Here is a 72,089-nt window from a genome sequence, read left to right as displayed (position 1 = left end):
GACGCGTTTTCTAATGAAAGCACGTAGCCTTGGATTGGATTGCGGAGTGTGGCGCCTCTGTTGGTCAATTTAATTTATTTGAAATTAAGTACAACTTCCCGTACGGTAGTTTCGCGGGGCGTGGAGGAGAGAGAAAAAATATGGAAGGCTTTGCCGTCAATCTACGCGAAGCCTACTAGGAAGGGAATGCTTCGTTACATTACGTCCTAAATGCGCCCTGCTTCGTGCATTGTCTGCCACTCGGGCATCACTGTCATCACCTGTTCGCATAAAAATTCAATTAGACACATCTGAGGTGCGGCTGGCTGCAAGACTCATGGCAAACGATAACCTCATCAGTTGTAGATGTAGTATCGATAGAAAAACCTTAAACACTAATAGTTGCAAGTTTTTTATGGCAAACAAGACATAAGCAGAACGTCCTGAAGCCAGCACGTGTCACTAAGCTAACACGCTAGGGACAGAATAAATGAAATGATGTCATGGCCAAGTAAAACACAAGAAACCCATTTACATCAGACTTGAATGCCAGCATAGCGCGAAGAAGCAGATTGGCGTCTCTCTCGCATGCATGTCGTACCTGTATCTGACCAATCTTTAGACAGGGTGATTCTGGGATGTATATGTTCAGTTCTTTTGTTCTGCAGGCCGGTGCAGTCCCAGAGAAAAATGCGGAACGGTTGGGCTCACCCCAGTAGTTCTCGTACTGCAGACACCGTGGGGCGCCCTTCACGAAGTTTCTTCCTCTTCTGCCGCTTGTGTACTGGATATACGCCGTGATTTCGATCTATGAATGAATGATAACTTTATTTATAATCCGGCGAGTTATTCGGGGATTTGGGCGAATGCCCCTGCCTAGGTGTTCGGCCAGGAGCCCTTGAGCTCTGGCGGCTTCCTCGGCCCGCTGGATGGCCCAGAGTTGGTCTTCGAGGGCGGAGCTGAGCAGCGTAGTCTCCCAGCGCGTTCGGCTCGAGGTTGCGGCCCCGTCTGGAACCCCCCCCCTCCCCCCCCCTTGTTTGCACTCCCATAACATGTGCTCCAGGGTTGCCCTGGCCTCACAAAACTGGCATTGGTTGGACGAATAATGCTCTGGGTAACAGAGATTCAAGATCACCGGGTTTACAATCGTTCTTGTCTGCAGCTGTTGCCATGCGACTGCCTGTCTCTTGTTCAGTTCCTGGTGTGGTGGCGGAAATTTGCACCTTGCCAGTCTGTAGTCTTGCGTTATTTCTCTGTAACTAGTCAGGCGATCCTCCCTCTCCCACCCCTCACCAGACGTCGTGGCCGAGGCGGCGGTAGTGTGGTTGGCGGCCCGGCCCGTAAGCCCTCGAGCCGCCCCGTGCGCCGCCTCTTTGCCGGCGAGTGATGTGGTGTGGCCGGGTACCCATAATATGTAAACTTCTTTACTCCCAGTTTTGCCCGCGAGTAGTATTCGTAGCGCCTCGGGAGAGATGCGGCCGTGGGCGTAGTTGCGAATTGCCGTCTGGGAGTCACTGATGATCACTTCGGCCTCGGTGGTGGCCACCGCTAGCACGATGGCTACCTCCTCCGCTGTTTCCGCGTGCACCGTGCGTATCGTGACACTAGTTTTGCAAGTGTTCTCATGATCTACCACCGCGGCCGTGAAGGCGCGCCTGCGCGCGTACCTGGCCGCGTCCACGAACACCGCGTCTTCACATTTGCCGTACTTCCCTATACGTCCTGCGCTCTCTTTTCTCGTCTACCACTGCGGTATTCCGGGTGCATGCTCTTTGGTAGCGGAGGGACGACCAACTTGTCCCTGAGGCAGCTGGGTACGTCGACTTTGCTGCCGTGTTGAGCGTGATACCCGATGCCTAACTTTTCTAGTATGTGTCTGCCCGTCCTGCTCTTGGAAAGACGTTCGTATTGCGCTATGTTCTGTGCCTCTATCAATTCCCCAGCGTATTATGTAGACCTAGATCCAGTAACCTGTTCGTGCTTGTGTTGATCGGTAGCCCTATTGCCTGTTTGTAAGCCTTTCTGATTAAGCGTTCCATCTTTGTCTTCTCCGCAACGTGCCAATTGAGGTATGGTGCCACGTACGTTATTCGGCTAATTACGAAGGCCTGAACTAGTCTGATCATGCTACCTTCTTTCATCCCGCTGTGTCTGTTGGATATGCGTCTGAGTAACCTGACGGTCTGTGCAACCGCGCCTTCCAGTCTCCTGATGGTCTCGCCATTATGTCCGTTGGCCGCGATGTGTAAGCCCAGAACCCGCATGCTATCTACCCTGGGTACGGGGCGCCCGTCGGACGTCGTTAGTCGTATGTCCCTACCGGGATCCTCGTCGTTCGTCTCGCCGTTCGGCTTGCGGCCTCTTCGCGTAGGTCTGTAAACTAACAGTTCGGACTTTTCTGTGGAGCAGGTCGGTCCGGTGTTCTCCAAGTATTGTTCGACCGTCTCGATAGCACGTTGCAACGTGTGTTCTATCTGGCCGTCGCACCCCTCGGTAACCCACAACGTAATGTCGTCGGCGTAGAGGCTGTGATTGAGCCCTTCGATTTCGTTTAGCTTGGGCGGCAACCCACGAGAGCTAGGTTGAAAAGCATGTGCGATATCACCGATCCCTGCAGGGTGCCGGCGCTACCCAACTCTATTTGTTCGGTATGAAGCTCCCCGAGAGTAAGCTTGGCCTTTCTATTCGTCAGAAAGTCTCGAACGTAATTGTACGTTCATTCGCCAAGGCCGAGTTCCTGCAGTTTGGCCAGTACGGTTGCGTGCGTTACGTTGTCAAAGGCCTTGTTCAGGTCCAGGCCGAGTATGGCCTTAGTGGACCTGGTCGGGCTGTTTATGACCTGGTGTTAGATTTGTAGCATCGCGTTCTGCGTAGAGAGGTTTCTCCTAAACCCGAAAATAGTGGGGGGGGAGCAGGTCGCGGTCCTCGAGGTAGTTGGTCAGCCTTGTGAGGACCGCGTGCTCCATTACCTTCGCCACGCACGAAGTCAGGGAGATTTTTGTGAGGTTCTCTAGCTGCAGTCGCTTGCCCGGCTTCGGTATCAGCACGACGTGCGCTGTCTTCCATTGCTGCGGTACGCGTCCCGTTTCCCAGCACGCGTTGACGTATTCGGTCAGTTTCTTTATGGATTTATCGTCTAAATTCCTGAGCGTTTTGTTTGTGATTCCGTCGGGCCCGGGCGCCGATTTAGTGTTGAGCTTATGTAACACTGCCCTGATCTCGGACTCGCCGATCGGTCTGTCTAGGTCTTCATTGATTGCGCCTTCGTATTCTGGATGTGTTACCGGTGGGACAGAACTAATGTACCGTTCCCTGATCTCCCGTAAGATCTCCTGTTCGGAGCCTTCATACGCATGTATGATTCTGTTGATGTTCTGTCTATACGCGGTTTTCGTCTCTTCTGGGTCAAGCATGTACCTAAGCAAGTTCCACGTCTTCGCGAGCCCTAGCTGATTCTCCATGTTACTGCAGGAGTTTTCCCTCTGTTGCTTGCACAGCTGCTGTGTGTGACTCTCAATGTCCCTGTTTAGTTTCGCTATCTTTTTCCTAAGTGATCTGTTGTGTCTTTGCCTTTTCCATCTTTCCTGCAAACTTTGTTTGGCCTCCCACATGTGTAAAAGTCTGCTGTCTATGAGTTCGAGTTGCGCCTCTGGTGGGACCGTTCGTGTCGCCGCGGCAATGTCCCGCTTCCGCGTCGGTCCAATCCCCGATGTCCTGAATTGCTTGCTGCGAATGCCTAATGTTTCTGAATTTGTCCCACTCGACTAATTTCAGCTGTTTACCTCTGATCTTGCGCGGTCCCGCCGTGACTCTAATCTCTATTATAAAGTGATCACTACCGAGGTCCTGTTGCGTGTTCGTCCACTGCGAATCGCCAATGTTTTTCGTAAAAGTTAGGTCCGGTGTGGTGTCTACGCTAACGCTGTTACCTCTGCGCGTTGGCAAGGAGGGATTCGTAACGAGAGTGAGCCCCTCTTGCTGCGCGTCGAGCCACAGGTTCCTACCCATGACGTTTTAGAATTCGTAACCCCCCGCGGTGTGTTGAGCGTTGAAGTCCCCAGCAATCAGTACCGCCTGCCTGCTCGCGATAGCGATCGTTTTCCGAATGAGCGTGCGGAATCTGTGTTTGCATCGCGGACTGCTGTAGACGTTGAGAACGAAAAGGCTGCTAGGTACTTTCCGAGCCGGTATTATTTCTATTAAAGTGTGTTCAATTCCCTTAATGTCTGTGTCGTGTTGGACGGCCGTGAGATTTCGTCTGACCAGCGTGGTAACGGCCGATTTCTCCCCCGCGGCGCCACTGTAGGACTTGTAGCCCGATAATTTTCCCTTCCCGTTAGTTTCTTGTAATATTATGATGTCTGGATTTTCTTTGTTAATGAGGTATTGCTGTAAATGACATCTTTTCTTAGCGTAACCCCTGCAATTCCACTGCCAGATCGTGTATCTGTTGTGTTTATTCATGGTGTTAAAGTTTTCCGGCGATCTCGCTCGTCTCTGTTACAGCAGGCCGACTGTACGGTTTGCCAGCCGTTTTAATGGGGCCGCAACTGCTTGCTTGCGAGGCTCTCATAGGTAGACTGACTGTCACCGATAATTTCGCTTCTAGCTCTCCCACGCGCGCTTTGCATGGAGCCTAACTGCTCCTGTATCTGCTGCTGAATCGTGGCGAATTGCTGTTGCAATAATTTAGTGATCTGACCGATCATATCGTCCATTTTCTTTTCAAGTCCTTTCTTATCTTCCTCCATTCTAAGTTCTAACTCTTCCTGCAGTCTTTTGTTCTTACTCTCTCGCCTATATGTTATCCTTTCACTGCAGTCTGAATCTACTTCTATAGCCCTTCGTTTTGTGGGTACGGGCACTTCGTCCTCACCCTCGAATATTACTTCCGTATCATTGGTGATCTGTGCTATTTCTTTGCTGTCTTTGACTCCATTTCTCAGTCTATCGTTTTCTTCCTTGAGTACGTTAATGTCCTCCCTCAATTTAGCATTGTCCTTAGTAAGCTGCAGAAGCATTTGCTTAATCTGCGCTAACTCCTTGTTGGCCTCGGTAGTCGCGTTGGGGGGAGCAGCCTCGATCCTCGAGCCCCGCCGGAGACGGCGTCTGCCCAGCTCACCTGTAACGGTCTGGGGTGTCCGCTCCCTGCTTCTGCTTCTTTCGTTTCCAGTGGTCTGTTTCCAGGCCGGGAGGTTGACCTGCGCCGGGTTCTGGGTTCGGAACTGGCCCTTGGCTTGGATCCGTCACATTGCTCGCGGCTCCTCGACCGAGAGTGGGCGCCGGAGCGGGAACGCGAGCGAGACCGATGCTGGCGTCCGTCGTCCAACGCTGGGAAGTCGTCTTTCTTGATACCGGAGCCGTCGGCGTCGCGATTTGCGTTTTCCGAGCGTTGTCGTTCTCTCAAGGTTTCTTCGTCTTAAAGCTTTCTCTGCCATTGGCGTTTCTTTACCAAGTACGGGGTCTTGAACCTGACCTTGCATTTCCTGTCGCCAGTCGGATGGTCCCTGCCGCAGAGGAGACACTTGGGCTCGCACCGATGATCGTCGGTAGGCTCAGCGCTGCCACATCCGCAGCACCTCCTTACTTGCGGTTGTGGGCACACGTACGCTCTGTGCCCTAGTCTTCTGCATGCGTAACATGTTTCGTATTGCTTCTTGTACAGTACGCATTGGTACTCATAACTCCTGTAGTAGACGTAATGCGGCACGTACGTCCCCCGGAACACAATGATCGCGAGGTTAGTGCGACCCATTCTCTTGGCGTGTACTATGCCGGGGTTCGTCTCGTTCACTAAGCTTCTCTCTATGTCTTCGGGAGTATCGTAGTCCGGTATCCCTCAGATGATTCCCTTGGATGTATCTTCCAGCGCCGTCATGTACGCGGTGACTTCGTATGTTTTGTCTCCGATGCGGAGCTCCTTAAACGCACTGTATTTCTCGGCACTTTCGAGGGTGGGCGCGCTCACTACGATAATGTTCTGCCTCTCGTTGATGCGAATGGAGTCCTTGACCACTTCTTCGGGTTTCAGCCCTGTTGCTCTCAGTATGCAGTCGCCAATCTGGGCAACGCTGTATCTTGCTGTGTTAAAGCCGTCCCTGGGTCGGATAATGATCTTGATGTCTTCTTTCGGCAAGTGCGGCTTCTTGGGTGTCGTGTTCATCCTTTTGATGTTCCTCAATGCTCTTCTTTGATACGCCACCTCGTCTGCTGACATAGCGTCCACTTGCCTGTCTGGGTTAATGTCCTCATCGGGCTCCCGATTCTTCTTGTTACGCGCATGGATCGTTTTCCACCCTTGTTCGTCTTGAATTTCCTTTGAAGAGATTTTTTCTCCCTCAACTTGTTCGTCTTCGTCGTCCATTCAGTAAAGCTGCGAGGTGAGTCAGGGGGCCTGGACTCCCCGCGTTACGCTTAACCTCCGGCCGCAGTTGCGGCGGGAGTAACGGCGCCGCCTAGTCGTGCCTTAGGGTTAGCACTGTCGTCGACGTGGCACCAACAAAAAGTAGCTGTAGTGGCCAAAAATTGGCTCACCTGAATGAACTGTTGGTTTCGGTGAGGTTCGTAGAACTTCCCGAATCGTTGGTGATACTATCGCTGTCCAAAAGTGCGTATTTCCGCCACAATCATTGAAAGTTGGCGGAGCCCATGCGAAAGCGTCCACTCTCTCCAGCCCCCGGTCTTCGCTCCGATCCGATCTATAGTTTTGACAAATATCGAGTCTTCGATCTATAGTTTTGACAAATATCGAGCACATCTTCTGTCACTACGGTTGCAGAGCGGGCTCCACGTAATATTATCTGCGACTCCCTAGGTAGACGTTTCGGTACAGGAGCCTGGTTAAGATGTATTTGGTGTAGCATCGGCCTGCTCCTAAAGCAGCAGCCTTTATTTCTACTGTCTCTGGTACCACTATTTCGATAGGAACATATTTTCTCGGATCGGACTGGACATCCTCGTACTCCAAGCCAACGCTTGAGCGTCGGCGTTACTTACGCCACCAGCGTGTCCCGCGTCAATGTCTACATTCACCTTAATGCCCATGGCCAGCACTTCCATACAAAAGCGTTTCATTTGTTGGTAAAACATGCTCTCACGAAGTATCTTCGTTGGCAAAATGACAGCTTCTATGCTGAGTGCGATTGCTCAATGCTTAGCGTGCTCGACTTCCAAATACACGTTGCTTCGCTGTCATGACCTCACATCCCAGTGGAGGGGGTTATGAAGAACGTATAATTTTATTCACGATGTGGCGCAGCTGCGGATGACGAGGTGGTCTGACAACTAAAAGATAAGATCATTGTGTGTTACCACTGACGACGACCGACGTCATCCGCGTAACAGATTGGGTGAAGGGAGAGGACAGAAAAAAAAGCAAACCCAGTTTCAAGCACTTAACTGATGTCGTAGTGGAAATGATTCCAATGCATTTTACAGCGAAGCGGTTAGCCTCTCGGTGGTTGGCATGTTTCCTGTCCACCCGCGAGCAAAAATTGTCATCGTCAGCAATGGCGTCTATCGCCCGCCTAAGCAAGCAAAAAACGCGACGGGTTATACCCCTCGTAATGCGGAAGCTACAAGCAATCAGCAAATTGAAGTGAGCAGTAAATTCATGCATTATAATCCCCCATTCAACACGCAGAACAGCATACATTACCATAAAAAGCAAGCGCAAAGCGAGCATTTTAGCCATAAGTTAACCGTTGCATAACCCCCCCCCCCCCCCCCCCCCCCTCAGCAGTCTAGTGGCGGTTTTGCAACAGCTTCGCTGGACATCCGCTTTCGCAAAGCCATGCTGGCCGTGTCAAGTTTTTATTTCCAACACACGGCTTTCGCGTTCCAACAACTGCATTGTACTAAATTGTCCGTGGTAGTACCTTGGTGCAGTTAACATTAAGGTTCATTCAATACGCAGAGAGTACTAAGATCGTGCTTGACATTGGTGACCAGGAAACGGGGCTGGAGCAGTTGTTAGACTTACGTAAATAAGGTTGCAAAAATGTTTGTTCATAACAATTCTTGTTTGAATCCGAGCGAAACTAAAGAATTGTGTTTAAATAATGTCCCAAAAGTAATAATTGTGAGTATGTCATATTTTTAAAATTTTGTTCTTGTAATTCTTTGAGTTATCGCGCGTGAAATACTTGGGTTTATTATTTTACATAAAGAACTTAAATGGCACAATATTGTGTTCAACACCAGCAAACAATTAAGGCCATAGTGACTCTTGAAGAAACTGAGAGGCAAGGTTCCAATGAATGCGGAACTTTCAATATTAAGGCATTGCAGAATGAATATAAGCATATGCTGTATTACTCTGTAAGCCACTTGTTCTGAAAACAATAACACGACATGAGTCAAATATTTAAACGGATATCAAAACGCATAATTACAATACAACAACAGACGAAGTGACCTATAAATCAGAAATACAAAGCGCTTGTTATATTGTAAATGGATGTGCTTTTCAATCAAAGTGTACTCGTGAAACAATTTGCGCATGACTATATGTTGGGGGTAATAAGAGTTTTATACTGATAAAAGCTGAAAGATATGGTATGTCACGTCTGTTTATCAACACTGGTAAAACTATCCGAGCAGAACTCATCTCTCAGTGACTGTCGACGTTATCGTGCGAATAACTGTGAAGCAAGTTAGCGACACATCCTATTGCTCAATTATTCGCTTCTCTGTAGCGTACTTGCAATATTCTATGACGGACATCTTCAGCTTCTGTAGCTGAACGCTTCTCGCTCAACGCTACTCGCTCAATACATGCTATGGTATCAGTCTGCATACTTCATCCTCCACACACGGCTGTTTCGCGTGCCCAGTTGCACATATCCATTCGTCCAAGTCATTCATTCGGGCTGATAGCCAGTGGCACATGGCCAGTTTCACTTACCCACTAGCCCAAGTTTTCTTTTTTATGCAAATGCAATGGCACTTGATCAGTTGCTTATACGTAGTTGGCATATAACCACTCGCCTATAAAAGTTATTCTGAAACATGTTAGAAACAAATTTTACGTTAATCGTGCGTGGATCCCCAAGTGATGCTAGTTGCAATAAAACTAGCAAATACTAAGCCAAAAATAATATTGGTCTCACAATCAACTTTTAACGCAAGCTCAAACGAAAATTGATGAAAGACACAAGGAAGTGGCACGTAGGTAAGCACAATTATCAATGAACTGTGCTTTCCAATTGTCCACTTGTTTGTTTTTCTGTAAAATGTGAATGTGTTGTCCTAGCGCTATGATACGCTACACGATATCATGCACATTTTCTGGTTTAAAGAAGTGTAACAAGGTAACTGCAATATCCTTTTCATGTATGTAATCTAATTTTCCACCACTGCCTTTCACCTAGCAAGCACTGGGTGCTTAAAATGACCAGAAACTATTATTTTATGAAGAATATAAATAAAGTGTATTGCATCGTGTTACCAATAAACGCTAAAAAATTTGATTACCTAAATGAAGCTGTGCTACTCTAAAAAACAAAAAAAAAGGATTAACAGTATCTGTGCATAAGCGTTATTACAAGTCTGGCATTGATGGGTTTTGGATTCCAAATGGATATTGTAACGGAATATAAGAGACACAGAGACAGCACCCATTCATGGGCCAGCTGTTATATTATCTTCCTCGTCGTCTTCACTATGTTTGCGTCCGCAGTCCGAGCGCGCGAGCCTAGGTGCGTGTTTCTCTTCATTACACTCGGTCAGCGCTGCCGAAGATAGCTCAAGTGGTTGTGAGGGCACGCTGATGATGGAAAACCAGGGAAAGTCGTCCTGTGTGCAACCAGCGTCTCTGGGGGTCGGCACTTAGTGTTGCGATCGGGTCGCATGTCAGGTCGACGATTATCCCGTCGCAATTGGGCGCGTAGGTCGGGAGATCGTGCACAATGAGCAGCCGCTGTGCTCAGCCGTCGCATGCTTCTTCGCAACGTCGCCACAAAATGATCGAGGCTTGTCGTTGCGCTCTAATCAGCCGCGCTTAACGAAAATCCGCGAACATTGCACGACTGGTCCTTTGCTCATCTCTTTCGGTGTCTGGCGCGTGGTGCGCGTCTTTTGCGTGCGGGCAGGTCTCTGCTGATGATGACCTTCAGCGAGGCTTCCCTCTGTGCACTGTGAATGGCAGCGAATTCGCCCAACGACTGCGTGGACATGCAACGATGTAGCTCCGACGAGTCAGGAAGCATCGCCCTGCCACGATCCGTGGATAGGTCGGGTTCCTGGAGTGGTAGCGTCGGCGCCCCCATACGCCCCGGCGTTGATGAGTTCGGGAGTCCGTTTCACTGACGGCTTTGGACCGAAAGTGGTCTCGATCTCTGGAAGTGATGATAAAGTGTCGGAAGTGGTCGACGGAGACTCCCAGACCCGTGGTGGTAAAAATGGGTCGCATTCTGGGTCTACAGCGGGGCCAGTGGCGAGACAATGTGCCAAAACTTGCCCGGGTGCCAAGTCCCGGGTGCCAGTAGAATGCCCCCCGCAGGGGCGTTAGCGTAAGCAGGCGTTTCGTGTGTTGCGTCACCACGTACCCGAGCACACGAGGGTTGGCACCCTCCCGCGTAAGACGTGCGCGGCTTAGCCGTGTCGGGCGAAAAGAGGATCCGGGGGTTGAGCAGATTCCAGGGTGTTCGGACCTTTATGGACCCTCGGCGGAGGTAGCACACCTCTTTGGCCTCAGCTTCACGTAGACGGCACCCCCGGACTAACCCACCACACGGATATTGGTGGCCGCCTTTTCCTGTCCCCCTCCTAAATCTTTTGCTTTCCTCTCAACTTACCTTTCTGTCCTATCATCACCTTTCTTCCCAATTTTTGAGTTTCTCCCATACAGCTTGGATAAACCTGGTGCGCTATATTCAACCTTGAGTATGGCGCATTGGGTTATTGCAGCTATGCACTGCTGACGTGTTAAAGTGATTGCTCGGTCAAACTTGTAGCGTCCCTTTGTTGGGCTCCGTGGTGGGTGGCTGCCAATCCTAGACAATGGCGGCCAGATCCTAGACAATAAAACAAGGTCGTCTGGGGCGATACTAGGATAAACCTCAAAAAAACCTTCGACAAAGCAGCGCATGTAGCTATACAAATCAGGTAAGCGAATTAAGCTCAGGATCAAGAGCATATAATTCTGTCACGGACTTAATAACGGCGAGAACCGCATCCCTCGTAGCGGGAGAACTCAGATCTGAGGAGAGACATATGGGTAGCGGTGGCACCCCGCAGGGTTCTGTCATGTCGCCCATGCTGTTCAATCTAATAATGATAGGACTCCCGGAATGGCTCAACTCTGTACACGGAATACATCACTCCTTATATGCAGATATCACCAGCAGGGTGTCTGAAGGTAGCGACAGAGAGATAGAGCAGAGACTCCAAGAGGCCGTCGACACGATCGAGGAGTATCTCGAAGGCACTGGCCTCGAGTGCTCGCCGGATAAATCCCAACTCCTCCCCTATCGACCCACACCTTAACGGGAGACCACCAAAGGGTTACAACCGGGACCGAGCCTAAGAACAAATCCGAATTCGCACCAAACACGGCAGGACTATGCCTATAGTGGGACATATCAGAATCCTAGGACTCATTATCGAATCCAAGCGCACTAACGGAGAACCGTCAAAACGCTAGTAACTAAAGTCACCAACGCAATAAGGCTAATATAGGGTGTCACAAAAAAACTACAGGGAATAAAGGAAGCTTCTTGGAACAAGAGCGACGAGGAAGGGGACGAAGTTCACTCGTGCTTCGTACCACGCGCAACAGCAGTTACCCACGGAGTCGTTTCACGGCTTATTCTTATTAAACCCCTTTTTCTATGCAACAGGAGGCTTGATTCCTTCAAGTGGTGCCGAAACTCATCGTAACAGTGAAGCACATCGATGGTAACAACGTAATCGCCTTCCTGCCTATTGATTCATCGTACCGACCTTTGGCTGCTCATCGCGGAGTCAAAGCATGGAAGCACCATGGAAACCGACAATTCTCAACCACAACATTCGAGCAAACTCACAGACGCGTTTAAATTAGCTTCTAAAGCTTCGCCGATGCCCTCAGCTTCTGCAAGGATATGATGTTGCCATACGCAAATACGCGAAGACCGTATCACAAGAGTAAGGGTGGGCTTTGATGCATCTTCACATGAAAAAGGAGAGCTCTCGCTCAACGACAGCCTGTACAGCGGACCAAACCCCCATTCTGATCTCATAGGGCTGCTGGTTTGCTTCAGAAAACACCGCATTGCTTTAGTAGCAGACACCGAAAAAGCGTTTCTGCAAATAAGCATCACCGGCACAGACCGAGACGCTTTGCGCTACCTGTAGTTGAGAAAGCACTCAAGCCAGATCAACCATTGTCTAACGTTGGCATCTGGCGTATGTCCATATTACCATTCGGCACGACATGTAGTCCCTTTCTTTTGGCGGCGACCATCCGTCATCATCTTCATCAAGCGTCGGCTGCTTACCCCAGAAACTACAAAAAGACTGTAGGGTTCCATATACGTTGACGATATTTTAACAGCAGCGGACTCCATTGAAGACGCGTCCAAGCTGCAGTCAGAAGCCACCGAGATATTCGCAAGTGCCTCTATGAAGCTACACAAGTGGGGTTCGAAGGACCCATGCGTTCTTGGCACACAATTGAGGCAATCTCCGGAGTTACCTCTCGGACAACTTACAGGAGTACGGAAAGTCCTGGGATTGGTGTGGCATCCGGACACCGACGTACTGTCGTTTAGTCAGGGAAACGCTATGGAGTTTGTTCAACAAAGAACTGATACCATGCTGTTCATGCTACAGAAGACCTCTCGTCTATACGACCCTCTCGGTATGCTGACTCCTTTCACAATAAGGGTGAAGAGATGTTTTCAAAACCTTTGGAGAGATGTGGACTGGGAAGAAAAGTTGTCACTGGACGCTCTACATGAATGGAAGGCACCATTCTTGCAAGTCGCCATGCAAACCGAACGACCTATTTTGGACATTCACAACTACAACTCTCTTGCGTGACTACACCATGTTACTGCTTGGATACTACGATATTCCTCAAAGTTGAAACGGAAAAGTTTCAACTAAATGTAGCCCTAAATGTAGCCCTAAATGTAGTTTTAGGATATATTTATCTATTTCCTAACGCGGCAAAATAATTTTGAATTTTTACTTTTTGCATAATGTGCTTTTGAAAATCGCCAAATATCGCAATCTTCTCTTGCAAAGAGCCCGGCAACTACACGCTCAAGGAAGCTAAATTTAGGCAACCTTAGAGCTCAAGGAATGTCCATCTAGCACAAAAAGTTCATTCATGTACCTTTATCAGTTTTCCTAATATTGCGGCCGAAATTAAGCAGTATTTAGAATTCTGGTTTTACTTTTGCCCATTTTTGCGGGAAGGTACTAAAGCTACGAAGCTGCAGTTTAAAACTAATGAAGATACATGAATGAACGTTTGCGTCCTAAATGGACATTGATCCAAAATTTTGCTTCCTTGAACGTGTAGTTATCGGGATGTTTGCAACAGAAGCTTGCGATATTTGGCAATCTTCAAAAGCAAATTATCCAAAAAGTAAAAATTCAAAATTATTTTGCTGCGTCTCGGAAACAAATAAATGTGTCCTAAAGCTACAGAGCAAGCCGCAATGCAGTAAATGCGGTAGTTCCTTCTAAATAGGGTCACAACTGAGACACAGTTCGCAAAAACCATGTACCACATGCTCGTCCTTGAACACTTATTTCTAAATCAAATTATTCAATTTTTCTATTATATATAGTAGGAATGTACAAGAATTAAGCTTTTTATGATATATACGACAACTTTATATCCTAAGTAGAAGAGCCGCCACGGTTGCTCCAAAAGTACTGAAAACGGGGGGGGGGGGGCTCGTGCCGTCGGAGTGGGACCGCCCCCCGTTAAGCGTCTTGGCAATTTTTTGTGAACTTCTGCATGCGGGCAGTTTGTTGGAGCAAGAGCGACGAAGAAGGGACGAAGCTCGCTCGTGCTTCGGACTACGCGCAACAGCAGCTATCCACGGAGTCGTTTCACGGTTTCTTCTTAATAAACCCTTTTTATGCAATGGGAGGCTTGATTTCTTCAAAGCTAACGTCGTCAGGCCTATCTATTCCTTCGCCACAAGTCACACTATATACGAGGCTGCATACCTCAATTGGTATTCAGCCGAAAAAGCAAACATCAACGCACTCATACGAAAGGCGTAACAGAAATGTCTGCCGGATGCTACGCCTTCTTTTAAATAGGGACGAATTACAACAAATGATTGAGGACCCTAACCGAGAAAGTGTAAGAGTAGGGTTGAAGTTTAATATGCAGAAGATACAAATAATGTGGAATGGCCCGGCAGGGTAACAAGAATTCAGGATTGCCAGTCAGCCTCTAGAGTCTGTAAAGGAGTACATGTATCTAGGTCAATTACTCACAAGGAACACTGATCAAGAGAAATAAATTTACAGAAGGATAAAATTGGGTTAGAGCGCATACGGCAGACATTGCCAAATTCTGACTGGGAGCTTACCACTGTCGTTGAAAAGAAAAGTGTAGAATCATTGAATTCTACCGGTGCTAACATATGGGGTAGAAACTTGGAGGTTATCAAAGAAGCTGGAGAACAAGTTAAGGACCGCACAAAGAATGATGGAACGAAAAATGTTACGCATAACGTTTAGAGACGTGAAGAGAGGGGTGTGGATTAGGTAGCAAACGGGGATAGCAGATATTCTAGCTGACATTAATAGAACAAAATCAAGCTGAGCAGGCCATGTTGTGCGTAGGATGGATAACCGGTGGAGCGTTAGAGGTACAGTATACATACCAAGAGAAGGAAAGTGCAGTCGAGGACGGCAGAAAACTAGGTGAGGTGATGAAGTTAGGAAATTTGTACGCGCAAGTTGGAATCAGCTAGCACAAGACAGAGGGTACTTAGAGAACGTAAGGAGAGGCCTTAGTCCTGCAGTGGACATAAATATAGGCTGCTGCTGCTGATGATGATATAGAAAGTTATACTTTTCCCTTTCTCCGATAATGTTCGCGCTTTGAAGGGTTACTTCGTATGGAAACCTCACCGCGGGAAATTGTATATGTTTACAAGAATATTATCGGCCGTATTGTGAAACAATTCTCTACCCGGCAACATTCGTTCACTCTCACTAAATGATTTTATATCTACCACCAGTAAGCACCTGGCTAACATCTAAAGTGCTTCTCTTTTTCATTTTTTTGTGTATGTGTACGTTTTTAATGTGTAGTAATGTGTAATGTTCCCACTTCTGCTATATCCCTATATTGGGATGCAGTATATGTAAAAATTAAATAAATCAAACTTTCTGCCGTTTTATCTTTTAAATTTTGTGAATTTTCATAAAATGACACAAGTTCCATTCAAAACTTTTATACTGTTTAAACCATACCTACTGAACACGAAAATAAAGTGAGAGTAAAGTGAGCTGGCTGTCACTTTGTGAACTACTGCGTCACATGCCCGTCTACACACCTTTCTGTTCCAGTGTATAGACCGGTGGTTTCAGCTGCAGTATGGGAAGGAGAAACGTTTTGAAGACTCTCCTTTCTACAGCTGTTATTACGAATTTATTCTGTGGAAGTAAACCTGCCACCCCGCCTCCATACCTGGATATTGAAGAGGTAATTTTGCTTCATTCAGATTTAGACCTCAAAAACACACCAATACTGGCCAAATTTCAATGCACTGACCTCTTGGGATCATACGGAATGGCTGTTCATAGGCAAATTTCAGCATGCTCTTACTTGTAAATTGAAGGTGCAGACTAGCAGCTAATATTTAGCAACCGGATCATGGCCACCTACAAGCTCAAAAGCTCAATATTTTCGCGAAGCACGGAATCGCGCATGCAGGCCGCTTGTAATTGGCTGTTTAGAATGCTCTTGCTCGCAGCTTTGTTTTGCCTTGTGTGATGACATCAACGGTTTATGGATGGCACGCCTCCTAATATTGTCGTAAGATTTGTATCAAGGTCATCCAGGGATAACTTCATAAGGGCCGCCAAAAAGCGCCGACTCAATAGTTCAATGCTTGGTTTTGAAAAGAACACACCGGTATACGTAAACGAACATGGGTGTCCTGATAAAGTTTTGCTGGGTAAGGCAATACGAGAGAATACAGGCAATACGAGAGAAAACCTGGAAGTTTGCATGGGTGGCCGATGGAAAGATATTGTTACGCGCTATTCCCGCGTACTGAAGTACGCTTCGTGCCGAGCAATGAAAGAATGCGCCAGAAAGACGGTGAAGACGACGATCGCAGTAGCGCTCGTGTTGTTGTCCTGCCATCTTGCCTGCAGCCGTCTCTCTTTGTATATATCTTGCATGTACAAATTTCCCGTCCCTTTTGGCTACTCTCATCCACGTAGCATTTCGGTGGTAGGTGCGGGTAACCAAAACGGTACAATGGAGCTCCGTAGCGGCCGACGCTTTGCTTTATCCACGATGGCGGAAGAGGTGTCGGCGCCCACCGAGGTGGCTGCAACGACAACGGTCGTCCTGGCTCAGCTAAAAGACCCAGGCACATTCTGCCGTACTGACAACGTCGACATTCAGGACAGGCTACTTCTGTACGAGCGTGCAAGTAAAAACAATCACTGGGATCAGACGATCATGTTGGCAAACATTTTACCTCAAAGGAACAGCGAAGGTGTGGTTGGAGAATAACGAAGACGAAATTGGGAGCTGGGGTGCCTGCAAGGAAAAGATGCATTCCTTGTTCGGCAAGTCTGCAGGTAGAAAAGCAGCAGCAAAAAGGAGCTGCCATCTCGTCCGCAGACAGCGGCAGAGTCATACCTGACTTATATGCAGGACTTGCTTGCCCTTTGCCGCAATTCCAACGACGACATGACGGAGTCTGAGAAATTAGACGACGTGTTAAAGGGCATTGCAGAGGATGACTTCAACCTGCTAACCTGCAAAGACTGCGACACCATCGATGCCATCATGCAAGAGTGCAAACGCTTTGAGGCCATCAAAAGACGACGCATTGCCCATAATTTCGCTCGACTTCCGGAGCACGGCAGCAACGTGGTCGTGCGAAGACGTACCTGTGCCGTAATGCAGTGATTTGGGCTTGTTGGTATGACATCGTAAGGCTTATAGCGCATGAAAAAGACAAGGACGAAGGAAGAGGTGACACACACAGGCGCTAACTTGCAACAATATTTACTTCGAGAAAAGGACCCACACATATATACAACTTTTTCGCATACATCATCATACATGCGCCGTTTACAAAAATACCTTACACACCATTACGCAAGTAAGCTAACTCTTTGCGGGAAAGGGCAATAGATGGCTGTGAAATACAGTTATCCCCGAGCTTATCGATCATTTCTGCTTCGATAATTTCGCGAGTTAATCTTCCTCGTGCTCTTCCCACGATGGAGCAGTCTCTGTATGCTGGAGCACACGTCGAGCGGTTACCTTCATCCGCCCCGGCATCATCACACTTGCAATGCCTGCAGTGAGCATCAAGGAACCCACCCCGCTTTTCTGCAACAATGTACCGGTGTTCCTTTAAACGCTCGTTGAGGCACCTTCCGCTTTGTCCCAGGTAATTGTTTCCACACTTTAAAGGAAGGTTGTAGACAATTGCTTCCGCACATTCAACAAACGGGTCCTGGTGCTTCATTCTGCACATGCGCTTCTCAGACAGGCCTGGTCTGGTTAGTCTGCACAGACATTGCAATTTTGTAGAAGCAGAAAACACTACCCTAAAATTCGCACGTTGACCTATAGTTTCTTCAAACGGTGTGATAGGCCGTGGATATACGGGATGACAGCTACGTTCTTCTTATCTATACAAGGCAGGCTGGAAGAATGTTTTGATAACTTCGACTTGAGCAGACTCTCAGCAACGCTAATAAGGACATGTGTGGGATAACCTGCCAAACGAAGGCGGATGATCTGATCATTGAAGCTGGCGGTCATCAGCTCAGGGAATGACTTACATAACGCGCTTGACAAGCATGTCTGCGATTCCCCTCTTAACCTACTTAGAGTGCGCGGACTGATATGGGAGCAGTGGCTTGTTCGCGCGAGGCTCGTACTTCCAGCGTACATGGTCGTTGCAAAATAAAAACTTAATGTCAAGAAAGCACATGCTTCCGTCAATCGGCAGTTCATGCGTTACTTTTAAAGGAGATAAACCCTCGCGTATAAAAGAAAGTGCGTTAGTGGTTAAAAAATCAAAACAGTCAGAGCTGCAGTGAAGTAGTACTAAAAAGTCATTGACGTATCTAAAAACTTTGAGAATCTTAAAATCTAGAAGCCGACCACTCATGTACATGTCTAGTTCTGCTAAATATATATCGCTAAGGATGGGAGCTATACACGATCCGATACAAATTCCCTCCTTCTGTATACAAGGCTGCCCTTCCCACAGAATGAAAGTATACCGAAGATAAAAACTAAGAAGTTCTAAGAAACTGTCATTTGACATCCCGGTTGCGTTCGTCAAGGCAACGTTTCCAAAAGTGTCAATAGAACACTGAACACTGGAGACCAGACCTGAATGCGGTAAGGAATAAAAGAGGTCTGCTATGTCTACAGAGAAGGCCCTAACATTCTTATGTGTTGATGACCTGAAGTAATCCAGTACCACATCAGAGTTATTTACAAGAAACCGGTCCTGAATTGACAACATGTTGAGCATTTTTTGAAGATACAATGCTACACATTCTTGCCAGGTGCCGTTTTCAGTCACAATGGCTCAAAAGGTGCGTCCATCTTGTGTGTCTTTACACTAAAGAACACATCAAGGCAATCAAGCTTGCTGGCACCTATACCCTTCATAACACCATCTAAACGCAGGCGTTTACAATGCTTCTTGGCATTCGCTTTCACTTTTGACACGCACAGATTCTTACATGGGATAAAAACTTTTTATACTGCATCTAAGGCTTTTTCGTTCAAGGCCTCATGAGACAACACCGCAACCCCCCCCCCCCCCCCCTTATCTGCGGGTAATACAAACAGCTTGTTGTCCTTCAAAAAAGAGGCTACGCGTTTTACAGATACCTTTGGAGCCGCTGGCTTGCTATGGATCAAGGCGTCGACACCGTCCGATGCACAACGCACAGCGTCCTCTCCCGCGGCGTGCTGGGAAACCTGTCTGACGAGAGACAGGAGCTCCGGAGGGGTCCTCCATTTTTATACGGCGAACTCTGGCCCTAGGGCAAGGACGTGTTGCACGTCGTGAGGAACACTTTCCCGTTGAAGGAAATGAACTTTCCCTTTTGGTGCAGGTAACTTGTCGGGGAGGAGCCGACGCAGTTCCTTCAGTTGAACCTGCCACAAGGATTCCGTCGCTTGGTCGATCAGCCTTGAACACTCCCGGAGGATCCTGGGGACCGTGGATGGACTCCTGGTAGCACTTACTTGTGCAACCAGTAGCTTTCTGTGCAGACGAGCCAGGCGAAGCCATTCTGACCTCTGAATCTTGCAGACCCGAATTCCATGATTAGCTGAAGGTAGAAAGCCTCCAAATAAAGCCCGAACGTCTCGCGGCAAAATCTTGTTTCGTAAGACAAAATGAAAGGGAACTAGATTTGCAAACGGCGCTCGCAATGAAACCGCTTCGTCCTTCGTCCTTGTCTTTTTCATGCGCTATAAACCTCACGGTACCTGTGCCGTAGGCGCCGCTCACCGTAGAACACGTAAAGAAGATAATCCGACGTGAACTTGACGCTGTGTCTCCTGCTTCTACGTGCGGCCGTACCTGTGACCATAGCTCCCAGATGGTGCCACTAGTGCAAGCTATCGTTCATCAGGAGCTCTCCAATGCTGGCCGGGACTCTGTGTGCGCCGCAGATCCTTGCCAGCCGATCAACCGCCGTCCCTCACTTTCGCACGCCCACAGTCAAAGGCCACCATTCCGTACCCAGCCGAGTAGGAGGAATGCTGATGACCGTCTCATATGCTTCAACTGCCGTCGTATTGGACACGTGGCCGACCATTGTAACAGCCGCTGGCATTGGTATCAGGCGCCCTATGGATACAACCGTCTCCCTGAAAAGGATCATGGGCAATTTCAGCCCTACCACGAGCCTCCCCAAACCACCGTTGACGACGCTCCCTCCATGCGGTATCGTCGTTCACCGTCCCCACGTGGTCACCACTCCCGTTCACCGTTGTCTCGTCATCAATCATCTCGCTCGACCCAATTTCGCCACCCGACATCACCGATTGAACAACTCCCTCGGGAAAACTAGACGATACAGCTCCCAGAGGTGAGGCTGCATCGACGACTCGCCTGCCAAATCCTCTGACCACACTGCGGACCTGAGGGAACCTGATAGACGTTAAACTGGATGACGCACATATTGTTGCTTTAGTGGATACTGGGGCTCAGGTACCAGTGATGAAGTCAGAGCTTCGTCGCCACTTTAAGTAAGTGCTAACACCACCCACAGTACCGCTCATTCGTGTCGCTGATGGCGGAACGTTTCCCGTGCTAGGGATGTGCTCCGCCGGAATAAGTGTTGCTGACCGATCCACAAGCGTACTACTTGCCGTGCTCGAGAAATGCTTCCACGACCTCATCCTCGGTATGGATTTTCTGTCGGCCCATTCTGCCCTTATTGACTGTGGAACCGGCTTGCTTCTGCTAGACCTACTGTGCTACCACGACGCTCCTACTACACGCCAACCGCGCTTGTGCTCAGTCGATTACGTACGTCTACCCCCTCAAGCCGTTATATATGTGAACTTGTGGTCTTTTTCTCCCATTCCCGATGGCGATTACATCTTGACCCCGATCGTTGACGTCTTATTCGCCAAAAAAGTCGCTCTTCCTCACATCCTTATTATAGTTACGGATAGTCGAACGTCTCTACCCATACTGAACTTTAGCTGGTGCACGCAACTCATCCCATGCGGCATGACTCTAGCCCACATCTCTTCTATGCATGAGTGTGCCGTTTCTGCATTCGTCACCGATGCTTCTTTGTCCTCTGCCCCTTCCTTGCACAATCTCATCGACGATGATATTGACAAGATGATACCGTCTGACCGCCTTCCTGCAGAAACAGCCGATATGCGGCGCATATTGAAGTCGTACCGCGGCATGTTTTACTTTAATAGACGTCCTTTGGGATAGACATCTGTGGTCACTCATAAGATGAATACTGGGGATTCCAGGCCAATCAGACGACGTTCTCATTGCGTGTCCCATGCCGAGCGAGAAGTGATACAGCGTGAAGTCGACAACATGATCACCAATGACGTCATTGAACCTTCATGCAGTCCAGGAGCATCGCCGGTCGTCCTAGTCAAGAAGAAAGATGGCAGCTAGCCTTTCTGCGTCGACTACCGCCACTTAAACAAGGTAGCGCGCAAGGACGTCTACCCTTTGCCCCGGATCGATGACGCTCTCGACTGTCTACACGACTCTGCCTACTTCTCTTCTATCGACCTGAGGTCAGGGTACTGGCAGATATCCGTCCATGATATGACCGTGAAAAGACCGCATTTGTTACGCCAGATGGACTTTACCAGCTTAAGGTAATAAATACCCTTTGGACTGTGTAGTGCCCCAGCCACGTTTGAAAGGATGATGGACTGCCCTCCTCCATGGATACAAATGGTCAACTTACCTCTGTTACCTTGACGATGTCATCATGTTCTCACCAACATTTAACCACCACCTTAGCCGCTTGTCGGCCGTTCTTGAAGTTTTCAGGCGAGCAGGCCTTCAGCTCAACTTTGCCAAATGCCGTTTTGACCTTGTGAGTGAGGCGTGCAACCTGACCCTGAAAAATTTCGCGTTGTCAAAGACTTCCCTATGCCATGTTCCACTAAAGACGTACGGAGCTTTGTCGGCTTGTGCTCCTATTTTCGACGTTTTGTCAAGAACATCGCCGACGTTCCCCGTCAACTAACGGAACTCTTGAAGAAGGAATCGTCATTTTCTCGGGGTCCTGATCAGGCCACTGCGTTTCACACCCTCACGATGTTACTTACGCCACCACCCACCTTGGCCCATTTTGAACCGTAAGCCCGCACTGAACTTCGCACCGACTCCAGTGGACATGGCATCAGCACTGTTCTCGCCCAGCAGCAAGAAGGACGCGACCGCGTCATCGCTTATGCCAATCGCCTTCTTTCCTCTTCAAAGTGCAAATTTTCGATCGCTGAGCGCGGCAGCCACCTGTTCCTGGCTTATCACCAAAGCGCACCCGCCCAGACGCTACCCATGGTCCCGAACGATTCCTCGCAAGTCACCGCACACAAGCCGTTTCCGGACACAGTCCGGTTCTTCGTTTAGCAACACGGAGCAACTGTGTCCGAGGAACGGCCGCATCGACTACATACTGCACCGCCAGACTGGACAGAGTTGGGGCACGCCACCGCAACGACAGTGGTCACAAAAATGCCCTTCTTGACGCAGGGCAGTTACCTATCGAACGCGGCTTGCGTCCGCTCTGGAAATCACTGTTTTCTTGCGGTGTCGTGCCCCCCTTCTGTTACTGGTACGTGTCGTAGGCTGTTCTGTGGAACGCTGTTGTCTCTCTCCATCAATGCTCAAGCAGTTCATCTGCTCTTATTACTGTCGGGAGACGTGGAATCAAACCCAGGACCAGATGACGTTTCACCCCAGTCCACTGAATCTATTGCAAAGGCCATATCCGAAGCATCGCCAAGTTCCGTCCTGTCCGAAATTTCTCTAATCCGAGCATCACAGACTAGCATCGAGACCCTTGTGACCAGCCTTTCGGCCCGTATTGATGCCCTGGAGATTGTGCCGTCGATTCAGTCAAACGAAAAAGGTTTAAAGGCAGACGTGAATGATAGCCTTGCAAAACGTTCCACTGAAATCAAAGTTCTTACCGGAAAATGCGATGACGCAGAAAACCGCCTGCGTCGTTCAAACTTGCTTTTTTATGGAATTCAAGACACACAAGGCGAGACTGCTCCGAGAAACTCGGTTTGTCCATAAATATAGACGACTTGGAGCGTGCGCACCGGTTTGGTCGCTACAAGCAAGACAAAACTAAACCTATCATTGTAAAATATGCAAGATGTAAAGATAAATCTAGTACTCTTGCAGTGGCTTCCAAGCTCAAAGGCACGAGTTTTTCGATTCGCGATGACTACTCAGCCAGAGTTCGACACGCGCGAAGGAAACTTTATCTTCATGGACAACAGAGCGGCAAACCATTTAAACGTCGCTTTGACCGGCTGCTGCTTGATGGCAAGCAATTCACGTACAATGCTGAATCTGATTGTGTGGTTAAACTGAAGGCGTAGCAGTCCCTGCGTTTTTCTAGGCATGCGCATCCTCCTCCTGCCCCCCCCCCCCCCCCGATCCTGCCTCGCCCCGATCGTTAACCTATTTATCAAAATATGTCCGTCTTGGTCGCAAACGTGCGTAGTTATCTACCTAAGAAAGACGCCGTAGAATGTATTTTAGGAGACAGCGATACTGACCTCGCTATACTTACAGAATCACGGCTACATCCAAATATTGCTGATCACGAGCTACTACACGATAGCCTAGCGTACGCTGTCCACATTCTTGACAGGTTGAGGCGTAGGGGAGGGGGCATTTTGATTTTTGTGAAAGAAAGTGTTCCTTCATATGTTACCGAATTGAACTGTCAGCACGAAATTCTGTGTGTAAATATTTCGATTGCTTCAAGTATAATTGTGATTATTGCTTGTTATCGTGCTCCTGACTGTGATGTTTCAACCATGAACTAAATTCTGTACTAGCTGATCTTTACTCACGCTTCCCGTCTGCGAATTTTATGCTGTGTGGCGATTTTAATTTTCCGTACATTAACTGGGAAGATGTAGAGGCGCATACGATCCTAACATTCCACTTTATTCAGATGGTAATGTTCTTGATTCTGTTCCTGAAATCATAAAATCGAATAAAATCGCTATCATCTGTTGGTGGTCTAAGCGATCACAAATTACTACTATTTAATCTCTGCATCGCAGTTCCTATCCCGCAACCCTCAACAAAACAGATTAGGGACTACAACAAAGCAGACTTTAGCAACATCAACACTGAACTAAACAAGTTTTCTTTTTCTTTCCGTCAGACTGCTCCTTCTCGTACAGTAGATGAAAACTGGATGCTATTTAAGAATAAATTACTATCGCTTGTCGAGAGACTTGTGCCTCTTGTTCGCATTCGCGGTGATTTAGGAAAGCCCTGGTTTTCTAATATTTTCGAATACATTAAGGAGGCTGTTGGGTAAGAAAAAACGTCTTTTTCGTGATGCGAAACGCTAGACATCTTGTTCAAAGTGGGATAAGTACTTTACGTGCCTGCGTGAATACACTAACACTTTGAAACAATCCAAAAAGAAATTCTTCCACCACGACTTGCAGAACATTATACGTGTCAACCTAAATAAATTTTAGAATATTTTGAAAGGAAACAATCGCTCCAATACCATTTCTTTGACTTACCCTGGCGGTTCAAATGTGCCACGTGATAAGCGGTCAGACCGTAATCAACTGATATTTTTCTTCTGTTTTCACTCGTTAGTCTGCACTGAAGGACTTTGATTTGCCCAGCTATTGTTTCCCCCGCCTGCTTCCTATTATCATTAATTCTCAAGGCTTTATGAAGCTAACTGAAAACCTGAAAATTTCTAGTGCCCCCGGGCCAGATAACATCTCTGCTAAAATACTAAAAGGTACGAAATAAATTTCCAGTCAAATATTACAAATAATTTTTACCCAGTCCATTACCGATAGGTCACTTCCAAATGACTGGACAATTAGTACAGTGGTACCTGTATATAAGTCAGGCAGCCGCTCTGATCCTTCTAATTATCGTCCCATTTCTCTAACAAGCATTGCCTGTAAACGCCTAGAACATATTATATATTCACAAATAGTATGTCATCTTGGGGATCATTGCTTCTTTTTTCACAATCAAGACGGTTTCCGGCCTGGTTTGTCATGCGATACACATATTTTTGAATTTGTGACTGATCTTCATCTGAACTTAGACTCATCACTTCAAACTGACGTCATCTACCTAGACTTTGCCAAAGCATTCGACTGTGTTCCCCATCAGCTACTTTTGGCCAAACTTTCATGCCTCAATCTCGACCATCTCGCACTGTCATGGATCCATTGCGTCCTAACAAATCGCCTCCAGTACACATCTGTCGGAAATCATTGCCCTGGGACTTTTAGAGTGATCTCCGGCGTGCCACGAGGGTCCCTCCTCGGTCCTATTTTCTTTCTCATCTTCATAAACGACCTTCCTAACAGCATTTCATCCTCTATCAGACTTTTCGCAGACTACTGCGTACTTTATCGTCACATCAAGGACCAAACCGACCATAAAATACTTCAACAAGACTTACATTTATTAGAAACCTGGTCTTCCAATTCTCCCATGAAACTTAACATCTCCAAATTTAAAGTTATGCGGATCTCCCGTAAACACTCTAACAAAGAATACCAGTATTCTTTTAACTCCACAACCCTATCTACCGTTGAATAATATCGTTATCTCGGTATCACCATTAACAGCAAGTTGACCTGGACCGACCACATCACAAAATTGGCTACCGACACTACCAAATCACTTGGTTACGTCAGACGTACCCTTGCCCTGTGCCCCCCATCGACACGAAAAGTAGCTTATGAAACTTTCATTCGAAGTAAACTTGAATACTCATCAGCTACTTCTAGCCCGCACCAAGTTTACTTAATCAACACTTTAGAATCAATACAAAATCGTGCTGCTAGATTCATCACTTCCTGGTACAGCCGTCAAGAAAGCGTCAGTACAATCAAATCATCCTTAGGACTCGAACCATTGTTGTTGCGTCGGAAAATTGCAAAGCTGTGCCTTTTCCATCGACTATATTAAAACTTCCCACACCTGCGTGGAAGGCTTCTCGCAGGTGTGGGAATTCCACCAACACGTACATCTCGTCGCCTTTTTAACTCTTGCAGCATGCAGCGCTTGCATGGTTCGACATCTTCCGTTAATCAATCGTTTTTGCCTAGCGCTATCGCAGAGTGGAATAAATTATGAGATAGAGTTGTCAGCGAGCGTAACCACATTATCTTTAAACAGCTGCTTACTGATTACCTCAAACTCTAACTTTATATTGACCATACTGTGTTTTCCTTCTTTCGCGAGTGCCGTTGCACATTGGGACTTTTTTGCTGATTTGATTTTGCATTGTATTCGGTGTGCCGCGAAGTTGTTCTTTTTTGTGTTCCTTTTCTTTTTAGTTGTGTTCTCAAACGAAATTCACAGGCTGTAGGAAATTGTAACCATGTCTATATTGCTATTCTTACCTTCTGTAACCCCCCACCCTTATTTATTACCCCGACAGGGGTACTTAAGGGAAAATAAATGATGATGATGAGTGCCTCGCACTAGTTTGTGCTGTTCCAAAGTTTCGAGACGCCATCATTACTTGTTCAAGACACCACCACTACCCTGTTTGTTACATTTCACTTACTGTGAGAATTTAGCGCAAACTTTTATGCGATGATATGCCGCTTCTGACAAAATAAGCAAATCAGGGGCTTTCGGCCGGTCAAGCTGCAAGTGAGCAGTTTTTTTTCCTCCGTCCTCCCATCTAATATGCATGAACGCAAATAAACTTATTAATATTATATTATTGTTGTTTGGCTGCACCTTTTAGGTCATCACAGACCACCATGCGGTTTGCTGGTTGTCTTCCCTCAAACATCCGACTGGAAGACTTGGTCGCTGGGCACTGAAGCTGCAAGAATACAGCTTTCACGTCCCTTACAAGTCTGGCAGACTGCACCAAGACGCGGACTGTCTATCCCGTCATCCAGTGGATCCTCCCGACTTGTCAGCGCACGATTCCGACGACTGTGTCTCTTCGATATCCGATTTAACGGACATACGCAGTGAACAGCTCAGCGATGACCATTTGCGGTCAATTATCCACCGTCTACGCTCTCTTCACTCTGCCACGTCCCTACAATTATTCGTGCTTTGTGACGGCATCTGATACAGACGCAACACCAGCTCCGATAGGCCAGGGCTTCTACTGGTTGTTCCTGAAACACTCCGTTCCTCTGTCCTCGAACAGCTTCATGACGCCCCAACCACTGGACATCCCGGAGCACCTCGCTCGTACGATCGAGCTCGGCATCGGTTCTTCTGGCCAGGTTTCCACCGCTCTGTGCGCCGATACGTGGCTGCTTGTGACTCCTGTCAGCGCTACAAGCATCCATCCTTGTCGCCAGCCGGTCCTCTTCAGCTCATCAGCATTCGCGGTGTCCCGTTCTAGCGCGTCGGCCTTGATCTCAGTGGATGGCCGTAGCTACGAACTACGCGACCCGATGCGCTAACACGCGGGCACTACCGACAAGCTAAGCCACTGACGTTGCGGAATTTCTACTTTACGACGTTATTATTCACCATGGCGCTCCTGGTCCACCACCGACCATGGTCGCTTCTTTCTGTTCAAAGTCGTCGACGACATTCTTCGTTCGTGTTCCATCCTGTCACAAGCTAACCACTGCCTACCATCCGCAAACCAATAGGCTTACACAGCGCCTCAACCGAACGCTGACCACAATGCTCTCCATGTACGTTTCCTCAGACCATTGTGGTTGGGACAGCACCTGGCCTTAAGTGACCTTTGCCGACAACTCGTCACGCCATGACACCGCTGGCTTTTCCACCTTTTATCTCTTGTTTGGCCGCCATCCGACATTGCCCTTCGTGACTTTTACCATCACTTGTGCACCCATTACCGACTACGCCCGCGATGGAGATTCTCGGGCTGCAACGGCTCGCCAGATTGCAAAGGATTGTCTTTATGCCTCCCAACTGTCTCAGAAGGCCCGCTACGTTAGCCATCACCGAGTCGTTAATAACTCTCCTGGCTCTTTGGTCCTCCTCTGGACGCCTTGCTGCCACGTTGGCTTGTCGTCAAAGCTTTCGCGCTACTCCGGGGCTTACAAGGTCCTACGCAGATCACTGACGTCATGTACGAGATCACTCAATTGGACAGTCGATGATCTGCTGCGTCCGCCACTGATATCGTGCACGTCTCCCACCTTAAGCCTTATGTTGTCGGCCATGGGCAGCAGGTTCTGTGGACATGGAATTCTGGCGCTATGATAGGCGCCAGTAGCTGGACCGATCACGGTCTGCATGATCAGAATTATCCACTTCTGTAGCGTCGACAGAGAGTCTGTTGTGTAGAATCTTGCGCTACAATCTTCCTGGCAGAGCGATATGTTTGTTTTATTTTTGTGTTTGTCTTAGTCCAGCGATGGAGGGAGCCAGACACCGGCGGACAGCCGACCAAGCAGAAAGTGATCCGAGAAACAGCTCTCGCTGTAATACACAAACTCTAACCGATGTGGCCTTCATGGTCATTTTGAGTGAATGCAACTGATAATTTACTAGCACATGACCTACAAGCACATTCAACATTCCTTCAGCAATCCTGAGGTTCCAATCGTACTTCCCGCATTAGTTCTTAAGACGGTAGGCTATGTGTCTTTTCTGAGCAGCGGTAATGATGGCGTTTTATTTCTGCGAGTTTCCTTACCGAAAACATGGATATTTACGAACTTTTCACGATGTATCTACTCGTATTTAACTTTCTTTTCTAGACTTTTTTGAATGTACGCGAATTGTAATAAGCTTTATACATCAGGCGTGTGTTAATAATCGCAGTTGACGTGACAGAGCATTATGGAAAGCCTTATGCAACATGATATGTTTCAAAAAGCCACGACATTCCTCCTTCATTCACCTTTAGCGTCCTAGAGCGTCCACTGGAGTGGGAGTACTGATTAGCAGAAACGAGCTTCAGAAAGTACCGCATATTGCCAATTGGGCAGATACAGCCGCAGAACGATTTAACCACAGCAATAAAGACATATTTATATGGCCATCAACAAATATGGATCGCAAGAAGTAAGCACAGGATGCTTGGAAACGACGATGCCTTAGGCGAGAATTATTCAACAGTCCTACCAGAAATATCCAGCACTCTTCGCATGAGAACAAAAAGGTGATCGGAGTCTGTTGGGGTTTTTGAAAGGAGCACTTATTTTTGTAAGCTACACATAAATAATGAATACATAATTACATGGAAATCACAACACATTATTTTCGTACATACAAAGAGCATCAATCGCACCGAATTCAAATGGTGTATCTTCCTGATTTTGTAAATTGACACTTTTCTAAATATGACTCTAGGGCAATACAAAGTATTTATACGGCATTTCATATCATATACCTCCATACATTTTGCGCTATGAGCATTTCATGTATCCGTTGCAGTTCTACAAAACTCTCGGACACTTATGGATTATAGCGACAGCTACGGCAACTGGGCAAGCGAGCACCGCTTGTAAGTTTTACGATGTAACAAGTGTAAAAGATGGTAAAGTATATTTCGGGCGAATATTTTACAGGAACGGAACAAGGTAAGTTCAAGAATTTTAGCCAGAATGTGTGCATACCATATGGCGCTTGTACATCCAAAACAGGGTGGAAAAGCAGTTGACTGGAATACTAACAGGCGAAAAACATCCTGTAGTAGCACAACTTATGAAATACAATAATGTGATGAGAGTTCAGCCTTCAGGTAAGTAGATACCCAATTTTATCTCATTATGTTAAATGCATACAGAAGATTCCCGGTTCATGTAACATTAAACCAAATAGAAACTTTAGCTTGTTGCTTTCACAATAATAATTGTACGCTACGTCAGCCTTGACATGCAAACAAATGAGCAACCCATCTGATATTCGAGATACGCAATAAATAGTGGCTTATAAACTCGGCAATTGTTTAAAGTCACACGTTATCAACAATTGTATCTTAAACGATTGAGCCAAGTGAAATGTTCTTTCCAACATTCTTTGACATTCTTTGGTGTCGAAGAAGGAACGAATTCCGCACAGCTTTCTCTTACGTAAGTGATTCTTAGCAACGGGATTTCGTTTGGAGAACAGAATGCGATAGCAATTGAATTTGCCATGCAACGCACCATCGAAGGCAAGGGGGAAACAAAATTAACCGATCGCAGGACAGGAAGAGAAGCAAGTGCGGACAGATGATATCATGCTGCATACAAAGCGTCTTGCATGAAGAATATATGTCGGCTTTCGCGCGTGTTTCATTTGCAGTCGTATGCACCAGGAAAAATGATTATACCTTATTTGAAGTACGGTACTTGTCTTGTCTAATTTCTGTTTCCTTGTTTTACCATGCGACACAATCATAGATTTGTATCTCGCTTCTTATCCCTCAAAGCGTTACCGCGAGAAGCTAGCCAGCATGGCAGATGTGCTTGCGTTTTTATAGGCTGGCGCTCGCAAACCAGCGATGTGGCCGCGCAAGCGTCCTCTTTTTGCGAGATCACCGCGAATTGATGCAATCTCGCCTTTTGATTTACGGAATTATGCAAGTATCTCACTCATTTTCTTTTTGTCGTGGGAACGCACCACTGAGATTCCTTGAGGACGATCACATGACACGCCTCACTTTTGTTATGGGCGCCTGTTCTGGGGTCTATTATTTATTAATGCACTTCATTTTCATTCTTCTGGACCTTCGTCGTTACGTTGGAATGGTGCGGAGGCTGCCGCACCACCGTCTGCTGGCATGGCACCCTCCGCACGACAGATAAAGAAAAATTTGCAGATGAAGTGGCACGTTTAAAAATACAGTACCTACTTGTGTCAAGCCACTTTAAAAGTGAAACAAAAACTTTTCTTAGGTGCATTTTATAAGTCTGTAAAAATAATTATGATCGTTTATTCTTCCGAAGAAAGCATCCCAATTGAAGAACAAGGCATCCTGGTACAGGACCCGTACGAATTCTGGACCAGGAAAAAAAATTTTGCAACTAGGAGACTTTCTTTCTGAGAAACCCGTACGGTTATCCTTTGTCGCTTGGTGCTACAATTCGGATGGATGTCAATTTTTCCCTTTTGCGTAGTGTACTCCACCTTGCGGGTTTCCGCAGAAGGGATTTGCCATATTCAGGGTTTCAGTGAATCATGTTTCTGATTATTTTTCCCTTGCTCAGCTTCGACACAGTAAGTCCAAAGGAGCTACCTCAACAGGATCATGAGCACATCTAAGCAGACGATCAACCTGATCAAGTAAACCAAGGCCAGAGACGATGTCCCTGAGAACCAGTGGCTCTTTGAGACGAAAGTGACCAAAGCTTCTTGGACGGAGCGAGACCGCATCAGCCTCATCACCGGGCATGTGGAACGTGAGTCATGCGGCTGGTACCTGACCGAGATTGTTAACGTCGAAAATTAGTCGGAAGGCATAAATGAAAGGATATTAGAGCGCTTTGCAGCGCCCACCGGGGACACATTCCGCCAGTTCATACACTATGGGCTCAAGAAAAAGTAGCGCATCAAGGACTACTATGAGGAAAAGACGCTGCTTGGCCAACTGGCTGAACTTAAGGACGCCAATATGGTATCTGGTTTGACCGACGGTGTGCCTGAGGAAATAAAAAGGCGCCTCGCTGGATTAACTGGATGTGTATACCTGGGAAGTGGTTTGCGGCTGCGCTACAAGCAGAAGTGTGTTTCCAAAGGAATTCTTTTCAACGCTTGTCGAAGCTATAACTATTGCAAGAGGAGCCTGCCCTAGGCGACAATGTCATTCTGCGGGATCTACGCGTACACCTCACAGGGAGTGCCGATGGTATGCATCTGCTGGCTTGCCAAACCAACTTCTTTAGTACAATTATTGGTCTTGTCGTGAAATTGTCTCTGCTCTTGTTTACTATCCGGCAAGAACGGAGGGCGACCCAAAGCTGGGTTGATATGCGGCGCTATAACGCAAATTATTCCAAACTGTTTTGATTCCAATTTCTGCAATCAGCCTCCTACAATTGGTCAAAACATTTTCAGGCCATTCCCAAATTCGCCTGTCTGTCACGCTGATGTCACGAAAACCGCGATAGCTCCCCATATGATATAACGTGTACACACTGATTATGCATGATTAAAGCACACAAAAGAAAAATAATCATTCTTTATTCGACGCCTTTTCACCATTAGCCCTCTGCTATTGGTCCAATGTTTTCTGGCTACACCCACTTCGCCTGTCTGTCGCGCGACCTCACGAAACCGCGACAACTCACCACGTCAAAGTGACGTGCACGCGAAAAAAAATGCAGTATTATGCCGCACAAAACTGAATATTTTTCTGAATAGCCACAGACTACCCCGTTCCAAAAGGAATAGAAGATGGCTGCCCGCCGATCGCTCAGGCCCTCGCTACTCGCACCTGCCGGTGAGCATGTAATTATTTTCGCATGATAAACCTGTTTGCGTGGCAGTAAAACGTTATCGAGCCCTTTCGGCATGCACACGACATCGCTCTGCCAACTCTTCCTTAATGAGGATCCGTTTTAGCGGCATTCTTAACCTTCCGTTGCACACCGCCGCGATTTTCTACGATCCAACGTAAGCTAAGTAATCGGAGAAGCCGGCGCACCCTAGAGCACTGCACGGGCCAATTTTTTCAGCCCGGGCCCGGCCCGGGCCCGTTTCTACGTTGGGCGGCCCGCCCGAGCCCGATCAAAACTTTTAGGGTGAGACCCGGACCCGGCCCGGCCCGGAAATAATCTACGTTACCCGCCCGGCCCGGCCCGCCACCCCTTTACCTTAGGCACGAGCCCGGCCCGAGCCCGACTCGAAACCGGTCCGAACCCTGCCCGAGACCGAAAAATAATGTTATTCAGAGTTGAGACGCCCGAGAATAACTCGCTGCACGTTAGATGCACACCACCAGAAAGCCCGAGCCCGGCCCGGGCCCGCGTCAAAAAACCCGAGCACGGCCCGGGCCGGGTCAAAACGCACACGCCGTGCCCGAGCCCGGCCCGAGCCCGTGAAAAAACTGTTCTACCCGGCCCGGCCCGGGCTTTCGGGGTAGCCCGAGCCCGTGCAGTGCTCTAGCGCACCCTCTTCATGCGGTTATCTATTTTCACTGTGCTGGATCGGCCCCATCGAAACCCTCTCCACTAGAGCGTGCTCTTCGCCTCTTGTCAGCCAATTAGATAAGAAAAACCGCTGAGTGTAGACAATGTTATTAGTTTTGAAAACGAACAAAGGTGACCTCCTATAAACGAGGAGAGTGTTTGATTGGGTTGTTCAGACAACGCTGCGGGTCACCGCCCGATGCTTGCGTCGTTAGTTACGTAAATTTGATGTCAGGAGTTTGGAATAAAAACATTTTGGAATGATTTTACGCTATAGCGCCCATGGTTCGGTGCGATTGAGAATGGATACTTAGCGAACGCAACTCTAGATACAAAAGCCACTTTTACCGTCATTAGTGACGTTGTGTTTAGAGCTCTCAACGTGCAGTTATCGATGCCTTGACTGCGTTGAAATGTCTTGACTGTACCCCAGAAGGAGGAAACAACTTTATTTTGTTAATTTAGCTTAATGAGGGGTGGCTACCAGGTGATGCCTTACAATCACCTCCTCGGCTCTTTTGATGGCCCGAATTTGAACCTCCAGGTTCGGGTTCATAAGTATCGCTTCCCAGGCTTCAGGCGACAGAGCGGCCAGGAGATATGGTGAGTAGGATCTTCTTTGCAGTCCCAGTGAATATGATTTAAGGAGGCTATGGACCCACATAATGAGCAGTGTCGGTCTGTCAAGTCAGGGTAAAAGTGTGCGTATATTTGTTGGCTTGGAAAGGAGTGTGCTGGGATGAGGTTGGGGTTTTGTCCGTCTTGCGAGGCGGTAGTATTGGGCCATATCGTGGTATGTAGTCAGTGGCTCGCTGACCAGGTCCCCCTGGGTCGGAGACGGGACCCACCGCTCGGCTGACGAATCCTCGAGCACACTGGTGGGCCGCCTCGTTCCCCGGGTTCCCTGCGTTAGCCGGGACCCATATCAATTCAATTGGGGTGGGTTCTTCTTCACTATCTTGTTGTTTAGGGGAAAGTAGGGGATGCAGTATTCGTAGCGTGACTGGGGCCACGATTCCACGTGCAAAGTTGGATATGGCGGTCTCTGAGTCGCTGATTATAGTTCTAAATCCGGCTGCTGCAGCGAGGAAAATGGCCGCCTCTTCAGCCTCCGCCGAGTTGAGGGCACAGACAGAACAGAACGTCCTTATTGGAGTTGCTCGGGGCGTATATTGGTTGTTGTCATGTTGTTGTTGATGACTATTGAGCAGCGTCAACGTATGCTGCTTCGGAGTTGGGCCCGTCCGTTTTGTGCAGGGCTTGAGCTCTTGCTTTTCGTCTGCCGTCGTGATGACCTGCCAGCATGTTCTTTGGCAGTGGCTTGATGATGAACCTCTTTCTGATGTTGGGGGAATAGGTGGCAGGATCGTTGTGCGTTGGAGATACTCTGTGCCCGATGCCGTCTAGGATCCAACGACCTGTCTTGCTTCCCTGTAGTCGGTGAATATGCGCCATGCGGTGTGCTTCTAGAAGCTCTTCCACGGTATTGTGTAACCCCAGTCTTAGAAGGAGCTTGGTAGGGGTGGTACGGATGAGCCCCAGTGCAGATTTGTACACTTTGCGAATGAGGCGGTCCAGTTTTGCTCTTTCAGTTTGGAGTAGATGTAGGTAGGGAAGGGCGTAGGTGAGCCTTGAGATGACAAAGGAGTGGATGATTTGCAGTAGCTCCTTCTCCTTCATACCTTGCTTGCGTGTCCTCACTTGGGTCATTAAATGGACCGTCTGATTCACCGCTATGGTGAGACGCTCAATGGTGATGTTGTTGTGGTGATTCGTTTGTACAAAAAGGCCCAGGGCCCTCATATGATCCACGTGAGGTATTGCAATGTTGTTGACGTGCACGTTAATGTTGGGTAAGTGGGGGTTTTATTCTGCGCCGGTCTGGGGGTCGCAGTATTACTATCTCCGATTTGCTCTGGGAGCAATCTAAACCCGCGTCAATCACATGCTGGACGACCGTGTCGGCTGTCCTTCTGCAGCGTCTCTTCGACTTGTCCGTCGGATCCCGTGGTCGTCCAGAGCGTAATGTCGGCGGCGTAGAGAATGTGTCGCAGGCCGGGTATCGTGTCGAGTTTGGATGGTAGTGACTTCATTTCTAGATTAAATAGGAAAGGTGATAGAAGAGCTCCTTGAGGAGAGCCACGATCTCCGAGATTGATCGGTTTGGAGAGGGGATTGCCCACCGACAGTTCCACCGTACGTTTGGATAGAAAAGCACATATGTAATTGTAGGTGCGTTCTCCCGGTTCCAACTCGGCCAAGCTGTTTCCTATGGCAGTGTGCTTCACGTTATCAAATGCTTTGTGAAGGTCTAGGACGAGTAAGGCTTTGGTGCTTGTACCACTCTCTGGTCTTAGGAGATCATGGTGCAGAGGGCATCCTGGGTGGATAGGTGAGCTCGGAAGCCTGGCATAGTGGGGGAAGTAGGTTGTGCTCTTCCGTGTATTTTATAGACGGCAGAACACGACGTGTTCCATCAGCTTGCCCAAGCAAGAGGTCAGGGATGTGGGTCGAAGATTTCCGAGGTCGAGTTTCTTGCCCGGTTTCTGCATAAAGGTGACTTTGGCGTGTTTACATTCCGGGGTAATTGTCCGGATTTGCAGCATTCGTTCATGTACTTGGTGATGGCCCCTACCGACTTTGAATCGAGGTTTCGCAGCGTCTTGTTGGTCACACCGTCGGGGCTGGGCGCCGATGTTGTACGCAGCCTGTGGAGCGTGGCGCCGACCTCTGCCTCCGAGATGTCGGCGTCCAGTTCTTGGTTGGGGATTCCAGTGTATTGTGGCAGTTGTACTGTTGCTGCATTAGTGCTGCTGCTCTTCTGATTCTGGTGGGAGGTATTGATGTACTGGTTGGCGAGCTCTTCCAGCAGCTCTTCGTCGGTACCCGGATATTGGTGGATTATACGCTCGAATTGCTTGCGTACTGCAGACTTGGAACTACCGGGGTCAATGAGGTGTCGCAGCAGATGCCGCGTTTTCTCACAGCCCATCTGGCCATTCAGGCTGTTGAAAATTTGGCCCAATTGCTGGCGTTCGAGTGTGGCGCTGTGGGCTTCAATGTCACGTTAGAGTTTCGCGGTGCGACGGCGAAGCTTTTTGTTGTGCCGTTGACGCCGCCACCTGCGCATGAGGCCTTCGTGCGCTTCCCACATGAGGAGGAGGCGGGAACCTGTCGTCAGCTGCTCTTGAGTGACCTCCATTTCGCGCGTCGCGATGGTCACGTCCTGCTTTAGCGACTCGATCCATTTGTTTATGTCCGAAATGGTGTCGGGTACCACTTCTTCGCGTATTTGTCGGAAATTGTTCCACTCCGTGATTCGCGCAGTGGTCTTGGTTCTTTTGTTGGTGGATGTTGCAGTGGTAGTGGAGAGGATGCAGTGATCACTGCCTGCCGAGAGGCCCGTGTTTTCCCATCGAGCGCACGGTATGTTTGTGCACATCGTCAAGTCTGGCAAGGTATCTTTGCACACGTTGTTTCCGATCCGCGTTGGCTGCTGTTGCGCGTCGTTCAGAATGGTTAGCTTTAAGTCTTGGATGGCTTCCCATAACCGGACGCTCTTTGGGTCTGATTTGGGTAAGCCCCAGTCTGGGTGTTCTGAGTTGAAATCTCCAATGAATAATATATGTGCATCTTTGGCCAGCGCAGATGTTTTTTGAAAGATGTGTGGGAAGTCTGCTCCCCTTTCTTTGTGTGGCGGTATATGTTTAATAGTGAAAAGTGTTATGAGTCTTCTTCTCTTTGGTAGAACTTCAATGAGCGTGTGTTGTATGTTGGTGCTTTCAATTTCGTGCTGCACGGCCGTCAGATTGTGGTACCCGACTACCAGCCTATTATACGCATCGACAACGTGCTGACCTATTTGGTAACATCGAAATAATTTTCAACAATAGGCATTCCTTGACGTACTGGGCACGGAACAGGATACAGAGGCTCCTTCTATAACTAGCGATCAAGTTAAATGGGCCTTGCAAGACATGACCATGGGGAAAAGCTGCGGGAGAAGATAGAATAACAGTTGATTTAATCAAATATGGAGGAAATATCGTGCTTAATAAGCTTGCGGCCCTTTATACGCAATGTCTCAAGACTTCAAGTGCGCCAGAGAGCTGGAAGCTCTTAGACTGGGAAGGCTTAGGAGTGAGGATCAACAGCGAATATCTCACCAACCGTCGGTATGCAGATGACATTGTCCTGTTAAGCGACAATGGGGACGAATTACAACCAATGACAGATGACCTTAACCGAGAAAGTGCAAGAGTGGAGTTGTAGATTAATATGCAGAATACAAAGATAAGGTTATTTAGCCTGGCAAGGAAACAGGAATTCAGGATCGCCAGTCAGCCTCTATAGTCTGTAAAGGAGTACGTTTATCTCGGCCAATTACTCACAGGGGACCCTGATCATTAAAATGATATTTACAGAAGAATCAAATTGGATTGGTGTGCATACGGCAGGCATTACTAAATCCTGACTGGGAGCTTAACACTGTCGTTGAAAAGAAAAAGTGTAGAAGCATTGCATTTTACCGGTGCTAACATGAGCGCAGAAACTTGGATGGTAACGAAGAATCTTGAGAACAAAATAAGGACAGCACACGAGCGATGTACCGAAAAATTTTAGGCCTAACGTTAAGAGACAGGAAGAGAGGGGTGTGGATCAGAGACCAAACTGGGATAGTCTATATTCTAGTTGACATTAAGAGAAAAAAATGGAGCTGGGCAGGCCATGTTTGCGTAGAATATTTAACCGGTGGACCATTGAGTTACAGAATGAATACCAAGAGAAGGAAAGCGCAGTCGAGGACTGCAGAAAACTAGGTGGGGTGATAAAGTTAGAAATTTGCAGGCGCAAGTTGGAATCAGCTAGCGCTAGACAGTGATAATTATAGATGGCAGGGAGAGGCCTTCATCCTGCAGTGTACATATATACAGGAGCATGATGATGATGCATTCTGAATATCCCTTACTTCCTTCTTGTTGATGAGCTTTGACAGTTCTTACTTTGAGTAAGAACTGTCAGTTCTACATGGAAGTAGTTTGATACTTTCATGCTTTGTCGTTTCTTTATGATTGTGATAGCAATTATATGGACCCTCCAAGCGGATTTCGGCCATCAGCGTCGTCGTCGCCGTCGCCGTGATAGTTCCGTATAAAATCCAACGGCGATGACATCGCCGCCGCGCGCCGTATGCTCTATGTGCGAGTGAAAGCGCGCGACGGACACGCGCTTTCGCGAGGATCGAACGCACGGCCGTGGGGGGACGGGAGGGAGGCAGGGCAGGCGACGTTTAGCTGTGGCACCAAATGCGCATTTATATAAAAACGTTGCGAGGCGAGAAGGTGGTAAAGACTTCCGACGCTGCTCGACGAGTGTCCCGTTCTGATCTCGTTGAAAACTCCCGCCGCCAAAGCCACCGGCAATAGTCACCAACGCCGTGCGCGTTCGGTTCGAACGCGGGTAAAACGCCGATGGCGTCGACAACTGTTCTGCGTGTAGCTGGTGCTGCTACATGTCCAAGTTTATACAGCTGGTAAAACTACTATCCATACTACGTATAGCTATCTACTAATATGGCATCGCAATTGATGCTTCGCCTTTCGGGTGAAACTTCAACATTTTTAGGTCCCTTGTTACTTGGGAGAGCTTGCCTACTGGTTGCCTTGGTGCCTTATCTTCCACTTCAATTACTGCTTTAGAAATTAGCCTAGTTGCGGTTTTATTCATTACCTCTATGTGATCTTCATCTTCCTGCTCTGAACTGCGCACTTGTTTGCGAACACCAGCCTGAATTTACTAGTTTTACTCTTTCTCTCTTCAAGTTCAGAGAAATCCTAGGACCTCACTAACCTATGGTCACTGCACTTTACTTTACCTAACACTTCTACATGCTGTAATATGCTGGTATCGACAGAGAGTATAAAATCTATTTCATTTATTGTTTCTCCATTAGGGATTTTCCAGGTTCACTTCCAGTTGTAACGGTTCCTGAGAAGGCATACATTATTCGAAGCATATTCCTTTCCGCAAATTCCACCGACATCTTTCCTCTAGTGTTCCTAGAATCGATACCGTAGTTGCCAACTGCTTGCTCACCAGCCTGCTTTTCCCCCACTTTTGCATTGAAGTCGCCCATGAAAACAGTATACTGAGTTTGTACCTTTCTGATCGCCAATTAAACATCTTCGTAAAACTGTCCTATTTCTTCAACACCGTGACTGGAGGTTAGGGCATAGGATTGTATTAACTTCATTTTAAACCTCCTATTCAGCGTGATTACGATGTCTGGTGCCCTATCATTAATTCTGTAAAATTCATCAATGTTTCCCGCTATTAAAAATCCAACCCCGTATTCTCTCTTATCTGGAAGAGTTCTGTAGCAGAGGACGTGGCCGTTAGTCAGCACTGTATAAGACTCACCTGTTCTTCGTACCTCGCTAAGGCCAATAATATCCCAGCCAATCAATGCCTGATAATTCCCCAAACAGACGAGCTAAGCTGGCCTATTCAAGAGGGTGGGGCGAGTAGAACACGCGCAAAGGTTCAGTTTTCAGTGGCAGCCTGTCCGGATCCAGAGATTCTTAGCCACCTCTGCCGCGTCGCAGGTCTGACCGCCGCCTTGTTCAGGTGCTTCGCCGCCGCCGCTGGGGACTGCGGGCAATGGGTTAATTGCATGAGTCATGAGGGAAGTAGTAGCCGAATACTGCTCCGAGGAGGCCAATTCCTGTTCTGATGAGGGAGTGGCTTTGCTGAAGCTTAGTGTTTCTTCCTAATTTGGTTGCACCTGGACTAGTATAGCCACACTAGCTCTCGGCATATTTTTTTTCTTTTTAGCCGTTTTCAGGCGCCAGCCCGTGCTTGAAAATGTAATGGACTGGAGGAGGATTCGAACTTACGACCTTCAAGTTAGAAGCGCGGTCTTCTACCTCTGCTCCACGCCACCACTTCGAGGCGATAGTGCTGGGTAATGTCGTGGTAGGTGATCAGGGGCTGCGGCACCGGGGCGTCTGATGTGGAGGGGCCCACCACTCGGTCGAGAAATCCTCAAGGCTTTTGCTGAGTCGACTCGCTGCCGGGGTGGCCCGAGTGAGCAGAGACGCAGACCAGTTTGATGTGACGCGGTTCGTCTTTCAGTAGGAGTGGGTGAAGGGGTCGTAGGGTTGTAGGCGACACGAGACCATGTGGTTTATTGGTGTAGGGGATGTCATGATGTGCGCTAAGTCGTCATCGACAGATGATCAAGGAGTTGCGAATTTACGGCGCCGCGCGAGCTGTGTGTGCAATGAAGACGACGACGACGACTTGCCATGTGGCTTTGGCGCGAGCGCGCTGAGCGGCGCAAAAAAAAGGAATCTGAAGAAGAAGTCCGGAAGAGACACGTCAGCGGGGCGGTTCGAGAATGGCTGCTGGGGTGCGGAGGTGTACGCGCGTAGGGCCAGAAGGACCCGAGCGTACAAGGCCTTCACCCAACCGCATCGATGTTTCCCCGATGGCCTAGTGTCTACCGGGCACGACTTAAACAGGGACCGTTTGAGGAAGGCTGCTGGGGTGCGGAGGTACGGGCTTGACGGGCTCCTGGACCCGGGCTCACAGAGGCCTCCACCCAGACGCAAAGTGCTTTCCCGGCGACCTGCAGCGTCTCCTGGTTTGCGGAGACGGGGCGGCGTTGCAACGACCAGACAGCTGCACGGCTCGGCCGTCCTCGAGCGTCTGTGAGTGTCGCTCCTATACCTTCGTCAGCCAGACCATTTCGAGCAGGAACTTAATACCGGTGAACTTTCTTTCACGACTTGAGTGAGCAGAACCCGGACTTTCTATAGCCCTCGCGTCCACCGCGTCCAGCTTGAGAGCATTGTGTTGAACCTCGCGCTGTTTGAAGCGTGCACAGGGTTGCACTTTAAGTTGGTCACGATAGCATCAGCCAACTCACGTTAAGATTCAGTGAATTATTATCCTGTCCCTGCTCTGTATTGTTTGATGCTTTTTATATAAAGTGTAGTTTTTGTGCTTTTTAATTTGCAGCTGGCTTTGTTTCTTTGTGCCCCGAAGCAACACCTCGGCTAGTTAAATAAGACTCGAACCAAATTCATCACAGGGGACCACTACGCAACAAAATTACAATAAACTCATAACCTTACAAAAAAAGTGGGGCGCTGCTGTGAATCCTCTCATGGAAACGTGCAGGATTAATGAACAGCTCCTCTGTTCAAGAAACCTAGTATCCTAAGGGCAGACCTGTTACATTATTTAAAAGGTTTGCAAGAAATAATCCCGAAGAATCTTTACGAAAGTTGCTTTGCCTAGGCACTCTAACACAAGATTGAGGCGTGCGTTGTGTTCACAAAACGTGCGCCCGAAAATCACGACATCATCCAAATAACACATGCAGACTTCCCACTTCAAACCACGCAGAATGTTGTCCATGAATCGCTCAAAAGTTGCGGGCGCGTTACACAACCCGAACGGCATCACATTAAATTAGAAAAGTCCGTCTGGTGTAACGAATGCCGTTTTTTCTTTGTCTGCCGTGTGCATCGGAATCTGCCAGTATCCGGACCGCAAGTCTACACTCGAAAAGTATGAGGCCGAAGAAAGGCAATCTATCGCATCATCAATCCGTGGCAAAGGGTATACGTCTTTCTCGGTAACGGCGTTGAGGCGGCGGTAATCAACGCAAAATCGCCATGTGCCATCTTTCTTTCTGACTAGAATTACTGGGGCTGCCCACGGACTACTCGACTCTTGAATAACGTTTTTCTTTAGCATGTCACGGACTTTGTTATTGATGACCTTGCGCTCCGAAGGGGACACTCGGTATGGCTTTTGTCGCAGAGGCTGGTGAGATCCTGTGTCTATGCGGTGCTGTACACGAGAAGGGGGAAAGGATGGTGGAGCCTCTTGCTGGGAAAAGTCGAACACTGCGGAGTGCTTTCGTAGAATGTTCGCGAGCTCCTGACGTTAGTTAGTACTGAGCGATTTGTTTACCATAGCCATTATAGAAGTTTCCGTCGCGCATGCACCTGAATGGGACTCCCGAGTATTGCGCGCGTCGCGCGCATGCTCTTCTCCGCTCTCCTTCATGTCCCATGTAAAAGCAACATGTGCACGACACGGAGAGGAGGCGAGGCAGGTTGCTACGCAATGCAGCGACGTCATAGCTAAACGATGTTTTGCGGCATGCGGCACTTTTTACGGTGAGGCGTAAGGGAGGCTAAGCTACGTAGGCTACCAGGCTGTGTTTCACGATGACGTCTTCAGCTCGTACCAGGACCCGTGTCTGGATGTCTCATTCGGTGCTGGAGAGAAGGGCCTCCCATTATTCCTCGGTGGGGGACGGCGAGAAGAGGTCGGCTGGTGGGGAATCCTCTGGGCAGCTCCAGAGGATTTGGTTCAGCGAGGCAACGTCACCGCACAGGCAGCAGCGTGGAAAGATGACACCTGGTGATGACATGCAAGCGCTGTTTTTTAAACAGCGCTTGCATGTAGGCTCTCTACCTGGGTGGATGTGCGAATACACTAGGGGGCACGAAAAGGTGAGGGTCTGGAGGCGACGCCAGGCAATCTCGGACCACTTGGAAAGACTGGCATGTGGGGGTGGGTAGGCGTACCGATCGAGGCGATAGTGCTGGGTAGTGTCGTGGTAGGTGACCAGGGGCTACGGCACCGGGGCGCCCGACGCGGAGGGCCCCATCGCTCGGTCGACCAATCCTCGAGCGTGTTGGTGAGCCGACTCGTTGCCAGGGTGACCCGAGTAGGCGGGGACCCAGACCAGTTCGATGTGACGTGGTTCGTCTTCCAGAAGGAGTGGGTGAAGGAGCCGTAGGGTGGTAGGCGAGACGAGACCTCGGGCGAAATTGGAGATGGCAGTGCTTGCACTCGGTGAGTATAACGCTGGCGTTGGCCGAAGTGGTGGCTAAGGCGATGGCCGCCTCCTCTGCCTCGACGACGTAGGGGCGTTCGAACGGTGGTGGCCGTGATAGTCGGCCCCGAGGGCGCCGAGGGGGGCAAGATAGAGACGACTGCGAAGGCGTCCCCGGGCGAGGCGTATCAGGCGGCATAAACGTAGGCGACGGCTGGGTGGTCGGCGTATGGAGTGAAGAATGGCCGCACGGGCTTGGTGGCGGGCGTCGTGGTGTCCCGAGCGCATATTCTTGGGTAGTGGCTTGATGGAGAAGGCCTCCCGAAGGGCTTGCGGTAGTGAGAGAGGGGCGGTATTCTGTAAGAGTCTACTTAGTGGACTGTCCATGTCGGCTGTCTCTGATTGGCTGCTGCTTCACGAGCATTAAGAAGACTGGCTGGCACCTTCGCGCACATCAAGCAGCACCCAATGGCGACAGCCGAAGTGGACAGTCCACTAAGTAGAATCTTACAAAATACGGCCTCGGTCCGGCGGGTGAGAGTACGTGTCATGACCAATGGAAGAGAGAATGCAGCGACCGGTTGGCGAACGAGGAAGGCGTTTGTAAAGGAATAGACGTGGACCGTCACGTTTGTTGACGTGCGGTGCGGTGAGGAAAGACTCGAAGGCGATATTGGGACGGGTTGCACAGACACACATATAATTCACACTATTATTTTACAGACACAAGTAAGATTCACTAACACCTAGTATTTGCTAGCGTATGAAGCCCTACGCGGCAGACTACAAAGTTCCAGTCCCTAGCCCACTAACGCGCAAAGTCCGAGCGTCGCGGTATACGGCCCCCCCAGTGGTCGCTCACGTGTGGTCGTAACCTTCCTGGACACGCCGAATGCGTCGGAGGTGGCTTGGGTAGGCAGTGGCGGTGACGCGGCGACAGCCGCTTGGTTGGTGGCTCAGGATTCTGACGCCGGAACTGTGAACGCAGCAGACTCCCGAGAGCACTGGAACTGCCAGATCTCAGGAACCGGCCAGGCACGGGACACGGGCAGGACCTCGGTTCGGTGGCTTGCGACCCGTCACGAGGCGGCCCAGCGATACACCCGGGTAGCCCTCTCGGGACTGCTTCCACGAAGCTTCCTCGGCCCTCGTTCGATCGGCCCTCGTGGCCGCAGCTGCCCGTTCGCTCGTGTCTTCTTCTTCCTTTTTCTCTGCCACCAACCCTCGTGCTCTCTTCTTTGCCGCGTCGTGTCGCATATGTAGCTGCCATCGTCGTCGTCTTTCACCACACTACCCCCCACACAAGAAAGTTGTTTCACTTTAAACAACTTTGCCATGCAGAGTGGGCTTGCAGCAGGAGGACTTGTTGCACTGACACATAGCGCACACAGTAGACAGTTCACAGGTTGCACACAGTTCACACAGTATTAAAAAAAGAAAACACGCACTTGTATATAAACAGTAACAGAGGCTATGTACACACATATGAACTGAGAAAACTAAGACACTCTGCTTAGGTAGTCTGCTCCAATATTGTCACTGCCTTTGATGTATACTACAGTGATGTCGTATTTCATAATCAGTAAACTCCAGCGCAATACTCTGTTGTTCACATGCTTGGCGGAGTTAATGTATGAAAGTGGTTCTTGTTTAGTGCAATAAATGGCGGGTCGTTCCCTTCATCTGCTCGGTTGTTGACCGCTACAACAGCTTGGTGTTGAGCCGATGGTAAGGAACATCTTTCCTCATACTTTTTGAGTAAGTTTATATGAAATGCACTTCTTCGCGTGCCCAAGTCAACGACGTAATCAAGGTCGCTTTTCTTTTCAATGACGGTGAATGGTCCCTTCCACGTTAGGATCAATTTGTTGTTCTCAGATGGTAGCAACAATAATACTTTGTCTCCCACGGCAATGTGTCGCGCCTTTGCCTTGCGATCATAATATTGTTTTTGTGTAAGTTTCGCTTTTCGAAGCTCCTCGTGGGCTAGTTGACATGTCTGCTGCAGTCGTTCCTGCAGCTCTACTACGTAGCCGTAAGTCGTTTTGGTCTCTTCGTCCAAATGTTTCCTTGACCAAAGCTCCTTCAGGATAGCCATCGGTCCTCGTACGTAACGGCCATAAAGGAGATCAAACGGTGAGAAACCCAAGCTTCTCTGTGGTACTTCTCTGTACGCGAAGAGCAGTGGTGCCAAGTATCGATCCCAATTTTTGGGGCTTTCTTGACACATTCGCCGAATCATCTGCTTCAACGTACCGTTAAAACGTTCCACTAAGCCGTTTGCCATTGGATGATATGGAGTAGTGGGTAGCCGTTTAAAGGAAAGCAGGCGGCTTAGCTCTTTCATCAGTTGTGAGGTGAATTGTGCACCTCGGTCGGTAACTATTTCCCGTGGGATTCCAACGCGGGAAAACATCGCAAGCAATGCCTCGGCAATTCTTTCCGTGTCAATGCTCGGTAAAGCAACTGCGTCTGGGTAACGCGTTGCGAAGTCCACCATGGTAAGAACAAATCGGTTACCATTAGTGGAAGTAGGGGTAAGGGGTCCGATAATATCAATAGCGACTCGCTGGAAAGGAGCATTGATTATCGGCATGTTTCCAAGAGGTACACGTCCTACCAGGTGTTTTGGGACAGTCCTCTGACAAATGTCGCATGATTTCACGAACCGGGTGACATCTGCTTGGACAGGCCAGTAGAATTCTTCTGAGACCCTGTCGGCCGTTCTCTTTGTCCCTTGATGACCAGAGAGGATCCCTTCATGCGCTATCTTCAGAACGGAACCCCGAAGATCTCTCGGAACAACAAGCTGTTCGATTTCTCTTTTTGTCGCAGATTTATAACGACGGAAGAGAATGTCATTCAGTAGTGTCAATGTAACAGTGGCCGACCGCGTGGTTTTGGTCTTGCCTACGTCCGCGAAGCAACCACTGAGACTTCGATCTTCCTTCTGTAACATTGCCAAAGCATCGGGAGTGACGTTTAGCGGTTTTACAAGGGCTACTGGCAGCCTTGACGCAGCAACCATAGTAGTATCTTGAACTGGGTAGGTTTCCTCGTTGTCGTGCGGCCCACCCTCAGTACTTTCTTGGCAATGCAGTGCGGTAGGCTCCATCTTCGCATCTGTGCCTCCAGGTAACTCGAGAGAGGGGCAAGCACCGTTAACATTGCCCAGAACAACATCATACAATGGACGCTCCATGCATATGGCACGCACAGTGCCTCTAAAGAACGGACAGTCAACTTGGACTTCAGCTTCGGGAAGGTATCGTGCCGAACTATCTAATAAATAGACAGTGCGCGTTTCCCCAGTAAACTTGTTTGCTGGCACAAGAGAGCGCTTTACTACGACAGTGTCGCAACCGGTATCTCTCAAAACAGTTACGAGTTGGCCTTCTAGACGCCCTTTTGCTGTCGGCATTCCTTCTGTTCGTAGTTTCGGCCCAACGGTGCTTTGCGCACCTGAACCAATCTTTTCAGAACTGCGGTCTTCAGTGTTTGCAGCATGTGTGCTCTGTTCTTGCCGCCCATCTTCTTCGGTTGGTTGGTGGCGTTCAGAAAGAGAACACGAAGCCTTGTTGCGGTCCTTGGGGTTTTTGGTAATGCCTTCCGAACCAAGGCCAGGCTTCTTCCCTTTCCAACCCGTCGCAGCTTTAGATCCGCTAGTCCTAGACCAGCAGTCCGACGGCTTGTGTCCTCGCTTGTTGCATATGAAGCAATGGGGCTTCGCTTGACCGCTTGATGGCTCATTAGCTTGTGTTCCACTCTTCACATACACCTTTTTTTCTCGACCTCTAGCCAGATTTGTCAGGCCTTGCGCTTCGAGATAGTGATCCGCTGTTTCTGCTAAACTGTCCAGACCTTTGCAACCTCGCTCCTTCAAAAAGATGGCAAGCTTCTGATAACATAGTTGCAAGAATTGTTCGGAGACAACCTTGTTTCTCAAGGCGTCATACGTCTTTTCAGTTTTGGCCAACTCTTGCCAGTGATCAAAATACCCAAGCAACCTGCCTGCAAATTGGCGACCTGTTTCGCCATTGTCCGGCTTGGCCTCTCGAAACTTGATTCGATAGCCCTCTTCCGTGAATCGAAACCTCTGGAGCAATGTTGCCTTAAGCTTAGCAAAGTCAGTCACGTCTTCAGCGGACATGCGCCCGACGACGGTGAGTGCCTCCCCCGTTAAACACAAACTCAAAGATAGGGCCCACTTGTCGCTAGGCCACCCTTGGTCTCTGGCCACTCGCTCGAACCTCTGAATGTATGCGTCAAGCTCATCCCAAACTTCATTGAACGTTGGAATCAACTTGTGCGGGCTTCGGAAACCTTGATTACTCGCTTCCCGATCCCTTGAGTCGGCTGTGACCGCTTGACTTGGCTGTTGCGATTCTTGCACGCGCAGCCGTAGTTCCAACAACTGGCGTTCTCCAGCTTGCCGCTCCAACTCTCGTGCATGGTCCTCTTTGGCAGCCTCACGCTCTTGTGAACGGCGTTCTCTTTCTCTGCTACGCTCCTCCTCCATCCACTGCTGGAGTGCCTTGCCTGTGAGTCCCAACTCTTTACCGAGACCAATCAGTTTTTCGGCATCCATCCTCAACCACCGCACGCGAACAAAGTGAGACTCTCAAAGGTGTTACGAGAGTTTAGTCCTGTTCGCAGACGCCAGATAATGTAAAGGAATAGACGTGGACCGTCACGTTTGTTGACGTGCGGTGCGGTGAGGAAAGACTCGAAGGCGATATTGGGACGGGTTGCACAGACACACATATAATTCACACTATTATTTTACACAGACACAAGTAAGATTCACTAACACCTAGTATTTGCTAGCGTATGAAGCCCTACGCGGCAGACTACAAAGTTCCAGTCCCTAGCCCACTAACGCGCAAAGTCCGAGCGTCGCGGTATACGCCCCCCCCCCCCCCCCCCAGTGGTCGCTCACGTGTGGTCGTAACCTTCCTGGACACGCCGAATGCGTCGGAGGTGGCTTGGGTAGGCAGTGGCGGTGACGCGGCGACAGCCGCTTGGTTGGTGGCTCAGGATTCTGACGCCGGAACTGTGAACGCAGCAGACTCCCGAGAGCACTGGAACTGCCAGATCTCAGGAACCGGCCAGGCACGGGACACGGGCAGGACCTCGGTTCGGTGGCTTGCGACCCGTCACGAGGCGGCCCAGCGATACACCTGGGTAGCCCTCTCGGGACTGCTTCCACGAAGCTTCCTCGGCCCTCGTTCGATCGGCCCTCGTGGCCGCAGCTGCCCGTTCGCTCGTGTCTTCTTCTTCCTTTTTCTCTGCCACCAACCCTCGTGCTCTCTTATTTGCCGCGTCGTGTCGCATATGTAGCTGCCATCGTCGTCGTCTTTCACCACAGCGTTGCACCTGAGCGGTGGTGCGGTGACCTTCGATCATTTCGTCGAGCGTGTTGTGCACTTCCAGGCGGAGAAGACGCGCTGTGGTGGCGCCGCGTTGGGGGGAAGGCCGAGGGCAGTTTTGAATGCCCGGCGGATGAGGACGTCGACCTTGTCGTTTTGCGACTTCATGATGGAGAGTGTAAGGAAAGCCGTACGTGAGACAGGAAACGACGTAAGCGTCGACTAGGCGGAGGAGATCGTGTTCACGCATGCCCATGCGCCGCGGTTGGACGCGAGCGAGCATGCGCGCGGTTGGCTGAACCAAAATCGAGAGCCGGTCGATGGTGTGACCGTTATGGCTCTTGGACTGCACTATCAGCTCGAGCAATCCGAGATGCGATATGACGGGAACGGGAGTAGAATTTACATGAATCGTGCTGATGGGGTGAGGGGTCATCAGGCGACGCCGATCGGGGGGCCGCATGAGGAGGAGGGCCGATTTGGCCACCGAGCAAGTGAGACCGGCCGCGTGCACGTGACTGATGATGACGTCAGTTGCCGGTTGTAACATCTGCTCGATGTGTCCGTCGGAACCAGACGTAAGCCAAAGAGTGATGTCGTCCGCGTACAGGCTGTGTTTGAGATCGGGGATACGCTCGAGCTTGCCGGGAAGTGAGCGAACGGTGAGATTGAAAAGAAAAGGTGGCAAGACAGCGCCCTGAGGTGTGCCACGAGATCCAAGCGCATACGGAGAGAAAGGAGCGAATATAGTGGTAGGTGCGAGCGCCGGGGTTGATGGTTGCGAGTTCGGTAAGGATAGCCAACTGGCAGACGTGGTCGAACGCCTTGTGAAGGTCGAGGCTAAGGAGAGCCTTAGTGTCCGAGAAGGTGGGTGAGTTGATGAGGTCATGGTGGAGTTGCAATAGGACGTCTTGCGTGAGGAGCTGGGGGCGGAAAGCAATCATGGTGTGGGGAAGGAGGTGGTGAGCGTACGCGTGGGTTTGCAAGCGAGGTGGGACGACGTGTTTCATGAGCTTGCCGACGCAAGAAGTTAGGGAGATGGGTCGGAGATTCTCCATTGTGTGTTTCTTGCCCGGCTTGGGGTTGAAAGCCACGCGAGCCTGTTTCCACGACTGGGGCAGGTTGCCGGAGCGCCAGCGCTCATTCAAGAACGAAGTGAGGGCAACGACCGAAGGAGTGTCAAGATTTCGGAGAAGTTTGTTGTGGATGCGGGGGCGCAGGTGGTGCGGAGCTTGTGCAGCGCCGCGTAGACTTCCGCTTCCGTAATATCAGCGTCCAGTTCGGGGTTGGGGGCCCCGGAGTCGGACGCGAGAGGAGGAGAAGAGGTGCCCGGGGGTGCCGGCTGGAGGTACTTGGTGGCCAGGTCTGCTATCAGTGACGGAGTGTCGCCGGGGTAGGCCCGGACGACGTGTTGCAATTGTTGCCTAGTGACCGACTTGGCCGAAACGGAGTCTAGGAGGTGGCGGAGGAGATGACCCGATTTCTTGCAGCCCAACTGACCGGAGAGCCCCGAGCAGAGCTGCTCCCACTGGTGGCAGGCGAGCACGGTGGTGTGATCCTAGATCTCGCGATCGAGGTATGCGATGTGACGGCTCAGGCGACGGTAGTGACGTCGTTTATGCCAACGTTTAACGAGGCCCGTGCGAGTGGCCCACAGGCGGGCGAGGCGGGAGTCAATTGCCGGATGGTCTTCCGTGGTGGGGATCGAGGCGGTGACCCCGTCGAGATCCGCCAGTAGCTTGTCGGTCCCCGTCAGAAGGTCCTCGATCTCGGGAGCGGCAGAGTGCAGCTGGCGTACTCGGAACGCGTCCGAATCCGTATAGCGGGTCGTGTGCGGGCGCGGCTTGCACGGAGAGGTGCGGACTTGTATGGCGAGGACGTAATGACCGCTGGCAAGGGACTGATTCGTATTGGACCAGCGCGCATCGAGCACGTAACGGCAGAAGCTGAGGTCCGGGGTGCTGTCGCGGCACACGCTGTTGCCGATGCACATCGGTTGCGTGGGGTCGATGAGCAGGGAGAGGTGGAGGTCGTGTGCGAGCTGCACAGCCTCGTGCCGGGGCCATCGGCCTTGGGGTAATCCCAGTCCGGATGCCTGACGTTGAAGTCGCTGAGAACGAGGAGGGTGGACTTCGCTGCTCTAGATGCAGCGGCACGGAGCAGGGCAAGGAGACACAAGTTTTTGGTGACGCGTGGGGGGTGTAAACGTTGAAAATAAAGATAGGGGGGTCTTCACTTTGTTGAGGTAGGACCTCGAGAAAAACGTGGTGGACCGTAGGGAAGGGTAGATCGGCTAGATTGACCATGAGCGTCCGCCGAGTGAGGACGGCCGTGACGGGATGGGGCAGAAGGCGATGAGCAACTTGGTCGTGGGCGACCTAACCCCAGAGGGAAACAGTGGCGTGAGTCTCCTGTAGTGCGATGATGTCTGGAGAGGCCGAGGGGTCCAGTTGTTGAAGGTGTAGAAGGAGGTGCTAACGCTTGGGGCGAAAACCACGGCAGTTTCACTGCCAAACGGTCACGACGGAGTGGTGTCGCCTCGGCCGGTGCTTGCGAGGGTCGGGCGGCGGAGGAGGAGTTGGTGTGGGCGTGGAGGGGTGGCTTGGCTCGGATGGTTGTGAGCATGGCAGTTTGAAGGGTATCGACTGTCGCTTGAAGAGACTGGAACGACGAGCTAGGCCTATCCGGCCTAGCTCAGCGCAAGGCATGATCAAGGGATTCCGAAAACTCTCCTGGGCAACGCCGGGCGAGTATCGGGATAAGGTTGGTATCAAAATGATCCCGACGGCTTGCTTCACCCACTCGTGAAGAAACTACCCGGATAGGGCGAGAACAACCGGCACGAGGGCCGAAATTTTGCGGATCCGACGCGAGGTGCGACTGCTCACGACGGCGACGCCGGCGTCTCTCGGTTAGCTAGAACAGATTCGCTGTTAAAAACGGGAGTAGCGCCTTCCTTAAGAACAATGCTAGCTCTAAACCCTTTGATGGCACCGTATCCTGGTTAAAATTCCTCACGGTATTTATCAGTGAATTGTTCTTTACCGTACTACATTCGGTCAGTCGAGTTTTCTTTTCGTTAGCCACTCCCGACCAAACAATGTTGACATTTGGCCCACTGTGGTACCCCTAGCAATCACTAGTGGCAAACGAACGTGCTCGTCATGGTAGCTTACATCTACATCCGCGATACCTTTGACCATGACAGGCGTTCTATTGTAACTAGTCTTACATCTGTTTCCCTGAAACTTTCGTCACGAAACCGCTTTAAGCAGTCTGCTTCACACATTACTGGTACAGCTGCGCCTGTACCAAGCTCCATTAGAATCACTTTTCCGTTTACCAGCAAATGTGCTACAATGGCTGGCGTGCCAGCCCTTCCATCTCTGTGACACATATTTAACAATTCATCATGCGCTGCACCATTCTCTACAAAATGCACATTTTGGCTACGTGTCCTTTATTCTGATATTTGAAACACCAGCTGTTCATGAAGAGGCCATCGCCCACCGTAGCGATGGCAGATATAAGTCTCTAATGGAACGGCTGTTGATGCAGCTTTCGTAGTGGCAGTCCTGGCGTCGTCCGCAAGACGTTTGCCGCTGCGACATTGTTTCCTTGTGCCAGTGAACGCCGCTCTCGACTGTTGTCTTACATGGCTGCTACAATTCTGCAGGTGGGGTTTCAAGTTAGCTCGGCGTCAGGCGTAGCCAGAAGCCAGCAGCGTACGGCGTCAGAACATAGTCCAGCGATGAGAGGATCTCGCAGGGCTTGCTCCAGAAATGCACAAAATTCACATGTCGCCGCCAATTTCTTGAGTCCTACTATGAAGTCGCTGATGTTTTTGTGTGGCTCTTATTTCCTTTGGTTGAAACGATGCCTTTCCGTGACCACCGAGTTTTTCTGGATGTAGTGCTTTTTCAGCGTGGTGTTGACGTCACACGTCTCCTGGGTAAGGGTCTTCGGCAGAAGAAGGCTCCTAAGCGTGACGTATGCTTTCTCCCCGATGGACATCAAGAGCACTTGCAACTTCTTGTCGTCTGCAATGTCGTTTGCAGCGATGAAGCACTCGAAACGCTCGAAGAAGACGTCACAGTTCCCGGCGTCGGGAACGAACTCTGGAAGCTTTCCGAGCACGGCGCCCCTGGTAGCTTCTCTCTTGGAGGCTTTTGTTGGGATCCCGCCCTCATCGCCAGTCATTTTGTATCTTCTTAATCCGGAGCCCTCCACAACGCCGTGCCTCAGATTGAGACCTGGTTTTGGCACGTAAAAGCCCAAAAGAAGAAGTAACTTCAGAACAGAGACATGCATTTGAAGTCCTTTATTTCGGCATGCCAACGGGCAGCCTCAAAACACACTGAACACTTACCGTAGCGCCCACGCCCATTTAAACAAGTGGCACCCAGTTACCAGTGTTGCCAGGTCCGAAGAGGCGGTGTAGCCAAAATCTAGAGAAGTTGTAGCCCAAATGTAGCCAAACACAAAAAAGTGCAAGAAATTTTCGTAGCCAAATATAGCCATTTTTATTTGCAGTTTTATTTATGTATACATTTTCACATTCGACTACGGCAATCTTTTTTTGCACAACCCGTCGTAACAGAATGTCCGTGCCGCCGTTACGGTCGGCCCTTGATATCAACAACAGCGACATCATGCTTGCACAGAACACTTTTTGGTTGGGCCCGGAAGCTCTTAAGTTCCAGCGAATGGCTGCAGAGGGCGAAATGAGTGCTTTTATTTTATGACAGATAGTACTAAATTATTATTTTTAGTTATTTATAGTAATATTAACTGCGAACTCTGCTTTTTAGCTGTCGTTAACGCAAAATAATGTTTAGTATCATCGATCTCTCACGTCATCTCTGCCTACGGCGTAGAAGTTCAGCTGTCCAGTGATCTGCCATGTGCTCACGGCTTCTTTTTTATGAACTAAAACAAGTATTTCGCACTATGATGCCTCGTGTTATTTGTCTCATCGTCCTATCTTGTTTTCTCGTTTTTTTTTCAATTAGCTTGACCCGGGTTAGCTGGTACATGCTCTATATACTGTACATTTACATCAACCTGACCGCCATCTTAGGTCTCTAGCACGGCAAGAACATGCGTTAAAATAATTGACAGACAACAGATGCCACTCGCTGTCTGAATCGGTGTAAGAGAAGCTTTAAAAGATTACTGCGCAAAACGGCAAACAATTGTAAGAAGCACGCAGTCGTATTCGGTGACCAGCACGTCACGAACGTAACTCGCTCGAAATGGTAAAAACCGTGACGGCGCACAAAGAGCAAAGGTAAACAACAAATTGATAACAGTGGCTATGCTGTGAAAACCAATTGCTGTCAAAAAGCAAACCATGTTAATGTGCTAATAAAAGTTTATAATTGGGGCCCCCAAAGTTTGGGGCCCCAAAGAGCTTTGCGGGTGTTAGCGTTGGGGTATGCAGGAGTGAAGAGTTTTAGAATAGGCGTTTTGCGTTTGCGGATAGCGTGTTGCGCTTGCAGCGCCACTACGGCATCAAAGAAAAGCTGTTATAAATATTAAAGTAAAATATGCCATTTTATGATAAAAAGAGTAATTTGGGTTTTCTTGTTTTCGCGTTTAATTACAATTTAGAACTTATTCTATTAGCAGCAAGCAGATTGTTGCGCTTAGTTCTGAGTAACCAACGTTACGTACCTTCACCTAGCCAAGTCAATCCGTGTTATACCTACGAGCCATGAAATCGACAATTGAATTCGGAATCAGCGGCGTCTAATGAATCAAGCTTCATTACACATGATAGTTGAGAGAAAGCGATAACCGCAATTAATTCTCCTAGCTTACGAACTTCACGCGTTACCACAAATCGAGCCCAGTTTGGTGCTAGATTAGAGCAGTTGCTTCGATGGGGGCCGCCATGTTTGTTGACGAAAGGTTTTGGGGCAGCTTTTGGGGCTCCCGCTAAATTTATGAAATAGCGTGCCCGACGCAAAACGCTAACACAGTTCGCGTCTTGCGCATGGGCAGTGGCTTCGACGATATTGACAAGTATACATGTTTATCTTTCACCGGTGGCCGCTTTCCACCGGCTAACAGGTGTTAAACGTTATCGCTCGGCGCAGGACGCGCCTGTATCGGAAGTTTCTAGAACGTTATCGATGCTTCTTTCCGTTGCCTGTTTTCTCCGACGCTTATGTTATCTGATTGTATGAGCGACGCGAATTGTCTAGAACTTTCTGGAAGACTCGCGGGCATCAGGGATTAATCTGTAACCTTCGATGACTCAGGTATAAAAGCCGACGCGTTTCGCCGCTGATTAGATTTCGACGATCGCCGACTGTGTTCGCCGATTTCGCTTAAGGTCCCTATATAAGAAAAGTACCGCCATCTACTCTTTCCTCCGCCGCCTCCTCTCCTAAAGCGCTTGCTTTTATTGCGATAGCAATTATATGGACACTTCAACCGGATTTCTGCCGTCGGCGTCGCCGTCGCCGTCGCCGTCGGCGTCGCCGTGAGGTTCCGTATAGATAAAATCTTCGCCGCGCGCCGTATGCCCCAGCGGAAGCGTGCGGGGACGCGCGCTATCACGGAGAGCGAACGCACTCAATCTCCCACGCGCAAGCAAGGAAGCGGAAAGCCAGCGCCGGAGGGAGCAAGGGGGGGGGGGGGGGGGCACTTCTCTGCCAACAACCGCGCTCGTCGCTCGTCCGCACAGTCTCTTATCTCTCCCACGCGCAAGCAAGGAAGCGGTAAGCCAGCGCCGGAGGGAGCGGGGGGGGGGGGGGCGCACTTCTACGCTGCCAACAACCGCGATCGTCGCTCGCTCGCACCGTCTCTTATCTCCACACGGCTCTGACCTTTACGCGCTCAGTTTCCGTTGAAGCGATAGACCGCACCGTTCGCCGCTGCGGCGTATCCGCTTGCTGCCAGAGTTTTGACGGTCGTTGTCTGCAGTCATTCAGTGTGAGCTATTCATGTTTGTTTGTGCGCGCTCACACCACGCTTGTTCATTCAGTTAGTAATAGTCGGGCCACATTTTCCAACGCACGCTACACATGCAATGCTGCCCGGATCGGCAGTGCAGCGCTACAGATGTGTCCCTTCGCACGCGCTGCCCACGGGAAGCGCTTCTCATCAACACCACCGTTTCACACGCGCCTTCTCGTGGTCATCGAGTCTCTCGTCATGTCAGTCTACTTACGCCGCAGCACACCTCCTTACTCAATCAGCTCATGTTTACTACAATTCATATTGCTACCAAAGCCGCTCACCTTACTTCGTATGACATTGCTGTGTTGCTATCGCATTCATTGCTTCGCCCTTAGGGCGAAACTGTGACATTTTTTTCTTTAGTTTTTGCTGGCAAAAGCCATGTCGACGGTGGCGCACCTAGAATGTCGACGTTGAAGCTTTCAGGCCGGGCGCGCGCCGCCGCCGCCGCCGGCGACTGCGGCTGCGCAGAGGACTTTCAACATGGCTCTGAGGCGTAAAAAAAGGAAATATTAAGAAGTGAAAAGCGCGCGCTATCATCGTCCAATAGGAGATACTGGATAACACAGGAGAGAGCGAAGCGGCATTTGTCAAAGGATGGCGGTACTTTTCTTATATAGGGACTTTACTTTCGCTGTGCTTCGAGCGCAGCTTGCTTTTGTGGGCACAGGTTCGCCCAATAAAAAATAAGATTTGTCATAGACAGCTTTACGACTGTTTATTTCAGCGTCACTACTACGTGACAATATTTCGTTCGGGCCCCAAAACGTTTGAGGCCACTATTCTAAAACTCTAATAATTGCTGGGGTTTTACGTGCCAAAATGACGATATGATAGGGAGGCATGACGCAGTAGGGGTCTCCAGAGTAATTTTGGCCACCTCGGGTACTTTAACGTACATCTAAATCTAAGTACACGGGTGTGCCTGCATTTCGCCTTCATTAAAATGCGGTCGCCGTGGACGCGAATCAAACCCGCGTCCTCGAGCCAGCAGCGCGACACCTCACAAGCTAGGGTGAAGTTCATGTGACGTGGTGCACTGATGTCATCGTGGCAAATATGTTTCGATATTAGCAGAATGAGTATCTGCATCCGCGCGTTACGGGCAAACAATCTAGAAGTAAAAGCACCAGAACCCACCTTTGGCTCGGGGTCTTGCTCCCATTTTTTATACGTTCTCGCATACTTTGCCCACTTCGCCATGTTCGGATTCTCCTCTCTGAGGAGGATCCAATCTTACGCCCAACAAATCGAAATGAATGTCGAATGTTAGCATGAACAAAAGCTCACCTAGCAGGAGAAGGAAAATAGCAGTAAAGCTTCGCACGAGAAACGTGGAGTAGGTGGAAAGCTGTGCCCGGGGCGATAATTCACCCAGAAGACATGACCATGAACACACTGGAGCGCGTCATCCACCCGTGCTTCCCTTCTTTCATGTCGGCGCCATGATCCCCCGACGTCCCCGACCCTATGCTATTGCTCTCCCTTCCTGAGCATAGCCATGTTAGTACGGTGTACTGTTAAAAACCCACTACTCCTAGGTTCATCCCGATGCCAGGGGATCGGGTGCATAATGGTCAACCGAGGTGTAAGGGCGGGGAAGGGGAGGGGGGGGGGTCATTTCGAGCACGCACACACGCCCAGCCACGCGGCCGGCTCAGCCAGCTAAAGCATATGCTTCGAGATATGATTCGACCCGATCAGGACCACCTCTGGAGCATGGATTAGGGCGCGACTTATAGCCCAAACAAAGCCAAGTCGCAGATTTTCAGTAGCCCAAATATAGCCACATAGCCAACTCGTCCAAGTCGACGCCAAAATATTTTTCCTGCAGCCCAATTTGGCTATATATAGCCAAACCTGGCAACACTGCTCTAACGGCCTGTCTACTTGGTCAACAGAATGCGACGAATCTTTTCACACGCTACAGCGCTTACTCACGTCGCCACCAATACTTCGTCACTTTGACCCGAATGCGCCTACGGAGATCCATACTGACGCCAGCGGTGTTGGCCATGGTGCGGTATTGGTCCAAAAACACCAGGATACCAAGAATACGTCGTTGCCTACGCGAGTCGAACGCTCAAGAAAGCCGAGTGTAATTATTCTGTCACCGAGAAAGAGTGCCTCGCCATAATTTGGGCTTTGGCTAAGTTTCGTCCGTACCTGTATGGCCGCCCTTTCGACGTAGTCATGGACCATTATGCTCTATGCTGGCTCTCGTCGCTGAAAGATCCGTCGGGACGCCTCGGTCGTTGGGCGCTTCGCCTGCAAGATTACGACATCCGTGTTGTGTACTGATCCGGCCGCAAACACTCGGACGCTGATGCACTGTCCCGCTCGCCGCTAGCGTCTGACACGGCTTGTCCGTCAGCCTCTTCGGCTCCCTTGTCGCCTATTGACTTTGCAGACATGTCGTTGGAGCAACGCAAGGATGTGTGGATTTGTCAAATCCTTGACTTTCTCACTGACCCATTCACTCATCCCGCCTCAAGAACTCTACGTCGCCAAGCCGCCCATTTCACTATTGGCGACGATCTCCTTTATCGCCGGAATTACGCGTCTGATGGCCGGAGGTGGCTTCTAGTTGTACCTCGCCACATGCGCACGGACATATGCGCTGCTTTCCACACTGACCCACAAAGCGCTCACGCCGGCGTTCTCAAGACCTACAATCGCCTGCGGCAGCGATTCTACTGGCGCGGAATGTATGCATTTGTGTGCAAGTACATACGTGCTTGCACTGCCTGTCAGCGACGCAAGACTCCACCTCAACGCCAGGCCGGTACACTTCAGCCTCTCCCTTGCCCGGCCCGTCCATTCGACCGCGTCGGTATCTACTTATACGGCCCGCTTCCCTCGACCACCTCTGGGAATAGGTGGATAATTGTCGGCGTGGACCACCTCACGCGGTACGCCGAGACTGCAGCTTTGCCCACAGTACAGCAAGAGACGTTGCGTTTTTCATCTTACGCAACTTCCTACTGCGCCACGGTGCTCTCGTGAACTTTTAAGCGACCGGGGACGTGTTTTCCTGTCTGGTGCTATTGAAGCCTTGCTCGTTCAGTGTAACATCGTTCATCGCATGACACGTGCATGTCATCCGCCAACTAATGGTCTCACTGAGCGATTTAATCGCACTCTGGGGGATATACTGACGATGTACACGGCGTCAGACCAGACCAATTGGGACACCGTCCTTCCATTCGTCACATATGCGTACAACACTGCTACGCACGCGACTACAGGATTCTCGCCGTTCTTTCCCTTGTACGGACGTGAGCCATCATGCACGCTGGAGACTATGCTTCCCTACACACCTGACTCATCTGAGTACACTGCAATTTCTGTTGTCGCCAAGTACGCCGAAGATTGTCGACAATTCGCCCGTTCATTGACAACCGAGGACCAAGGTCACCAGAAGCTCAGGCACGAGACCGACCGATCTCTCACTACTTTCGCGACCGGTGCCCTAGTTTGGCTTTGGATTCCTCCGAGTACGCCTGGCCTTTCGTCTAAATTATTGGCCCGATATCATGGGCCCTACCGCATCCTTGCTCGGACATCTCCAGTCAATTATGACGTTGAGCCTTTGACACAGTTCCAAGATTTACGTCGTCGTGGTCGAGAAATCGTTCACGTGAGTCCCCTCAAGCCCTATTATGACCCCTCTATACTCTCAGCGCCTTAAGTCACCGGGATGGCTACGCTATTTCCCCGGGACGAATGTAATGAAGAAGGCAAGACGACAACGAAGCAGTCAGCAAGCAAGCCACAGTGTTGGTGCTAACCACGCGCCCCGAGCTTGCGCTTGCCCGGATTATCGCTGCTGGTCGCCTCGCCGCTTCTTGACGTTCGCCTGACGTTATTTACACGTGAATAAGTCACGTTGCAGTACCATTAAACGTCAAGTAGGTTATGAGGGTACCTGGGATCTTGGTGTAAAAGTAAAGCTTTAGCAACCTCACTGCATGCTGAACTAAAATAATCAGTAGCGAAACAGTGCGTTAAGGATTACAGAAATTTGTCATTTTGCCGACAAAATACTTTTCAAAAACGTTTCAATGAATTTTGCTTCTTTTATAAAGACGAAAACTTGTTTGAAGAGCGTCTACTCTACCAGAGCCGTGGAAGGGAGTGCGGCGTTTTTAACGTAAGAAGTATAAGTCACGGAGTCCAGGTATCAAGTAAGGAATGTTTTTCAATATTCGAAACTAGAAGCGAAACAATGTAGTTACACGATTTAAATCGTAACAGAAACTTTACCCTGCAATCGCTGGAGATATGTTTAAACATCAAAGACATTCCGCAATGCACTGACACCATTAATGTACAAGCCACAAGTAGTCGCACGTATCTTTTGCAAGCACAAAAACTTAGTGAAGACAAAAAAGTCCCTAAAAAAGGTTAATATTTCGACGTTAAGTTTTGTGGCCTTTATGCATTAGCAATATTTACCAAAGACAATAGCCACAGGAATGTATCAATTGCATGTTACTTAGCACTCATCATTTTTTTGCGTAGCTGCATCTTTGCTAGACGCCTGATAAAAAGTCGCTGATTTGCCCGAAAGGCGAAGCATTGATAACAGTAGCAAACAACTGCACAAATCAGCTTAGTAGTTCTACAGGCCGGGTCAATTGCAGTAAACATTCGCTTAGCAATTATAGGAACGAGCACAGTGTCAGGTGCATCATGGCAAACATGAACAGATGTCCCTCGATTACCGCTGACACTCACTGTAACAGCGCTGGTGTGATGAAGAGCGCCAGCACCGGGGAGCGAAAGCTTCAATGCGTATCCGAAGCATGGTAGCCCGACCTCCAACATTAAGCACGTGAGAGCTAGAGTACAGGAAGCCTCCACTGCAGAATTGCCTTTAAGATAGTGGAGCAGCGTTTACCCAGGCAACCCGAAGTAGCGGCCGAGTTTTATCCGTTCCCTAGCTTAGCACTCGCTTGGTCACGTTACCGTGCACAACCCAGTACGAACGGAAAGACTAGACCCTTCAAGCTATCATTTTTCACTGTTCACTCTCGCCCGCGTTTCCTCGCACCCGCTGCATGCCGCTCGAAGGGTGTGATAGGATGATTATCGTATTTAGATATCATACAGAACCTCACACGTACACCCACGGCAATAAAATAGAGAGAAAGTTGCTTTGAGTTTCCTATAATTCTCGTCTAAATGAAATTCACTGAACATCAATTAGAATGATCGAACTTCAGCACTGTGATGATTGTATGAACGTAAGGCATAAGCCATTGACATATTGTTCCTCCAAACGTTGTGTCTTAAGAAAACATCTACTATGCAGCTGCCTGTAATGACACAGTGTTTCCATAGTGTAAATTACGTGGATAAGTCTTGGGTAGTACTCATATCTGTCAGCGTTCAGTAGAGGTTTTATGGAAAATGAACAATGCAGCACCAAACACAGAGCCCGCACAAATAATATTTACTGCCAACATCTAGCTTAATTTGATCTTGATGATCAGAACATCTATAACAGATGTTGCGATGACTCCCAACAAATAGAATTTCATTTCACAATGTCAAACATGGCTGAATAAACACAGCTATTCAGATATTGATATTCTATTACCTCTGAAAAACCTACCACCACAGGATTATTTCATTATTTCTGCTTCTTTCTGAACATCTTAGCCATTTCTCTAGGCACCCATTAAGCGCCTTAATTTCAGTTCGCTTCCTTGAGGATTTCAATAATTGTGATGCACCTTTACTTATGAAACATATACAGTGGTTGTCATCTTTACATTGTGTGAATGACTTGGTCGCGATTGCTCGAACCACATTAGTGTGATGCTAAAGGTAGAGCGGGGTTACAAAAGACAGCTATTTATATTGTGAAATGCATATTTAATCTGCATGTCCCCTTTGTTTAATGTGAGGGCACTCATTGGCGAAACGATGAAATGTTTATCCTAAAGAATGCGCAAAGAAATTATGCATGCCAACTACAAGGGCGCAATGTTGTTCGATCGGTGCTACGTGTATTGCGCATCACTTACAGTGGATCATTATCAACTTGCTCAACATGCAGTCATTCCAGAGCGATTCAATGTGATCAAGCATTCATAATCATCTTGGTATACACACTGTGTTTTTGTCAGGATGCTGCTGCGACTTATTTCAAAAAGTGTACTAGCTTTTACTTTCTTGTATTCGCTAATAAACCCTAATTTTTAAGCCAATTAGACTAATATGAGGCTTAGACGCTGCTACTGGACGAAACCTGGCTTTTTGGGTATAATAGCACGCGAGAACACTGGTAATGACAACCTTAAGTACCATAAGATCTTGGCCAAAATACCTGTCATTTTTAGCATAGTACTTAATAGACACGGAGCAACACAACACTACAGGGACCCATAATAATAAGACACATGCGCAGTGCGAAGGGTAGCGAGAAAATCCGGCGTGGACGTAGTTTTTTCCACTCCCTAACGCTTGCAAAGGCATTGCAAAACAAAAAGATTAATGCGGGCAGGAGAAGCCCGATTGTTCCATAAAGCATCGTGAAAAGCACGTGCATTGCATCAAGGCGTTATATATTAAGTACCTTGGTCATGTAAGCGATTGTACAGAGGTCAAACAGGCCCGTACCTTAACCCGAGACTTAAACAGCACCAGTACAACATCAAAAAAGCGTTATCGGGTATCTAGGAATCCACTGCCACAATTGCGGCTGCGTCAAACTCTTTACAAACACGGCACGGTCATTATAAGTAGGGCCCAAGGCAGAATGACACGGTAGATAATTGAAAATTTTGAAATCGAAAAAACGAAAGAGAAATGTGTGAGCTTTCCATCTTTGGCCTTTTCTGAGAAAGAAAGGTTGCTTCTAGAATCTTCGCCTAGAGATGAGCCGGTGCGATGTGATCACACTGGGGACACGTTTGGGCTCGGTACTGTGTCTTTATACATTTGTCTCCTTGATTTTATTATCGATCTGTCCTTGTATAAATAACACGTGCGATCAAATAAAATCAAGTGATAGTTGGCGCTGTGTATGTGTCTTCTTAACTTGGTCCCTGTCGTGTTGTGCTGCTCCGTGTCTATTATGAATCCAAACCAACTGGTCCGGCAACGTGCCCAGCAAATTCGTCGGTTGTTCCACTTGATGCGTTTGCAACAATAATCTTTCTTACTATACCCTGAGAAACATTTTAATTCTACGATGAGAACACGCCGAAGCTTAGTCAACCTCCCATTTTCACAGCCTTGTCCCTTTAACCTGATCCTCTTCGTGGTATACATCAAATTTTGAAGGTCTAATTTACAATTGATTGCACTTTTATATTTCACTTTTTTCTTTGCTGCAATGATAGCGACCGTAGCTTCTCTGTTTCAAGAAGTGATTTTGCTGCTGAAGCACTAGACGTAAACTTCCTAAGCAATGCGCATTTACAGATGCTTTTCTTTTCTGGTGTAGGTGAATTCTTTGAACTGCGGCTCTGGAATTCGTCTGCTGTGAGCCCATATAAAGAGTGCCTTAAAGCTTACGCTGAACGTGTACCGAACGGAAAAGTCATCACGACCTATTACAATCCCTTGTGCAAGAACATACTTACCACGTAGATTTCAATGCCTTTAAGCAAGACGCACGCAGTGTGAGTTTTGTTCAGCATAAAGCCCGAAGACCGTACTTTCCTGAACCCGAATTGACAAAGTGTCACTCGGCTGCTTTCTGATAACGCCTGCAAAAAAAAACACAACCTATAATTCGCACTCGACAGTATTTGCTCATGTCCTGCAAGCATGAATTCTGCAATAAACACATACTAGGGCCAACAATGCCCCATTGCATCTCTCTCAATTGTATTGCTCCTCAATGTTTCACGTTTGCCTGCATCTGGTCCCACGAACGTGACAGGGACATTCACCGTATATTCAAGTAAGTGTTAGCAACCCAGCAGTCGTGCAACCACACTTTTCGCCGTTAAGAGCATCAATTGCCGAGGAATGAAAGTAGATGAAATCAATTCTTCGCGTTTGTCTCGCAGGAAAGCACCGCAAATTCTAGATTAGGCTGTCACGACTGCCATTAGTAAAAAGGAAAACGAAGCGTAGCAAAAGATGGTGCACTACAAGAATTATAAAGCAGTTTAGGAAGGGCAGTGTATTTCCTGTGAATAGAAAAACGTGCACGAAGTGACAGTTACATGAGTTGAAACAAAGCACCCGTTTCAACCAGAAATGGGAAACATTTAATATATTGTCATCAGGTCACGAGCTGCGGCGAGCGCGAGCCAGTATTCAGGCAAGGAGAGAAGTTTTCGTTTTTATGGTCACCCATCTTGGCTAGTGCTCGTCTCTGCCGGTGCAGTACTTCTTGCTATAAAGGCCTTCTGTTGCACGTGACAGACTGGTGGAGGTGCTGGGTAGTCCCAGCAAATGTCCTACACGCCTCCTGGCATCCCTGTCCCTGCAGTGACAACACCTGTTAACCGGGCCAGCCGAAGAGTCCGAGCATTGCCCCCTGAGCCTGGACCTCTTCCCGAGACGACGTCAGCGACACACCAAAGCGGTATGGAAGGCACTACTACTGCTACTCACTATGCGCTACAGAAAGTGCCAAAAGTCTTCCATGGTTCCACCCTTGAGGACGTCGAAGACTGGTTGGCTCAGCTCAAACACGTCGCTGATTTCAATGGGTGGACCGATGCGAACAAGCTGAAGAATGTGTACTTGAGCCTGGAGGATGGCGCTCGTACCTGGTACGAGAACCGCGAACCCTTATCGTCGTGGAGCGACTTTTGCCGTCATCTGCGAGCAAGGTACGCCAATGCTCATCGTTGTGAACGCGCCGAGCAGTCCATTCAGTCACGCATCGAAATGCCGAACGAAAGCCTGATGATGTACGTTGAGGACATGACGCGCCTCTTTCGTCGAGCTGACCCGGACATGGCAGAAGATAGGAAGCTCCGCCACTTAATCCGAGGGGTTAAGGAACAGCTTTTCGCTGGCTTCGTTCGGGGTCCCCCGACGACTGTGGCCGTGTTCTTAACGGAAGCCACGACAATGAAAAAAGTGCTTCAGCAGCGGTTAGCAGTGCACGACCGGCAAATCAGCGTCGCGTCATCGATGGATCAGATCGGAGCTGCCGGAGGTAGCACCAACATCGACTCCCTCTGCGACCTCATCCGATCAGTGGTACGCGACGAGCTGCAAAGAATTCCCTGCCCGCCTCAACCTACTGCGGCATTCATATCCAGCCTCGTCAGGAACGAGGTACAGCATGCTCTGCAAGACCCGCTTGCCAGTGGGGTAACACCACTGGTGCCGACGGAGCTTCGGCGCGCATCATACGCGAAAGCTGCAAGCCAGTATATACCTGCTTCTCCGCGCTTCGTGCGCCCCACGCCTCACAATGCATTTTAATCAGTGCAACCGATGCAGCACTTGGAGAACCGCCAACCGCTTCAAAGAAAATCGGACATCTGGCGCACACCGCAGAGGCGACCGCTGTGCTATCACTGTGGCGAAGCCAGACATGGATACCGTGAATGCCCGTATCGCAGCCTTGGACTTTAGAGTTTTGCCATCGACTCTCCAAGGCCAAGATTCGGCGAAAGACTAAGAGCTATTGAAGAATACGTGTCTCAACAGCGCATGCCACTGCCCTTGCGACGGCAGCCACGGTCACCGTCGCCGAGACGATTTTCCTCAAATTCTCGGAGCTCTCTAGTGGCGGCGCAGGGGCGTTCGCCAAGCCCTAGACGGGAAAACTAAAGACAGCGACCTTCGGGGCCGAGGCCACTGATAATAAACGCGAGCAAGGCGTCCTAGCGACGCAACCAGGTACCGGCAGTGATTGGACGACAACTGAACTCGGACGTGGACTGTCTTTAGATATACCTGTAGTGCCCGACGGTCACCATGAAGTCAGTGCGTTATTGGACACAGGGGCTGATTACTCGATCCTGAGCCGAAAAGTAGCGACACAGCTGCAGAAAGTAGTTACGCCTTGGTATGGAATACAAATTCGTACTGCCGGAGGACATGTAGTCACCCCACTTGGTATACGCACACTCAGAGTTAGCATTCGGGGACGTACGTTTTGCCTTGTACTTCGCGAATGGTCCCGAGGCATCATCCTGGGAATCGACTTTCTACGGGAATATGGCTCTATTATCGACCTGCGGGAGCTCACCGTGACCTTCTCGACAGAGAGAGCAGCAGACAAAACAGACAACAGCCATCTTAGCACGTTTCGCGTTTATGCCGACAACGTCGCGTTACCCCCGCGTTCGAGTGTCCTCGTTCATGTCCTGTGCGGCAAGTTACGTGACGGTGAGGCAGTCGCTGAAGGCAACTTGTCGTTATTGCTCACACTAGATATCTGCGCCGCTCGGAGCCTTGTCGCGCTTCGTGACGGACGTTCTACACTGCTTGTGACGAATTTTAGTAATGTGTACCGTCACCTTTTTTGTCGCACTGCCATCGCTCTCGCCTACCCCATAACGGAGACTGCTGAATGTTTTGCGTCTGCATCACTGGACAATGCTCTCCAATCGACACCGGGGGCCGCGACTGCCTCACTTGGCAAAGTAGACATTGATTTGACTCTACCGGAGAAACAACGAATAGCGCTGCATGAATTGCTGCTTCAATTCAAAGAATGTTTCATCTCGTCCTCTAAGGTGCGTCAGACGCCCATCACGAAACACCGAATCATTACGTATACCGACGTCTCGCCCATAAAACAACAGGCTTCCGAGTTTCGGCCAAAGAACGTGGCGCGATACATACGAAAGTCGAAGAGATGCTTCAGGACGATGTTATACAGTCTTCCAAAAGTCCCTGGTCATCGCCGGTCGTCCTCGTGAAGAAGGACGGAACTCTACGTTTCTGCGTTGACTACAGGCAGCTAAACAGCGTGACTAAAAAAGATGTCTATCCACTGCCCCGCATCGATTATTCACTCGACAGACTGCGACGCGCCAAGTATTTTTCATCTATAGATTTGAAAAGCGGATACTGGCAGATTGAAGTTGATGAACGAGATCGCGAGAAAAATGCCTTTGTTACACCGGATGGCCTGTATGAGTTCAAAGTGCTCTCTTCTGGCTTGTGTGCTGCACCTGCGACATTCCAAAGAATGATGGACACTGTTCTCACCAGTCTGAAGTGACATACTTGCCTCGCTTATCTTGATGACGTCGTCTTACTTTCGGCGATCTTTGAGGAACACCTTAATCGTCTGAAGACTGCGCTGGACGCTCTCCGCGCCGTTAACATCATGATGAAGCCAGAGAAATGCCACTTCGGTTATAAAGTACTTAAGTTTCTCGGCCATTTTGTGAGCGCGGATAGCGTTCGGCCTGACCCTAACAAGACCACAGCCGTAGCCTCGTTTCCTGTTACCCGTGACAAGAAAGCAGTCCGTCACTTTCTGGGGCTCTGCACATACTATCGCCGCTTCATCGCCACTTTTTCTAGGAATGTCGAACCTCTGACTCGCCTAACACGAGAAGATATACCATTTGTCTGGAATGAAGAGCAGGACGCGGCTTTCACCAAGCTGCCGGAGCGTTTGCAGACACCACCAGTTCTTGCTCACTTTAACGAGGACGCTGATACGGAAGTCCATACCGACGCCAGCAACGTGGGTCTTGGCGCCATCCTGGTCCAACACCAAGAGGGCACAGAGCGCGTTATAGCTTACGCCAGCCGTACTCTTTCACGCGCAGAAGGAAACTACTCCACCTCAGAGAAAGAGTGCCTTGCAGTAGTATGGGCGACCATGAAGTTTCGGCCTTACCTCTTTCGTCGCCCCTTCAAAGTAGTGACCGACCATCATTCATTGTGCTGGTTGACCAATATACGAGACCCCACTGGGCGACTCGCCCGATGGAGCCTTCGTCTGCAAGAATTAGATCTGACCATCGTATACAGATCAGGCCGCAAGCACGAAGATGCTGAGTCGTTGTCACGTGCACCCACCGATGTTTGTGATCCGGCTGCAGAGGATGACAGCGGATTCCTTGGGGCCCTCACCGCAGCGGACTTGATCGCACGACAGCGCGAGGATGCCGAAATCCGCGCAATCATCGAAAACCTCGAAGGACGCAACTCTCCCATGCATCGACGCCTTTCTCGCAGTATCTCGTCCTTCTGCCTTCGAAGTGGTGTCTTTTATAAGAAAAACTCGAACAGCAATGGCAAACCCTGCCTTCTCGTCATACCTACTGACATGTGCGACAACATTCTTCTTGCCTGCCATGACGAGCCCACATCTGGTGACTTAGGCTCCTCCCGAACTCTCGCCAGAGTTCGACAGGCGTACTACTGGCCCAAACTTTCTGCATCGGTTAAGCGCTACGTCAAGAGTTGTCGTGAATGTCAACGCCGCAAATCGCCGCCACTGAAGCCCGCGGGGCTGCTACAACCGATCGCACCACCCAGGGCGCCATTCGATCAAATAGAAATGGATTTACTCGGGCCTTTTTCATTACCATCCGCCGGGAACAAGTGGATCGTAGTCACTACAGACTACTTAACCAGATACGCCGAGACAAGGGCCTACAACGCGCTACGGCTGCCGATGTTGCCCAGTTTTTTATAGACCAGATCGTTCTTCGACATGGAGCCCCGTCGTAAATGATCACTGACGGAGGCACAGCTTTCACGGCCCAGCTGATTGACAACGTATTCAAGCTAAGCTACATGAGGCATCGCAAGACCACGTATATCATCCGCAGACCAACGGGTTGACGGAACGATTGAACAAAACCATCGCCGACATGTTATCCATGTACGCCGATGTACAACACAAGACATGGGATCAGGTTCTACCGTACGTAACATTTGCGTACAACTCTGCCATCCAGGACACAACGCGATTCACGCCGTTTCGTCTTGTCTATGGACTTGAAGTTCAGACCATACTGGATGCGATGCTTCCACACGATTACGACGCGTTGCTCACCCCTGACGCTGAGCAATTTACGCAGTACGCCGAATAATCTCGCCAAATGCCACGCCTACACATCGCGAAACAGCAGAGTGTAGATGCACACAGCTACAATCTTCGCTATCGCCAAGTGGAATACCACCCGGGCGATCAAGCTTGGGTGTGGACGCCGGTGCGCCGCCAGAGGTTGTCAGAGAAAGTGCTCAGTTGCTACTTTGGACCCTACAAAGTGCTGCCTCGCGTTAGTGACCTGAACTACGAGGTTCTCCCGGATAGTGCCATATCGCCCTAGCGTCGAAGGCACCACTTGGAGATTGTGCACGTTGTACGACTCAAGCCTCATGTCTTGAGTCGTACGTCTCAACTTTATGACTTATTTTCTTTTTTCTCTCCCTCACCCCCACTTGTGCATACTTTATGTTCGTTCCCTCTGTTTTTTTCCCCCTATACCTATGTCGACTAGCACTATCATCGGGACGATGCCCGTTTTTTTCACAGGGGGAAAATGCCACCAGGTCACGAGCTGCGGCGAGCGGGAGCCAGTATTCAGGCAGGAGAGAAGAAGCAGTTTTCGTTTTTGGGGTCAGCCATCTTCTTGGCTCTGGCTCGTCTCTGCCGATGCAGTACTTCTTGCTATAAAGGCCTTCTGTTGCACGTGACAATATTGTTTATTTCTAAAGAGCTGCCTAAACAAAGTAAACATAAATAAATGTTCAATACAATATTCACAAGGGCCATCTCAATATTTCAAAGCATAATTATAAATATTACGCAGTAAAAAAACAAGAGCAGCCGACTTTCTTGAGATTTATACGCATCCTCGTCATCATCCTCATCATGGGCCTATATCTATGTCCACTGCAGGACGAAGGCCTCTCTCTGCGATCTCCAATTACCCCTGTCTTGCTGTAACTGATTCCAACTTGCGCCTGCAAATTTCCTATCTTCAGCACCCCGCCTAATTTTCTACCGTCCTCGACTGCGCTTCCCTTCTCTTAGTACCCATTCTGTAACTCTAATGATCCACCGGTTATTCATCCTACGCATTACATAGGCCTGCCCAGCTCCATTTTTTCTCCTGATCTCAATTAGAATATCGGCTATCCCCGTTTGCAACACATATCATATTGTTTTATATTTTTAATGTAAGCGCAACTATCCGTCTGTTTTTTATTTTGGTCAGGTATGTGAAGAACACACAATATCTATAGCATATCCGCCTGACTTCTGAAACTTCCTTTTTTTTATTTGGTTGACATCGGATAGGGGGCTTTTATTAAAAGGATCGCTTTGTAATCATCTGGTCAGCGACAGAGGAAGCTATGGCTGAACTATAGTACTAGGTAACCACGAAAACAAAATAATTGCTGTAAATAGCGCGCCCGTAATAAAGTTGATGCTCTCTACAAATGATGACATACCTCAGCTTCCTGGTCATGTCATTACTTGCAAACGAAATAGCTTATATATGTCTATGATATTTTTTTCTTTGCGTGCATTCAACGTCGTTTGACATGCTGCTTGGGGGAAAGAAAACATTAGATTTTTCGCTAGCGCTGTGTCATTTTTTTTTTTTAAGTGAAGCATTGTTGGCCGAATAACTCATACTTGGAAAAATGAATGACAGGACCTATCCTGGGATCGAACCTCAGTGCCTCGGCACAGCAGCCCAATGTTCTAACCATTAGGATGCACTTGAAATTTTTTTGCCTGCTATTCCATGGTTTCTACTGGGTCTCCCAATTGGTCGGTCGCTCGTCAGCTTTTACTATGTAGATTCGCATTTACATTACAAAAAAGTAAGTTCGTCCGCTGGTGGGATTCGAACTTTGGCCCCCCTAGCGTTGCAGCCCGATGCCTTAATAACTAGGCCACAACCCTATGTTTGCATGCAACTTATTACGCAGTGTAGAGGAATGCCCGGCTGCAGCCACATTGCCAGTTGTCCGAGGATGCGCGAGCCGTTAACACCATAACACGTAAAGATGTTTACCCTCTTCCGAGAATTGACAACGCCTTGACTGCCTCCAAGGCGCGGAGTTCTTCTCGTATATCCACTTACGCAGCGGCTGTTGGCAAGTCCCCAAGGTACCAGAAGACCAACCGAAACCGGCCTTTGTCTATATTTATTTATTTATTTATTTATTTATTTATTTATTTATTTATTTATTTATTTATTTATTTATTTATTTATTTATTTATTTATTTATTAAGCATACTTCCAAGGTCCGAGGGCATTACAGCAAGCCGTGGAAAATTACATATGTTTGCAGAGTAAGAGAAGAAAAATACAGTTATAATAGGTAAAAAAAAGATAACATGTTAACACAAGGCTTCATGAATAGCAGTCTTGAAGCTGTCGGTGTCGGTGATGGCGGCGATAGAAGCGGGAAGGTGTTTCCATTCTTTGGTAGTCTTCGGAATGAAAGATTCGCTGTAGATATTAGTCCGACAGGATGGCACACCAACTTTGCAGTTATGGTTTGAACGCGATAATACGTAGACGGGAGATGAAAAAAGAGCGTCTTTTAGAATCGGATTATAATGATAGATTTTCTGTAACAATGAAGGGCGAAAGCATCTACGGCGCAAAGATAGTTAAGATAAGGGAAGTGTTGCTTTAATTGATGATACGCTGGCATGCCGAGAGTAATTTGATAGAACGAAACGAGCTGTGCGGTTCTGGGCGGATTCAATAGTTGCTGACAGCGTAGTGTTTTTGGGGTCCCAGACAGAGCATGCGTGATCTAATTTAGGGCGGACAAGCATTCTATATATATATATATATATTATATATATTATATATATATATGTGTGTGTGTGTGTGTGGCTTGATTGACGAAGGTGATCGTGAAAAATTACTGGGTAAGTTGCGCCAGCATGCGGTTCGCGTTGTTAGTAGCATACTCAACATGTATGCGCCAAGAACGATCGCAACTGCTGTGGATACCAAGGTACTTGTAAGAATTCACAAGATCTAGTAGGATACCGCCAAGAAAATAGTGCGCTGCCAGTAGTGTGGCCCCGTGTAGTTATTCGCTTGCTTTTGCATTTCCTGATGTTTAGTCGCATCATACATTTATTGCACCATAAGGACAATTGGTAAAGATCTTCTGGAAACTTCTGCTGATCAGTGGTTTGGCTAGTTTTTTATAGAGGACGCAATTGTCGGGAAAAGCTTTAGTGATGAAAACGTGATACAGTCAGGGAGGTCGTTAATGTAAATGAGAAAGAGCAGAGGTCCCTACACAGATCCTTGTGGAACGCCGGATGAGAAAGAAGAAAGTGTTGAAGAACATTTAGCAATGACAAACTGGGTGCGGTCAGAATGAACATCTTTATTCCAGTGGAATACCTTGATGTCTATGTTAAGTTTGCTTATTTATGAAGAAGTAAGTCATGCGCCACCCCGTTAAAAGCTTTAGCGAAATCCAAGAATACCTAATCTATGTCAGAGCAGGTGTCATTATGTATAAAGAGATCATTATTAAACGATAATAGCTACGTTTCACAGGAAAAAATTTTCCTGATACCATGCGGGCAGTTAGTGACGAAATAGCTGTCTTCAAGAAATTCGATTAAATGATAATAAATAACGTGCTCAAGAAGCTTACGTGGATGCTTGTAAGTGATATGAGTGTGTAATTATCTGGAAGATGTACATTACCTGACTTATGGAAGGGATACACCTTCCCTACGTTTTAATCACCGGGAATTGTGGAGCACTCTAAAGATTGAGCAACATTATTGGAAAGGATAACAGAGGAGTACGCTTCCATCAATTTCAGTATGTTTGACGTAATTTAATCACAGCCACATGACGATGAACCTTTAAGATTACTAATAAGTTCAGCAATTCCCGGAGAATCAATAAATATCGGATCCATAGGAAGAAAGCTTTGGCCGCGAAAACATGGGAAAGAAACGGGCGCATATTTATTAAAAAAAAGAAACAAACGCATCGTTCAACAC

General features: G+C 48.9%; 1 protein-coding gene across 2 annotated transcripts; it reads left to right on the top strand.

The window, feature by feature from the left end:
• Positions 1-15,511: 15,511 nt before the first annotated feature.
• On the top strand, positions 15,512-62,983 carry LOC125946890 (uncharacterized). 2 transcript variants are annotated; one of them, XM_049671062.1, is made up of 5 exons: positions 15,512-15,643; positions 29,301-29,446; positions 29,510-29,607; positions 59,263-59,361; positions 62,634-62,983. In XM_049671062.1, the coding sequence occupies exons 1-5, from the start codon at positions 15,536-15,538 to the stop codon at positions 62,777-62,779; spliced, it is 597 nt and encodes a 198-aa protein (XP_049527019.1). In that variant the 5' UTR covers positions 15,512-15,535; the 3' UTR covers positions 62,780-62,983. The 2 variants fall into 2 exon arrangements, with proteins under 2 accessions (XP_049527019.1, XP_049527020.1); XM_049671063.1 differs by lacking the exon at positions 59,263-59,361.
• Positions 62,984-72,089: the final 9,106 nt, after the last annotated feature.

The sequence above is a fragment of the Dermacentor silvarum genome, chromosome 7 (assembly GCF_013339745.2).
Source record: "Dermacentor silvarum isolate Dsil-2018 chromosome 7, BIME_Dsil_1.4, whole genome shotgun sequence".
Taxonomy (NCBI): domain Eukaryota; kingdom Metazoa; phylum Arthropoda; class Arachnida; order Ixodida; family Ixodidae; genus Dermacentor; species Dermacentor silvarum.
The sequence above is the reverse complement of the archived record's forward strand: the minus strand, read 5'-3'. Positions and strand labels throughout refer to the sequence as shown.

Excerpts from the sequence above, each read along its gene's own strand:
- LOC125946890 (XM_049671062.1), top strand. The coding sequence starts at position 15,536 with ATGGGAAGGAGAAACGTTTTGAAGACTCTCCTTTCTACAGCTGTTATT. Across the intron at positions 29,608-59,262 it reads GATGAGAGTTCAGCCTTCAG|ACGAAAACTTGTTTGAAGAG; the intron begins GTAAGTAGATAC and ends TCTTTTATAAAG. Across the intron at positions 59,362-62,633 it reads TCACGGAGTCCAGGTATCAA|GTGAATTCTTTGAACTGCGG; the intron begins GTAAGGAATGTT and ends TTTCTGGTGTAG.